Source organism: Taudactylus pleione, unplaced genomic scaffold, assembly GCF_031769625.1.
Source record: "Taudactylus pleione unplaced genomic scaffold, aTauple2 ptg000093l, whole genome shotgun sequence".
In the NCBI taxonomy this organism is placed as follows: Eukaryota; Metazoa; Chordata; class Amphibia; order Anura; family Myobatrachidae; genus Taudactylus; species Taudactylus pleione.
The window spans coordinates 17,584,436-17,656,524 of NW_028284495.1; positions in this window are offsets into that span (position 1 = coordinate 17,584,436).

Sequence of the window (72,089 nt, forward strand, 5' to 3'; positions counted from 1 at the left end):
TCTTTTGCTACATATCCGGACCTCTGCGCATGCGTCAAGACTCTTCATGGGGACAATGCGATTCCTTAAGAGTCTTGCCTGTTAGTTCCACTTTTCATTCCTTTTAATCCTGCATAGTGTGTAGTCTTTGACTCTTGTATGCCGGCGGCCATTTTGTTGTGGTCATTCAATCAGTATGTTAATGGTGATTGCTATTTGCTTACACAGCTTGGCTTATTTTCAGATATTACGAAACATATCATGATATTACCATATAAATCTAGTATATTACATAATTCATCATCTCCTGTATTCATTATTATTCAGAATAATATATCATCATGTCCATGGTTATACACTATATTACATATCCTGTATAACCCATAAATTATAGATGTTCATATATCATCATGTCTTATGGATCTATATTCATCCCCCTTGGTTGTAAGGTTTTCAAATTAAAGATCCATTTACTCTCATTTTTATCTACCCATGCATCGAAATCACCTCATCTCCAATTCAGTACCAGCTGTTCTATTGCCAGGAATTTCAAACATCTAGGGTCATTGTTGTGTACCTCTCTGTAGTGGTTAGACACACTGTGTTGCTCAAACCCTCTTTTTATATTCCTAATGTGTTCTCCTACTCTTATTTTCAGTGGTCATACTGTTCTTCCCACATATTGTAAGTGGCAGCCACATTCTAAAAGATAGACCACCCACAGCTATAGCGAGCAGACAAAATGATGGTCTCAATGGTCAAGTCCATCATGACCATCGGGCTTGCGACGAGACCCTTGTGGTAGGGTCTCGCTGCCATAAGCCCTGGAGTGCTTTTGGCTTTATCAGAGCCAAAAGCACTCCCACTGACATCACTAGTTATGTCAGTGGGGCCGGCCCCAGACGGTAGGCGTTCCCATGGGAACGCCTCCGTCTGGGCAGCCACGCCCCCGGCATGCCCACCAAAGGAGGCGTGCTGTCAATCACCATTGACAGTACACCCCCTTTGGTGTGAGACCCATAATAACAACTTGGCGTCATTATTCGGGACTCGCGCAAGCTCTCAATGGAGCTGCCTCCGTCGTGCGCATTCACACTTGGGCAACATTGACCGGCTTGCAAGCGCTCAGTGCTCGCGAGTGGGTCTGAATTAGGTACACAGTGCACAGGTTCAGTAGAAGGGGACAGAAAAGGCTCACTGACACTGATGGTAGCAGCCCTGAACTGATTCTTAAGGCCCCTACACACGGAATGATGTGCTCACAATGAGATAATATGAAAAAATTTTTGCAATGACAAGGAAATAATTCTTTGTAGCTTTGTCTTCAAGCCCCAATTGGTTCTACAATATGTGTCTAGGTACTGTAGGTACTATGATGACATTGCTAGTTGTTTGCCCTTCTGAAAATGATCATGGGTTTTTTTGGACATATTTCATTTGGGATAGGATCCTTTAGGACAGGGGTTCCCAACCACGGTCCTCAAGGCACACTAACATTCCAGGTTTTAAGGATAGCCATACTTGAGCACAAGTGATTTAATTAGTACCTCAGTTACTTTGATTTAACCATCTGTGCACAATCATGGATATCACTAAAACCAGGACTGTTAGTGTGCCTTGAGGACCGAGGTTGGGAATCACTGCTTTAGGAGGATGTTCAAATGTTTATGTAGAATTTTGCATATCTGGGTAGATTGATCAAACTATTGGGTGATAAAGGGAAGAATGAGGAGTCCATCTTCCTTCATTTTGTCTGTCTTTCCTTTCAGTAGTGATTCTTAATCTAGTGATTTGATTTTGCTGGTTTCTAGGAGTTGCTAATTTTTTCCCCTCACCTTGAATTTATTCTTGAAAATTCTGGACTGTGCCTTATATTTGGTAGGTTCAGAGCCGTTCTTTTTGATCCATCTGAATTTAATCTAAATGATTCCTTAAGAAGGTTGTAGATCCAATCTTAATTATGGCAGCTGTTTGGAAACACTGTAGGTAATTGTTTGCATCCACACTACTGAAGTGTGTCACAGTGTGGATGTTGGTGCCTGAAATGTATATCTTTAGGTTAAGGAAAATTATTCTTTCACAACTGATAGTAGATTTGAATTTAAAGTTGTTATCATTGTTGATAATATATTTCAAGATGATTAAAATTGTAGTGGTATTACCCTTCCATATGATAAAGATGTCATTGATGTAGCATTTTCATAGAACCAAATGGCTGTTGTTCCATATATGGATGGTTTCCATTTATCCCTAACCTCACTGCTAGGGATACATACTGCCTGAAGTATCTGCAGGATACACCAGAAGTAATAATGATATCACTGCTGACCAGGTAAGTCACATCTAGACCATTAAGAACCTTTTTCCAGCATTCTAAACATGTTGACATTTCATCAGAGTTAACAAGATGAATTTTGACATGGTCAATGTCAACATTCCAAGCATTTTAACATTTTGCATGTCAACATTAGGTCCATGCTGACATTCTCATGTTGACAATATGAATGTCAACAAAATAATCCCCACAAATTAAAAACATATCCTTTAATAAAGTATTATATTACTATCCTGGTTTCTTCCTCTGTTTTCTAGTTTTGTGACAGAATGTCTTTTCCGCTCACTAGGAAAAGTTTTTCCTATTTTCTCAGATTCTTTTTTGCTGCAGTTGTTTCAGACTGAAATTATACTGCTATGCTTCAATTGGCTCAAGCCTTGATTCTGCTCCCTGAGTTTGTCCAATGTCTCTCCAAATCTCTCAGTATTGCGCTGTACATTTTCACACACTTCTTACTGCCTGGTACTAACCCCACCTCTTTGAGAAGTCAGGCCTGCAGAAAAGCACTGCACTGAATTCCCTAAGTGTACAAATTCCTATGGACATCCTGCACCCTGTTCTACATAACATATTGCTTTTATTTAAATAACAGTAAAATCTCTTTAAAATGGAGATGTTACATATGCATGTAGTCCCCACTCAGACAGGGATAGTGTCCTCTGAAAATGTCTAAATCACTTTTTCTACTATGCCGTTTCCAAATATTTTTTTTAGAGTAGTGCTAAAACATAAAATATATGAATGCTTTTGCGTATCTGCTCCCAGAAAGAAAAACATTTTGATTATTACTTCCACACCTGCCTCTCAAAATGTCTTATTCCTCCTTCCTGCTCTAGAGTTTGTCCAATCCCTCCAATTTGCTCCTTATGTGGTCCCAGCCAAATCTGTCCAAACAAGAATATAAAAATATAAAAATACAAGTAAACGCATTTCGGCCTATAATAGGCCTTTATCGAGACACTGCGCAGACAACACCATGACTGTGAACAGCCTATTTTTAATAGTCAAGTTTGCATCCAGTTTACTTGTATTTTTATATTTTTATATTCCTGTTTGGACGGATTTGTGAACTTTTCAATATGTTTTTTCATGTATGAATGACCATATTTTGGGAATTCTACATTTTAATGTACGACTGACTATTTGTTTTTTTGATTATCCTATCCCCATCATATGGGTTATTTGTTGTAATAAATTGGATGAGGATTTACATTTACTTGGACTATATACACAATTTTTGGGGACACATTCCACAGGGAGAGTTTAAGACATGGAGAAAAGTATCTATGGAGGCCTATAAAAAAATCCTTTAGAAGTTTGAAGTAATCAACACATACCATGAGTTGGGTATGCTTCTTACCCGTGGAGGTTATTTAACGAAACCTTGATGTGCTTAAACTTTTACATTCTAATAGTGAGTGGGGAACACCATCCTTTCTCTGTCTGTTGGAAATCTTTGGTATGGGTTACACATTCCTCTAACACAGAGGTGGAAAAATAAACCTTTTGATGTATGAAAATACACCACTGCGTGTGAGTTAGGGTACGCCTGCACCCACTTCTTTGAATTAATCACTTTTTTTCAAGGAACTTTGGATTTATAAAGCTGGATTGAAAAGCTGTATTGCACATATTTATTCCTTTTGTGTTTTATGATACCACATACATATAGGAAGATACAAAGAGAAGGATTCCCCCGACTTCAACCATGGTCCTCATTGCCTTCCAAGGAACGTAACATTTTCTATATATTTTTTTTGTAAAAGCACCTTCCTTTTGAGTCACACTATGTTTTTGTTTATTTATATTTGCAATGAAATTTGGTGAGATTTCTTGGGTTTGAATCAATATAGGGGCTCCTCTACCCATGCACCATTCACTAAGGATTTGTTCCATCCTGCATTGTCTACACATGTAGTTATCCATCTTCATTCCTTACTCATCCTACCATCCCAGTGTGGCTTCCAGCCACTGAGATCCATCCTCTGTATTTAGTATATAATAACTTCTGTACCTGTATCTATTTGCAATGCAGTATCTATTACAAATAAATTCTTCCTTTACCATCCCAGCTTTTATCCTCAATTTTCCAGCTTTGTGATAAAACAGTTTCTTAGCATTAGTTAGTGCTATTTCGTTTAGCTTATAAATTAATAAAAAAAGAAATAAGGCTTCCTTCAAAATTACAAGGGAGTTATAAGAAATAAGAAACAAGAAATGAGCTTAAATATTTTTTGGGGAAACAAACAATGAAGTCTTACTACTGTAACTCAGCATGGGGGTTTGATTTACTATTGAAACAAAAATTACTTTAAATTACATAAACTATCAAAGATTTTTAGAACTAACCCATTTCTAAAAAGATAATTGATTTTGAGGGGATATCTGGGATAACAATAGACTCAATCTATTTATTATTTGAATTATTAATTTCTGTGCAAATAGATTAAAATGGAATTTTGGACATCAAACACTCTACATTGACAAATTTTGGATATTAAAGCCTGTGCGGCAATTATAGTAAATGTAGCCCTACTATTTTGGGGAACACTTTCTGTCAGATATGGACTGAGAGATTCACCATCCATTCTGTTTTGGGGATCCCTGATTTAAACCTACCTTTATCTCCTGACTTACTATATGACCTGAATCAGATTTGGGGATGGGGAGGGAATCGGTATGAAATACCGCTGGCCGCATGGCCGGTGGTTCGATTCCTCGCAGCACCTGGCCGACAAAAACAGAGTTCCCGGCAGCAGAAGCCTGACAATGCTGGAAATCCTAATCATTGCTAAGTTAAGTATAAACTAACCTAACCCCCATTGTTACCCTCATTTTGTAGGAGTGCTGAGGCCAGGGTCTGTGGGTTACTCAGATTGCTGATGTTCATGCAAGTAATCCAATGGCTGCGTCCTCGGACACAGGCAGAAGGCATCTTTCTACTACAGATGCCTGCTGCTGTATTTGTATATGTTAGCATCGCTGATGCATCCAAAGATGCAGCAGCAATGCTAAATCTGCCCACATCAAAAATAGTCCCTTATTTAAATTCTAGAGGCAAACAGACCTTCCCACAGTTCCCACATTCACATAACAATCAATTTATCAGCCATTGAACTTATCCAAGTGTAATTTACCTTAGTTGTCAGTGAGCATTCCTATTTACTCCAAATCTGCAATTTCATATTCTCCCTGGAGCTTCCTCAAGAGATCTCATTCATAACAATATTTCTGTGTTAAGTGGCACCTAAAAACTATTATCTCAATAATATACAGGATATTTCCTTCTTCAGGAGAACATAAGGAAACATATTTGATAAAATTATAACATATAGTACCCAGGAGAAGAGATCACATTTGAGGAGTGGTCCAATATCTGGAGGACATCTTGGACTTGCTGTATTTGTTTAGTCCGTAAAAAAAATGTTTATAAATGATTGTACAGGTCACATAAAATCTATAAGCATTTCTCCCATTTATGCTGTAATAAATGTGGCATGACATACTTCTTCAGGCAGATTTGATGGAATTGCTTCATTATTTAAATCTGGCCCAAGGCACAATTTTTGGTGGTGAATATATTCTCAATATGATTTTTTTTCTAAATATAGGTTACTGGCTTTTAACTATGCCCATTCAAACACTAGCAAAACCTTAACAGAAATTATCTTTACAGATTTTGTCTGCAGTTAGATGTCTTAATTCATGTTGTTCAAATAAAAAAAATGACTATCATGCTAGAGATGGGACCAATTCCATAAGTTTTGTAACTGTTTATTAAAACAAAATAAAAAATAACTTGAGTCTCATGAGTACATTATCATTAGAAATTGTACTTGGTTCCTTGCGCACTGGATAATAAATTGTTGCGGGGTTTGCTACAGGTAAAATAGAGGTGCCTATTCCTCCTGGTTTATAGTAAAGAACAAAAGATAAATACTGCGCTAGGACCCCTATATGTGGTGTATGTTCATGCATCTAATAAAGGCTAAGATAGATAATTGTGGAAGTCTGTTTAATGGTTAATCACAATGTTAACCTCAGATATATATAACACAATGGTTCAATGTCGGTGACTTAATACACATACATAGCAAAACAATGTATAACAGATAGATAAAAAATGATAACAGGTATCCAATAGATGGTGTGCTCAACAGTTAATGTACAAACAGTCATGAAACATAAATGGCTGTAAATCATCTGGCTTTTGCCTTGTAGATCCTTGTACTGGTAATACGCTCATGTGGGGTGTGTTACCAAGTGGGAAGTCAAACAAGAGGTGGTGTCCCACTTTACTTGGTGGCTTCCTTATCATTATCATGCTGGGTATTTGGGTGGTATTCCTGTGAGGTGAAAAAATAGTCCCAACCAGGGGTGGGGGGTGGGAGAGAGACGACAACACTTGTAACCTTCAGACTTCAGTTCTTTGAGCTGAAGTGGTGGGGTCCTGCTGTAATCAGGAAAAGCTAGTCTCCCTTGCTTGAGGTGCAACCAAAAGCTTTGTCTGGTGTGGCTAGACTGTAGGGCAAATTCAACTCTTGCCAGGGTGCCTGCTGTTTGGATCGGAGTTCCGTGGTGTCGCCTTGTGTGGACTGCATTGTGGTGCCTTTTCTCCTTCCTTCCTGATGATGGAACTTTGTTTACAGTGTCGGACCACTGCCTGCAGTGTAGCGGTCATCCACTCACTTCCAGGTTAGCGCCCGGTGGCTGCGGTCATGTGACTCAGGTGGATATGGTCACGTGTCACGGATGGTGCTGGTAATCGGAGGTTGGTGTTGCCGTCTGGATTCTGTGTCCAAATGTGTTTCAGCCTTGCGGCCTTCCTCTGGGGTAGTGTATAATGGGTAAGGTTTATTTGCTCGGTATAAATGCCATTGATGGGCGCCTCCTTCATTTCTGATTGGAAGTATGCATTTTGGGAAGTCTCTGGATTGTCCGGTTAATTTGTCAATCAATTCAGTTTTGGGGTAGTTATGAGCGTTCTGTAAGACTGTCTCTGGTTACGTAGTCTGGTTGCCATTTTGTTGGAGCTATACTCTATAGAATGTGGATGATGTCCAGTATTCATCCTGCAGGGGTTAATCGGCCATTTTTGGAGGGTTTAACTACAGGCATAAAATCCATTATTTGTGAAAGTTATTCACATCAACAACTTCCTAATTCAGCGGTCACCATGTGATGACTATTGATGAGACATTTTTGAAAACATAGTTGTCACCTTTCTCCCTCCCCCCACCCCTATTTGGAATTACTTTTTTACATCACAGGAATACCTCCCCAATACCCAGCATCATATGGATACAGAATCCAGCAAGTAAAGCAGGACGCCGCCTCTTGTTTTACTTACCACTTGGTAACACACCCCACATTAGTGTATTACCAATACAAGGATCTACAAGGCAAAAGCCATATGATTTACAGCCATTTATGTTTCATGACTGTTTGTACATTAACTGTTGAGCACACCATCTATTAGATATCTCTTATCATTTTTTATCTATCTGTTATACATTGTTTTGTTATGTATGTGTATTAAGAAACCGACATTGAACCATTGTGTTATATATCTGAGGTTAACATTGTGATTAACCATTAAACAGACTTCCACTATTATCTATCTTAGCCTATTCTAGATGCACAGACATACACCACATATAGGGGTCCTAGCACAGTATTTATCTTTTGTTCTTTACATTATCATTAGGATTCTACCTATTACAAGGTTCATCATGTATAAAGTTTGCATACCACTACTGAATATGGCTCTGATTATTATGTACAGTACACGCTTTGACCTTTTTATAGTTTACACCTGCACACCAGCTATTTACTGCAAATATCTGATCAGTCGATCATGTTGCAGTAACTCAATGCATAGAGGCATGCAGGCATGGTCAAGAGGATTAATTTGTTATTAAGACCAAACAGAATGGGAAAGAAATGTGACCTAAATGCAGGGGCGGATTGTCAGGTATTTTTGGCGGGAAGAATCCCGGTGGGCCGAATGGTTGCAGGGCTGCTTTTCTGTGAGGCCCTGCCCCCTTATTTACGTCACCTGCTGCCACCAGCCGCCGGGCTTTCACAGGCACCTGGCTACCTGTTAGCTTTGTCTGGCCCCTGCCTAGCTTAGCCTCTCTCTCTCGCGAGGAGAGAGGCCAGCGGCACCCTATTTAAACCCACCCAACATACTGTCGGCATCACACACCGCAGAAGATCCAAGAGAGGAGGAAGGTGGCGTGGACCTGCGACCAGCGGCGGGACATCAAGGGAGGGAGCCGGTAAGCTGCAGCGGAGGTGGGGGGCCGCGCAGGCAATCTATTAGCCTGATCATCTCCTCTCCACTCTTCCCTCCCCAGGCTGTGAAGTGTCAAGTTTAATATCACAGCCTGGGGAGAGAGTGCAGAGCAGAGAGGAGACAATCTTTGTAGCTGCAGCAGGGGCGGGCAATGGGGCTGCGGGTGACAGTGGCATCAGCACCGGTGGATCCAAAGGGGGGGCGATAAAGGTGATCACCCCCTGGCCCCCGTACACACAGGCCCAATTTCCAAAAGTCCAGCCCACTTATTGTGTGCTGCTGCCTGTGAGCTGCTACCTGGGGGCACTGTGTAAAGGGGGCTGCTACTTGGGGACACTGTATAAGGGGCTGCTACTTGGGGACACTGTATAAGGGGCCTGCTACTTGGGGACACTGTGTAAGGGGGCTGCTACTTGGGGACACTGTTTAAAGGGGGCTGCTACTTGGGGACACTGTATAAGGGGCTGCTACTTGGGGACACTGTATAAGGGGCTGCTACTTGGGGACACTGTGTAAGGGGGCTGCTACTTGGGGACACTGTGTAAGGGGGCTGCTATTTGGGGACACTGTGTAAGGGGGCTGCTACCTGGGAGGGCAGGGGCTAGGATCATGTTATTCCCCTACTCTGCACGTGTGACGTCAGCGCTGAGCGCGCTTAAGAAGAGACGCTGTCAGTGAGGTGCCTTCAACCACCATTAGGAGGAAGAGAAGATTCAGGTAAGTGAGGAAAACACACAGGGAGGGATGGGCTGAGATTATGGAGATCCACAGATGGTGAGCTGACACTATAAACTAGCAACACACAGAGGGGAGGGCTGACGCTATAGACTAGAGACACACAGAGGGGGGGGGCTGACACTATAGACTAGAGACACACAGGGGGGATGGGCTGGAGACACCAAGGCGATTGTGCAGGAGACACACAGAGGACGATAGGACTGCTGGTATTATTAGAAGAAAAGACTGGGGGACGGACAGTAATCTTCAGTAAGACAACAATTCAAATGAAACCATATCACTGATGCAAATGGTACCAAATTAACAAATATATTTTATTAATATTAATTTGTTTGATAAGGGAAACTCACATTTGTCCTGCCCAAAAACTTCTGTTACTATGGGGCCTATTCATTATGTTAATTATCAGGGTCCGAACGGACCCGGATAATTAACATTCCATCTTGCTGCGATTGCCAGAGCAATTCATCATTGCTCTGGCACGGAGACAGCTGATCCAAAAATCAGCTGTCTCCCCGAAGTGTTTCACTGCTCCTTTCGGAGCAGTGAGACAAGTGCACATGAGTGACCTACATGTCACACATGCGCACAAGAGCCCTGACGTCTGGCAGAAGGAGCCGGATGGGGAGAGGGATCCAAAAGGACCCCTCTTCACAACCCGGACCTGTTTCCCTGCAGTCAAGCTCCGAAATTATTGCATTTTCGGAGCTTTATAAATTCTGTCGCCATACTATTGTATTGGGTCAGCGGGCCATTCCACAAGAGGATGGCCTGATATCTCCTGCTGTACCTTCTTGATGAATGGCCTGATAACTTAATTTCTACAATTGCAGGTGAACATGTTAATTTTCACTTGCTTTTGTAGAAATTAAGTGATGATGAATAGGCCCTTAAGTATTATCTAGTTGAACTACTGTTGCATGATGGTGACATTGGCTTTATTGCTACACAAACAGGTGGTTTCCAGACCATGTGATCTCCTGCATGAATAGTGACTACCGACTTAAGCCACGGCCTGTCCAGGATCAATTTCTTCAGAGGTTCCCCATTGCAGAGAAATCATATAGGTAAGAAAATGCTCATTCACATGCTGTGTTTATTCACTTGAAATAGGGGCTGTGGGCATGCACATCAGCTCCTCGAGCGGTGAGTATGCCCCCAGCATGATGAAAATGGCTGGGAGTGGCTTGCGGGCATGGCATATCATGTGAGGCCACACCCCTTTCTGTGAGGCCACGCCCAATTTTTGGTGTGTGCCGATGGCGCGTGCACATGGGGCCTCTTTTTCAGATTTTTCCAGGGCCACTTTCAATTCCCAATCCGCCCCTGCCTAAATGACTTTGACTGTGGAATGAATCTTAGTACTAGACATGGTGATTTAAATATCTCAAAACCTGCACAAAATATTTGCACAATGTCCACAACATTTTCTAGCATTTACATAGAATAGTGCACTAAACAAAAAATATCTAGTAAGTATCAGTATTATGGGCTCAATTATGTGATAATGAGAGAGGCCAGAGGAGAAAGGCCAGACTCTTTTAAGATGATAGAAAGATGACAGTAACTTAACATGTCTTACAACAGTGGTATGGAGAAAGGCATCTCACAGCACATTGAACATTGAAGTAGATGGGCTTCAGCTGCAGTCCATGCCAGGTGCAACTACTAGTCAGCTATGAACAGAAGTTACAGTGGACACATGATCACCAAAATGGGATTGTTTAACCTTGCATCAGGCACAGCTGGCCTGACAAGCGCCACAAAGCTGTTCTCACTCACCTCTCCACCACAAGGTTGAGCAGGGGCCTGCCCCTCCTAGTACCTTCCTATATCTAGGTGCTGTTTGAAACCACCCTTGTCAGTTTTTCCACTGCCTGCGTGGAGTGCAGTAGTGACCTTCCTGGCCTCTCAGGCGCCTGAACTCGTCCGACTTTTGAAGGTACGTATTTCTTTTTATTTTCTCACAATTTTGTGTATTTTGCTCATTTTCTGAATGAAAATTACAAAGGTTGTGGGTATTTTGCAGAAATATTTAGGTTTGTCCAGTGTGTACTCATGTTCGTTTGTTCATTTGTTTTACTTGCTTTAAGGTTAATAAATGTGGTTTTGTGAATCAGATTTCCATATATTCTCTCTTTGTACATCCTAATGAAGGTCACTGATCACTTTAAGACCATTAGAATTGAGTTAATTAGGTGCTAATGACAATTTTATAACAGGTGTCTGTCAGGCACACTGTGCCTGAACCTGGGAGTCCCAGAGGTGCTTCCAATGCAGGGTTAAAGGGACAATTAAATTCTTGTGATATGAATGAATATGCACATTGCATGGATTATGGTACATGATAATCACAGATGCACCTACACTATGGTGATGTTTGTATTGTATCCACAATTTAGCACAAATGCCAGCAACTTGTGGCCACTGCATTCACTAAGCTGCCCCCAAAGATAGCATATACATCATATCTTGAAAAATCTTGACTTCTTCTTTGGCATGCAGGTTTTAGAGTTAAGGTGCATATCCACTACACAATTACACCATCATAATCATTCAATCATTCCTTATATTGTGCAGTGGATAATGTGCCCAAACTAAACAATATGTCGTTCAGTGCAGGCACCCTAGCCTCATCCCCGAACATGAACAACCTGTCGATTTCAGCAGGTTGATCTGCATGTTCAGGTGATAACAGATGTCAACAACAGTGGGAGCGTGCATCGCTGGTCATTGCCAGCATATTCACTGCAAGATTAATGAACAATTGAATGATAACAATGTTTTAATCATTCAATCGTTCATTTTTATCGTCTAGTGGATATGCACCTAAAGAATTTGGCATAAACCACATGTACCGTATTCATGGATAAATCCTGCCTTTTGTCAATGGGACAGGATGATCATAGTGGAATAATGGTGTGAGGAATGTTTTTCTTTGCACACATTAAGCCCCTACATATAAAATTTGACCACTGTTTATACTGTATGTTCCAGCCTACCTAAGTATTGTTGCTGACAATGAGCATCCTTTTATGGCTATAGACTGACCATCCTAAAATGGCTGTTTCCACAGTTCAATGTGCCATACTGTGTGACAAAGCACTCATCATTTCAAGCTGGTTTCATGAACATGACAATGAGTTCAGTGTACTCCAATGGCCTCTACAGTCATCAGATCTCAATACAGTATGGCATCATTAGGCTGTGGTAGAATGGCAGAATTGCAGCATGAATAGGCAGATAACAACATGATCTAAAATCCCTAAGTAGTATTTCCATAATCTTGATTAATCAAGTCCTGAAATATATCAGGCTTCTCTTGGGGACAAAGCAGTATCCTATGCAGTATTAAACAGATGCTATTGACTGTTTATTGATATGTGATATATTTTATCTTGTATTCTACAAATATATTTTGTAACAATTATATTTTCAACTTATGTGTTTCCCACCTTCTGTGTTAAAATAAATGTTGTTGTTTATATAAAAAATCTTAAACTAAAGTAATGTGTTTAATTGTTCTGCATATCACACAATATATTTTTTTCAATCCATTTAAATTATCACATAAATTGCAAAGCAGACACTATTATGACTTAGGAAAGAAAGAGTTTTGCTGGATTCAAGTTTACTGCAGGTGCTCTGTTATAAATAACAAGCACCTGCACACTGCCAAGAACGTGTACAATGCAGAGATTTTCCATTATGAAATGCATGCTATTTTCCAAAATAACTGTAAAAATATTTACATAGTGTTCTTCAAGCCCTTATACATAATTAAACCTTCAAACAATATTATATTATTTGCTGTGATTTGTGTACTCCACAGGACATTGTATTACAATGTCAATATTTAACATTTAGAGTAACCAGATATTATTACCTTGCTACAATCTGTGCATCTATTAATATTGTTATTTAAAAATTGATCATTCTAGCTATATTTTTCTTACAATTAATTAGGCAACCATGTTTCTATTATGAAAAAAAAACATATATGGTGGCAAGTACATACAAAGTTAAATAAAGAAGTGCAGAAGTGACACAAAGGGTAGAGAATTCTTGCTAGTGAAAGTTTACATTCTACTGACAATCTACGTAAAATTAGAGAAATGTGCTGACCCGCTTGTTTTGGTTTTGGTTCTAACTCATCGTTATGTTTTGGTTTTGCTAAAACAATCCTCAAGGTTTTGGTTGCATATGGATTTAAAAAATAGATTAAACACAGCTAAAATATGTTATTTGTACCTATTTTTGTTCATACAGTATTATTAACCTCAAGAACATTCATTTACAGTCATTTCCAGTCTATTTTGACCACATCACAGCTTATAATATTGTTTTCCAAAGACTTCAGCGAGCTGACTGGCTAAAAAAAGCAACAGAGCTGCGACACAAACACATGGCAGTTTAAAAAAGAATATAGTACATCTAGGAAATAGAGTGGCACTGCAGTGGCAGACAGGATGGCAGTTTAATATAAACTATACAATGCTACAGAATGTTTTCATTAATAAAGTACTAGAATAGAGGCCTGAGGCTAGCACAGGTAAATAGAGGTTGAGTATTAAAGCAGTTAAATAGTTAACAATTTAAAAAAATGGTTTTGGGTCAGCCCTCATTCCATAACCAGACCTGGACCTTTCAGTCTGGTCTAGTCATGGAAAATCAGGTAAAAACCAGCATAGCATTCCCCCTATTTTCCATTTAACAGTACCAGGCTGAACCAGCTTGGGTGTTCATGCCACAGCAGGAGGACACACAGAGTGGGGTCCCCCTGCCAAAACATTAAACCTGGCCCAACTGGTCAGCCCAGGGTTGGAAATCCTTGGAAAGTGGTGACCCTCACTGAAAAAAAATAGGGTACTCCCTCCCAAGCATTAACCAGGGCTCTTCCCTACATCCCTGTTGAGTGGATGCAGGGGTAATGGATTAATTGAAGTGATAATATTGTTTTTCACTGGGGAACTACAGGTAACAGTCAGCCTGCCCTTTGGCACTTATAGATCTACAAGTTTCAGCAGGCTGGTGGCACCAATATCCCCACTGCAAAAAATATATTAAACAAAACACATTACTCACACAACAAATATTAGAAATCCTTATTACAAATCCACTTATTCACACTCACACTACATACAGAACTTATCTACTCCCTGAAGATTGTCGGGCCTTTTCTCCATTAGAAGTCCTAGGTCTTGGTAAAATAGCAAACTATTTGTGACTGCATGGTCGCAAATGTCAAAGGGACTTAAGGGCATTCACGGTCAGCTCCATTGACTATAATGTAGTAGCTGTTACCATGGCAGTGGCCGCTCTCAGTCAATCAAGCCAGAGCTGTTAATGCTCATGAGGGGAACCTATTTTTTGTGGATCCCCGCTTTCTGAGAATTGCATTCCCTAGGTTTACCAGTTTGGGGCTGGTTTAATTCTTTGGCAGGAGGACCCTACGATGTGTGTCCTCCTGCTATGGCATTACCCTGGCTGGTTCAGCCTGATGCTGGTAAATAAAAAATATAAAGAACCCCATGCCAGTGTTTTCCCTGATTTTCCATGATCAGATCAGGCTAAAAGATCCAGGGCTGGTAATGGAATAAGACACCAGGCCATTTTTTTATTTTAAATATTTAGCTGCTTTAAAAAAAACTCTAAGAAGCATGCATAGATCACAGTGATCTGTGCATGATTCTTTGAAACTCTTCTGCTCATCCCAAACCATGGCACCTGTAGATGGACTTAAATACAGTCCAAAACACTTGAGTTAATTTTTCAAATCCAAGTTCCGAGCTGACAGCAGACCAAAACCGGGATTCAGTTCCACTTGGAACTCCAAAGTAATTCCGAACTAGGACTCAATTCGACTCAGAACCGTTAAGTTTGGGTGTGTTCATATTTAAGAAAACCAAACCACACATCTCTACTTAAAATCTGCTTGGAATATTTGGCCCAGGATGTGCACCAGAAGACAAAGCACTATCTGTCTCACAATTGCTGCCAAGGCCAGTCAGCCAATAAACTTCAGAGTGTATTGTACACATCTCCCCTTCTCAGTGCTTCTGTATCTCTTCAAAGGTCTGACAGATTGTGATAAAGCTTCTTTGATTCTTGGTCCATCAAGATTTTGTACATAGTTCAAGTACCCACATCCCTATATGAAGTGCAGCTTTATTTCCAGGCATTGTATTGTACAGTGAGCGCAGATGCAAGGTCTAGTCTGTTTGGACTTTTCCTTTTAACTCAACTTCTGTATTATAATGTGTTTTCCTTTAAGGGTTATTCCTATTAAATTAAATATGTATATAATGTATTCTAAAATGTTGTCAGGCAGATACCCACACACTGCTGCATGTTCCAATGTACTGTAGGAGACATATCTGTTTTATCCTGCTCTTGTCTTGCTGGGTCTCTGCCATTCTGGATAGACATGTTGGAGGAAGGTGGCATGTAATGACAACAACAGAGTCTAATAGAAGGCCCAGGGGAAGTGACTTACCATGAGACAAACAAAGTTTAAATGTTTTTAGTCACAATGTAAAACCATGTGTTACTTTGTGGATGTAACTTGGTCAGTGTTGACAGAGTGTCACTACTTACTTGGATGTGAGGTTGCAAGAATCAACAAAAAAAGGGACAGAGTTTAAAGAAGTGGCCAAGATGCACAGCTCATATGGTTTCAACTTATAGTACTCCTTCATACCATACCAACATGAAATTATCCGTCTAGGGAGAGGATAGGGGAATTCAGCAAATCCCGACTGAGAAAGAGAGCACAACAATTATGTGACACTCAACCTCAGCCCACAAAAGAAACATCAGTGCACAAACCAAAACACTGGGAAGGTATTAGGCTTGAATTAAATAGGCTTTTGTCAGGGTATATATAATTTTTATCAACTTCTGAAACCACTGTCACATATTGGACAGCATGCAGTGAGTCATAGCTCATACCAAATAAGACTTACCAGTTCATACTATGAATTCTGTCATCCCTCTTTGCCTAGGTGATTTATTTAATCAATTTTGATGTTTCAGGATGGCCATGGGCAAAATATAAAGTCAGACCTACCATAGGAGGATCAACCAACTGGCAAAAGTGTTAACATTTCTTACATCTATCCTCACATATCTTCAAATAAAAAGAGAGTGAACCTGCTTATGAATCTATCTTTCAAAAAGAGCTAATTTTCTTCAAATGATAGCAGGACTACTGTATACTGATTCCAATACTTATGAGCTCATTTGTTGTTGTTTTTAAGGATTACAACATATTTAAATGTTACTGTTACTGTGATATGATCTGTAGGTAAACTTCTGCTTCAAATTATTTTTTTTATTAAAGCACAAAGTGATCTTCCCTTGGCAAGGATATCAGTAAGTATGAGTGACTGGTCCTATTTTTAAACTCCTTTAAAATGCCAGTGAGAGCATGTATGTTTTTCTTTTTTGTTTACACAGTGAGTTAAATAAGGTAGCACACAACTAGCAGCAGCAATGCCTCCTACCTAGCCGGGGGGTGTCTAAATATTTGAGCATGTGTGTGATTGCTGTCCTATGCCTACATGCAATTCAAGCAGCCAGCTTCAAAGGAATGAATCATCTGCAGCCCTTAGAAGCCGGATAGGGCTCATATAATATTAGGAGAGAGGGGAGTTGCTCACCATTGGAAGTACTTTCTTTTATCATTGTCCGGGCTTGTAGTCTCGGGAGGTGGAATCATCTCCCTCTACTGCTGGTCTAGTGTGTACTATGCAGAAAGCACTTCCAAAGAAAAACCACTGCCAGGTAGTCACTGAGTGTGGGGGGATTTTATAGTGGGATGCAAACCCACCACTGCCTAGCAGCAACAGTATTCATCTTGAGTCACATGTTCATGAGAATATGTCCCAAGAACTAATAATATTTATCAATTACATTTATTAAAGGATGTATTTATTACAGAGAGAAAACAAATTTCTCCAACAAATACAGACAATTTCTGTGTACCAAAGTCACCTGACTGAATGCTCTGCATGGAAACACCTATATGGGGAAGTACTGTCACAGTTCTCCTAATGCTATCGCCATATTAGGATGGTGATATAGAGGACCATTACAGGAAAAAAAAAAAATTACATAAAGTATTTTCTCATATTTATCTATCTAAAAATAAAATCTATTTGTTTTACCTTTAATTGACAGTGAAACTAGAAGCTGACATCTGGGTTTCCAGTTCCACTGCACATACATGAACTCCATGGCCTGGCAAAGCAGAAAAAATCATCTTTACCTAGGCCAGCCAGTGTTTCCAGTCTGCTAACAATCACTCAGCTATCTATGTGCCATTTTATTGCGGCAAAATAAAATTTTCTATCAGTGTAATATGCTGTAATAGTAAACGCAAATTGGTAAAAAGGCCATAAATGACTAATGTTGCAATTTTACACTTTATTATATTAAAAAAGTCCAAATAACACAATATACATTTATTTTTTTCTTTAAAATATAGTAATTGTTTCTATAATAATTTATAATTTGATAAATTACATATGCTATATTTTTTACGCTATTTTGTTTTGATTTGTTTGAGAAATACATGTGCATCCATTTTGTGATTGCTAATAGTTAAAACTAGTTAATTTCAGGCTAATCATTCACAGTGTTTCCTTTAATGGAGATTCATTTTAAGTCTTCCAGTGAATTTGAAACATTAGTCCTCTTTTAGAATTAGAAAACAAAATAAATGCTTTAGGCACTTGTTTTCAAGAAGTAACAGAGATAGAACATATGGTGAAATATATTTTTAATTACTTTTCAAATATGTTAAATGTTTATCTCTTCTTTTCATTCTTAATACGCTTGATCAAATGTACTAAACAGCCTGCTTATGGCTATAATGACTTGCCCAATAACATATGACAAATGTTATGGATATTATATATCACTAGATGTCAACACTAATTTTATTATGCAAACTTTTAGACTTTGTTTATCATATTATATATAATCTAATAAGCTATCCGCCCCTCTTTGATTAAAGCAAAACGTTGTGACTGCAGGGAAACCACAGTAAAAATTATGCTTTCTTTAGAAGGGATGTTTTGTACAAAATAATGTGTTTTGCACTCTTCAATAAGGATTTATATTTGTATTTGGTTTTCATCAGAGAACATAAACAATAACACTGATCATTTCAAATGATCAATGAGCAGTCTTTATCTTTTACTTCACCAAGATGGTTTACTAAATCTCTTTACTAGCACTGTTGCTACTTTTCATATTTCTTATATTAGCACTCTGTCATTCGTGCCAGCATTCATTGATCTTCTGTTACTTTATTTGTATCCATAACATTTATTTAAACATATAGATATCCTCTTCCAATATATGTATTCCATTTTCAGTACAAAGAACATCTTGACTTCAGTTAAAGAGGGCTTTGGAGATCATGCTATATTAAGGGGTACAGGCCAGAAATGGAGAAGAAACATAATTTACTCTGTTAGGTAAAGACACATTGTAAATTGATGTGACTAAAAATGTCAGAGCTTTAAACCGTTAAATATTATGAGTTCTAATTTTACAATGTATGCTGGTATTTTTAGTGGTTTTCCAAGTTGTGCTGATATACAAGGGAAAAAATGATGGAAGGACATATCACCCAATCATTACATTAATGGGTATATTTACTAAAGGTCAATTTTAACCAATTTTGAATCGATCAACATCAATGTTGTGTTTATGGGGCTAAATTACACATATACTAACACTTAAAAGACCAAATAAAAAATTGTCTGTTGGTAAATGTTTGATTTAGCCCCAGAACACAACATTTATTTTAGATAGTTTTGAAATCCATTAAAACCGACCTTTAGTGAATATACTCACAGTCTTTATTTATTACTGTTTTATTGTAAAGCACAACAGAATATGCTGATGCTTTAAATAACTGCTAGTTAACAATAAATAAAAATAAATAATACTCGCATATCCTCATTAATGTCAGTTGTTCCAATAGATAAATGAGGGAAGATACATTTTCTGCAGCTTTTTGCTAGACAGATGGTACCTGCAAAAGACATATTTAGTGACAAACAGATTGACTAAAAAACTCTTCCCATCTTTAATCATGCCTAGTGTTAACTATGAAGGGATACTCAGTCCCCAAGTACTAGAAATGTCATTGCCACAGAGCAGTATAGATATTTGCTGCATTATCTCCAATTGTAATTGTTGCCAACAGCAGAACCTACTGAGATTCCATTATGTACTGTATCTAAAACCTTATCTGTGAAGCATTATTTGGATATATCTGAATGTAGGAGGCACATTAGCTGCCCTGCATGTACTTTTTTTCATATACATTTTTATTAGTTTTCCAATATAGTGATAACAAAATGTATAATTCTGAAGGTTCAAAGATAAACAATTCAAATAACTATTGGTATTATAAACATGTAGCTAGATAATACATAAAATATATATATTCAAGCTATAAATGTATTGAGATAAAAAATTTATTTATTAACAATGTATAGAACATTTTGACCTTTACCTTGGTCCTAAGTACTAATTAACCTAGACAATATCATAGCTCAATTAGGCAACGATGTTATTATCTAAAGTGCAATATCGCTAAATATCGATTTATAATATCATAAATATAATAAATCAACATGAAACATAAGACACGACACAAGAGGGAGAAGAAGGAGAGGTAAGGGAAGAGATAGTGTTACCAAATATCATAATCAGTGATGGAATAGACTCTTTAGGTAATGTACTTTTATTAAATTTACTTTAACAAAATATGTGAGCACGCTGAGCTTTTACTGTTGCACAACAGTGAATATTTAACATAGGCATATACTGTATTTAGTGCCCATTTTCAAATTTAGGGACTGTTCCCAGAAAACAAAACTATGCCTCCTTGTGCAGGATTGTGGATACAGCTAGTAATGACATGATGAAAAGAGAGAAGATTAATCTCCAAAGTCCATCATACTACCAATTTAGGACCATCCCTTCAATAATTTCCACTTTTCACTCTCTGTCTTAAAATTCCAATCTGTTTCACCTCCCAGAGGCTGAAGCAGCAGGCTTTAGAGCAATTAGTGAGAGCACTTAGGTTTTAAATGTATGTGATTCATAAGACTATTGTATGGGCTTGGAGCTCCAAACATTGCTGACCATGGACTCATTACACTTAATGCTGTTTTGCCTAGCAATTAAAGGATCTCCCTACAATCAGGGACAGATCAATGACAGACACACTCTTCATAGAAGAGTTTTTTTAATTCAGTCCTGTTCCTGTATCCTGAATTACTAGCAGTTTGCTACAAAGTGTGCTATAATATGTTCCTATAATCCTGCTACTCATGTATAATTATGAGACCTTGACACCCTGATATCAGTTTGCAGTCATGATTGTTTTTGTGCTCTTCTACCCATGTGCTGTATTGATATCCTGATGCTTTACTAACCATGTTTATTTTGTGTAATAATAATAATAAAAATAATAATAATAATAATAATAATATTATGTATATAGCGCTTTTCTCCTAAAAGGACACAAAATGCTTTACATTTGCATACATTTGCACAAAATACAAATCAAGCTTAACAATGGACATTAGTGAATGATTGGGTGAATAGGTGAGTCTTAAGTCTATTTTTGAAGGACTCTAGAGTGGAGACCTATTGAACAGTGTGGGGAAGCAAGTTCCATAGAGTAGAGCCACAAGGCTGAAAACTCAACCCCCAGATCAATTTCAGGAGATTCTAGGTACTGTTAATAGTCCTTCATCATTGAATCACAGTAATTGAGTGGGACAGTAAGGAATCAGAAGCTGCTTAAAGTACCTTGGGCCCTGGTCATATAGGGCATTGAAAGTTAGTAAGCCAATCTTGAAATCAATTTGCCATATGACAGGCAGCCAGTGAAGGGAGTAGAGAATGGGTGTTATGTGGCTGGAACAGGGCTGCTTGGTTAATAGCCTGGAAGCTGAATTCTGTACCATCTGCAAGCGGTGCAATTATTTTGCTGGGAGACCAAGATAGAGGGTGTTGCAGTAATCTTGGCGTGATGATATAAATGCATGTATGACTTTAGGCAGATCTTCTGATGAAATTAAGTGCTTGATTCTGGCTATGTTTCTCAGATGAAAGAATGAGGATTTGATTGTGGATGATACCTGATGTTTAAGTGTCAAGTCACTTTCCAGGACAACACCAAGATTCTGCACATGTTCAGAGTTTTGTGACTCTGAGCCCCCAAGCATAAGTTTTGTTGGTTGGCTATACTATAGCCTTGTCCTGTAACCTGTCATAAGGACCTCTGTTTTGTCAGGGTTCAGTCACAGCCAACTGGCCCTCATCCACTCCTGGAGCTCAGCTAGGCAGCCATTTAGGGTTGTTATGGGGTTCTTAGTACCTGGAGCAAAGGACAGGTACAGTTGTGTATCATCTGTATAGCAGTGGTAGACCAGGTCATGATGTCTGATTATCTCACCCAATGGTAGCATGTATACTGTAGAAAGCATGGGAAATAGTATAGAACCCTGTGAAACACCACATGGAAGTGGCACTGGTGATGAAGTGTTTACTCCAGAAGAAACTCTCTGTGACCTGTCAGTCAGAAATGATTTGAACCAGCTAAAGACTATGCCATCCAGTCCACAGAAATTTTTCAGGTGCTCAATTAAAATCCCATGGTCCATTGTATCAAATGCTGCAGAGAGATCCAGAAGGATTAAGATTGAACTATCACCTCTGTCTCCTGCCATCAAAAGATTGTTTAGCACACATAGCATGGCTGTTTCAATGCTATGTCTTCTCCTGAATGCTGACTGGAAAGGATCATAAATATCAAGGGTTGCCAGGTGGGTTTCCAGTTGCATTACCACCACTTTCTCAATAACCTTTCCTAGAAAAGGAAGGTTTAATACCAGTCTGTAGTTGGTCATGCAGTAAGAGTCTAAATTAGGTTTTTTAAGAAGTGGTCTAACAATTGCTTCCTTCAGTGGTTCTGGAAAAATTCCTGTCTGCAAAAAGCATTAAACTATATTTGCAATTACAGGGCCAATCATGTCCTATTACTATTACAGGTGAAGGTGGTCAGAAGCTCACTTGATTACAGCCTCCAATATTAGGATGCCAAGCAGCAGCCCTTTAAAGAAATACGGATCATTCAGGCAAGTATCACCACAGACCTGGTGGTCTGAGATTTGAGAAAAAAAGATTACAATCATCTCTGTGAAAAGGTCCGGTGAGATCAGTTTTTTCTTGACAGACTGTCTCATACTAATATGCTGATGTTTCCTAATGGGGACTTTTTAAAATAAATAGAGTTTATTCATGCATATATTTATACACAACAGTTAAGGATGGAGTGAATTTAGCATTATGGATTTTAATGTGTTACTGTTTTATTTGATACTTATTATATAAAAGATAAATACATTGATTTGGCATCTTGATCTTTTTTTCTGGCATGTCAAGTGATTATAAGTTTGATATATATTTTTTATTAGCACAACACCATTATTATATTGGCTCTTGTAGTGACTATTTATTGTAGTACTATTTGGGCATTTACAGGACCATAGGTGTTTGCTGCTCTAAATAATAATCACTATTTCATTGTGACCAGCTAAATAGTTTTGTTTTATCCTGAAATGTTGACACTCTAGTACACATGCACAATTCTAAATTCTTGGCAATATAATATCCATGTGCAATCCCAGGTTCCTGACACTCTGCTACTCATGTGCAATCCAGAGCTCTTATCACTGTTACCTATGTTCAAACTTTAGTTTCCTGCACTCCGCTACCTGTGTGCAATCCATAATTTCTGATATACATAAAGAGCAATACTGAGTTTCTGAAACTCTGCTATCAATGATTGAAGAGATATGGGCATAACAGGAAAAATATCACTGGATATGTATTTTGAATGATCTTAATTGTACTCATATGAAAATATAGGCATATAAATCACATTCTATGACCCACATTGGAAACAAGAAAGTGGTGGAAGCTTTAAAAAATGTGTAATTTCTGAATGTAAATGAATTAGGGCATTCTATGGGGATTAGTAGAAACAGAAAAAATAATTACACCTGCAGGCTATTTTCAACATGTAAGGTAAAATACAACTTGGGAGCCCATCATAGCAATAGTTCAGTAGATTTAGGTGATGTAAACACAAACTCATCTCAGTGTAGTCATGTTTGATGTAAGTTTACAGAATTAATTATAGCAAATAATGTGAGGGATATATGATGCACTTGTGTGGTTTTCTGGATCCAATATAGAAATTACAAAGGTCATCCTAGCATGAAATCTTGCTAGCAAGACACATATGAGTTAGGCATTACATCGCTATAAAAGTGTGGTGTAGGTTTAAAATATTTTGGAGCTATGTGCTCTGGGTGATTCTTTTGGGGAAAATTTTAATTTGAGAGTTGTTCCATTTTCCTTGCTGTGCCCCCAGCTATTTGGATATATAACCTTTATGTTAAACAGTGCATCCAAAAAGTATTCACAGCGCTTCACTTTTTCTACATTTTGTTATGTTACATCCTTATTCCAAAATGAAATAAATAATTTTTGTCCTCAAATTTCTACACACAAAACCCCATAATGACAACATGTAAAAAGTTTGAGATTTTTGCAAATTTAATTAAAAAAAAAACTAAGAAATCACATGTACATACTGTAAGTATTCACGGCCTTTGCGCTTAGGTGCATCCTGTTTCCATTGATCATCCTTGAGATGTTCCTACAGCTTAATTGGAGTCTACTTGTGGTAAATTAAGTTGTTTGGACATGATTTTGAAAGGCATACACCTGTCTATATAAGGTCCCACACTTGACAGTGCATGTCAGAGCACAAACTAAGCATGAAGTCCAAGGAATTGTCTGTAGACCGCCAAGACAGGATTGTCTCGAGGCACAAATCTGGGGAAGGGTATAGAAAAATATCTGCTGCTTTGAAGGTCCCAATGAGCACAGTGGCATCCATCATCCACAAATGGAAGAAGTACAGAACCACCAGGACACTTCCTAGAGTTGGCCAGCCATCTAAACTGAGCGATCATGGGAGAAGGGTGCTAGTCAGGGAGGTGACCAAGAACCTGATGGTCACTCTGTCAGAGCTACAGCATTCCTCTGTGGAGAGAGGAGAACCTTCCAGAAGGACAACCATCTCTGCAGCAATCCACCAATCAGGCCTGTATGGAAGAGTGGCCAGATGGAAGCCAATACTTAGTAAAAAGCACATGGCAGCCCATCTGGAGTCTGCCAAAATGCCCTGAAGGACTCTCAGACCACGAGAAACAAAGTTCTCTGGTCTGATGAGACAAAGGTTGAACTCTTTGGCATCAATGCCAGGCATTATGTTTGGAGGAAACCAGGCACCGCTCATCACCATGCCAAAACCAACCCTACAGTGAAGCATGATGGTGGCAGCATCATGCTGTGGGGATGTTTTTCAGTGGCAGGAACTGGGAGACTAGTCATGATAGAGGGAAAGATGAAAGCAGCAATTTGCAGAGACATTCTGGATGAAAACCTGCTCCAGAGCGCTCTTGACTTCAGACTGGGGCAATGGTTCATCTTTTTGCAGGACAATGACCCTAAGCACACAGCCAAGGTATCAAAGGAGTGGCTTTAGGACAACACTGTGAATTTCCTTGAGTGGCCCAGCCAGATCCCAGACTTGAATCCAATTGAACATCTCTGTGGAGTGTAGTCAGTATTGTGTAAACTGTGGAGTGATAAAATATTAATTGTAGGTATAATATTAAGCTCTGCCCTTACTACATTAGGACTTTTCAAACGGTGTGACCACAACCCTGACCTGCTTAATAACCATAGGTGTATCTAGTGATTGGATTTTGGCCTATTTGGTGGGAAGTGGTGGGATGTTCTGGACATTCTGCTACCGGTGTGCAAGCATACTGTATGTTGCTGACTCCCTGCTATCCTTGATCAACCTTAAGTATGATATCCATATGCTATCCTGAGATCCTTACATTATGAAACCTTTACTGAGATCCTGAAATTCTGCTACTGATGTAAAATCATGAGCCTCTCATAGTCTGCTATCCATGTTCAAGCCTGAATTCCTGATGCTTTGCTACCCAAAAGCTGTACTAAGTTACTGACTCTTTTCTATTAATGTATATTTATGAGTTCCTGACAATGTGCTATCCTAACATTCTGCTACCTGTGTACAATTGTAAGTTCCTCACACTTCTATCTATGTGCGTTCATATGTTTTAGACACCCTGCAATCTATACCCTTAGTTACAGACACATTGACACCCATGTGCAGTTCTGAGTTCCTGACAATCTACTGCTTTAGGGCTATCCTAAAATCGTGAAAGTCTACTATCCATATACATTTTTATTTTCTTGACACCATATGCAATCCTGAATTCATGGAACTGCTGTCTGAGTGTACAAGTCTGAGTTTCTTTTATGTTGTTTGCATCTGTAATCCTAAATACTTGAGAGTCTACTTCCTGTGAGCAATCTTTAGTTACTAATACTCTTATACCCATGTGCAATACTCCATTCTTGACAAAACTGTTAGAGCTATCCTGAGTAAGACAGGAAATATTTGAAGAACCGGACAAATACAGTAATTCTAAAATCAAAGTAGAACCCTTAAATACACATCTAATATGCTTCAATTAGAAAAATTGCATAATAGGCAAATTATTGAACTGAAATAACAAGTTAATGACTGTTTTACTGTTTTGTTTAGAATTTTTGGTTAAAATCATACCTTAATGTTAATGTTCCTAGCCAATGTTATTTAATGATGATGTAAAATCATTTTATATTATTATTATTATTATTATTAATAATAATAATAATAATAATAATAATAATAATAATTATAATAATAGAGATGAGCGGGTTCAAAACTCAGAGAACCAAACCCACCTGAATTTTGCAGATCCGAGTCAGATCCAAGCCAACTCGGGTTTTCCCACCTGTCAAAGCCAGATAATTGGTTGAAACAGGATTGGTTTAAAATTAAATCTGTGCGACCCCATTTTGTGAATGGCAATGAGACGCCATTTTGCGACTGGCCGCCCAGTGCCATTTTAGTTAATCTCGTCCATTATAAGTACATATGGCGATGCTATTATTTAGCGTTGTGTGATTCCCATGCAATATAAAGAAGTTAAAAGCCCTCACCATATAAATACAGACAGTCAACAAAACATATAAAATGATTATCCCTGCAAAACACATTCCATGGTGTACTCCACAAACACGTAGTCGCACAGCGCTAACTAGCATCTTTTCTTTATTCACCAATACTTACACACTGCACACTTATATAAAAGGTTACCTAGCATTAATGTGTAATAGTCAAGGTTTATTCAGTAATTATTAATGTTGTTAAATAAAGGTTATTTGATATCTTAGGTGTAGTACATGGTAAGCAGACCATGTTTGGTGTTGTACTGATCCACTGTTATGCAACAGATTTCCGGTATCATTGGTGAGAAGATCGCAACATGCATCTGCAAACTATGGACTATAGAGAGTTAAAACATTAAAATGTACTCTGTAATGTTATCAGCTTAGATTAGCATGCAGCGGGAAAAATGACACAAAGGGTGGTTGGAGGCTAGTTTGTGTCCATTCAAAATTGACCTATGAACTATACTGTAACAGAAGAACCAGGAAGAAGAACCAATGGAATAATGCCAAACTGTTATATTGTATTGCCTATCTCTGTAAGGGTATATATGTGGGCTCTCTAAACTTGGATGCGAGTCTTCTTTCTGTGCTGTTGATGGAGGTTTCTATACTGATGCCGGTATCTGGATCCAGAGCGCGTGTGTGTGTAACAACTGTACCTTGGGTCTGTATGATTTATTTGCACTATTTGTCTTTAGATCACAGTGTGTAACCATCTGCTTTTATATTGAATAATAACATTTTGTGCTTTGGAACCACACAAAGTCTGAAAGCATTTATTTATTTCTTGTGCAACTCTTAACGATAACTAGCGACAATTATTAGAAGGTATAGGCAGGATATTAGAAGGTACATACAGGCAGGAATCGATATGCCTGACTCAGATCTCAAAGTGAGGCAAAACATAATCATCCTGCTGTCAGATTCTTGCAGGTTTTGGATTGTATAAAATATTCCACAATCACCGCCATTTTCATTCTGGCTGTGGAGAGTGAAGAGGATACAAGGGAGAGGCTGTGCTCTTGTTGTCCAAAGCAGCTGTGCTGTTGCTGACTTGCTGTGCTTAGGAGCTGGCTGATGTTATCACATGTCATAGGGTCTGGCTGTATTCCATAGGGGGTGGCTGGCTGTTGTCCAGGGCTGTGCTGTTGTCCATAAGGGCTGTGTTGTTGTCCACTCTATACTCTATATGAGCTGTGCTGCAGACAGAAGAGGGGGTCTTCAGTGGCTCCAGTGCACTGCAGTCCATAAAGGGGTGCTACTGTGTTGTCCAGGGAGTGCTCTGTCAATCAGGGGTGCTCTTCCCCTGTGTAAAGAAAACAAAAAAAAAAATAATCACTTTCTTTTTTCTGTGTGTGTGTGCACATTAGCCACACTTATCAACAACGTAGCTATGCAGGGGTGCTGCCTGTGTTGTTTATCAAGGGGCTGCTGCCTTGCTCAGGTGTACTCTCCCCCCAGTGTAAAAAATAAAAATAATAATCAACATAGTTGTGCATGGGTACTGCCTGTGACTGCACCAATTATCAAGTATCAACTATTCTTAATTCAGCCAGTGGCTGCGCCAACTATCAACTTTCAATTCTTACTTCAGCCAGTGGCTGCACCAATTATCAACTATCAATTCTTCAATCCTCAAGGGGTACCCAACCATCATTTTTGCACAGTCCTAAGCTCTATTTTTCACTCAGTTTTGATTCCACCTAGGAATCGTGACAGCCAGCTAGCTGAATGCAACCTATTGGCCCTTTAATTAGATGAAAAAATCAATATTGTGAGCTATGAGGTTGAACAAGTGGAAATAAATGTTATTGAGGTTAATAATACTGTAGGAACAAAAACAGGCCCATTTTATGTGATTTTAGCTGTTCTTATGATTTTTTTTTAGAAAAAAATCCAGATCCAAAACCAAATAACAAAACACAGAAGGGCGGTTTTGGTAAAACCAATACAGATCCAAAACCAGAGGAGATACAGATCCAAAACCAAAACATAGAGGTGGGCGCACATCTCTAAATAATAATAATAATAATAATAATAATAATAATTTATTTTATATATAGAGCATTTCTCCAAAAGGGCTAAAGATTTTTTACAGAAATCCTGAATATAATACAGAGGTTTATATTTGCAGTAAATACAGAAACCATGCACATAAAAACTGAAGGATTAAATTTGAAGAAAATAAAAAAAACAATGAATTAATACATTTATTAGATTTTTAATAAATATTACAATAAATTGGGTGCAGTAAATGAGTTTGATGTTCATAATGTCAACATTCACCACACTCAAGAAAAAAAGTATCCTTGGCACTAATTAATCAAAATTGTAAATATATACATGTGAGAAAGTTTTTGGTGTATTTAAAAGTATATTAATAGCAGTAGCTAGTTTCATGGTAATTAGTGAGAAAACCTAATAAACAGAACCAACACACACAAGTGAAACTGTGCTAATTAATATACAATATCCATACGTTGTAAATAATCATTAAATACGAGTAAGGCAGAGAAAGTTATGGTCAAGACACAGCGATGCAAAATAAATTATAGATTTAATAAAAGATACAAAATATACAATATTTAATCAAATTAAATAGAAAAAACATTATATTGCACTTGATAATAAATAATCCAGAATACATATATGTCCTAGGAATGATAGTTCACACTGGTAGAGAATAATATAATATGAGCCATTTGTATAATTAGTACCAATGATTTCAGTGCATTTAATGGTAATGGAAAGACACTCCTATGGCTAGAAGAGTGTTTATGGAATTTCAGAGTATGTAAACAGTCATGGACCCAATAAATTAGTAATGCGCTCCCAGGTCCAACATACAGTGGGGTTAATATTTTAGGTTGGCACTCACCATCTCCACATTTCTAACCCAGATGGACAAGTGGTGAAGCATGTTGACAAGAGAATTTTAAAATGGTCTCAATGTCAACATGTGAATCTTGACAGGGTCTCCAAGTCGACATCTGACATGATGACAATATGATGACAATTTAAACATATAGACATTATTCATATCAACAGTGAGAATTTAATCAATACTATATATACCTAACCACAGTCTAACCCAAAAGTTGATATATTCATAATGTAGACATGCATAATGCCAGCATTTAAAAACATGGCAACATTTTGAACATGTCAACAATTTTTATTGTTAACATGTTACGTGACATGAACATGTCGATTATGAACAAAGTAGTGACATTCTGAATATCAACAATATGACTGTATACACAATAATGTACCCTTGCTGTAGAGGATGTACAGTAGAAAATGTTATTGGTATATACATCAACTTTAGTTTTGTTTTGACTATAGATGCACTCCAGGGTGTTTGAACTTACCAGTATTTTTTTTCTTCTCCTTCTTTTTCTTCCATTACAGGGCAGTTTACATTGGTTGTATGGCAATGTCTGGCTTACAGCATTAAGCCCACCAGCATACATTATACACTGGCTGACACTGTCTCTTTAAGATCCCAAATTTGAGTTGCGTACAAGTCAGCTTTGCAGACAGATCTCAAGATTTTTTAGAAACTGTAGATAAACTGAAGCCTGCATAAGCAGCAATGAGAAACTACAGGTGATTCAAGATCATATGGTACAACTAGGTGAGCACTGGGCATTTGCACAGAGGATTAGTGTGCCATGGCAATGTTGTCTGTATGTAAATTAAATTGTATGCAATGCTAAATCAGACCCACAGTATTTGTGTTTGAGATGCACACTTCCAACTTAAATCTAGCGTATAGATGCATTTCACAGAAAATATGTGACATTCATCAACTGCAAAACTTGCAGTAGGTGTGCTTAACATTAATCTGCATCTCCTTACAGAGTTGCTCATTAATAACCCAAATCAGCATTTCCAAGTGAAAAAGGATTTAAGTATAAGTTATTTGCAATTCTAAATCCAAACACAAGCTGTACACATGGACAGTACACCAATTTTGCACAATGAAACAACTTCATATCAAGAAGACAAGCTGAATGAAGCTACCAAAAATATATCAATTCAAACCTCAAAGCTATAAGGAAACTGCAAGTCTAGAAGGCAGAGAAACACGTTAAGGCAAATGGCCTGTGACTGCCACTAACAGAGGTACCTTGTTTGAAATCACCTTTCTACCCTGCTGATTCTATGAACACCTGCACCATGGCTGCAGCAGGCTACTAGAATGCCTTTCCCATATGATTATCTCCACAGTACATCAAACAGCCAGCTTAACATATCTTCACAAACCGATGACTGTGCTGGATAATAAGGCATACGAAGTTCAGCTCCATGCCGAAGCCCTGTGAACAGAGCTGAGGGAATTGTGACTGATACGGAAGGGACATGTTTATTTTCAAGAAAGTCCCCACAAATTAAAAGAAACCAAGCCACACTCTAAGACCCAAAATGAGTGGTCCAACCAGTGGAGAGATTGTGAAATTCTCTGTATCCTTTATATCCCTATATAACACTTTAAAGTCCAGTTCATAAGTGAGAGCAAAACTGTATATACCTGACATTGGACCTGCTTCAGACATGGGAATAGAGAGATATATATCTCTCAACTGATCATCTTGGTGAAACCATGCTGCACTGCAGTTGGGGCAGATTTAAAATGTGCAGAGAGATTTAGATTTGGGAGGAATGTTTCCAAACTGACATCTAAATTGTAGAGTAATAATAAAGCTGTGCAGTATTTGTGGGTTACATGCAAAAGCAGCCAGTATTTACCCTACATGTAAAAAAAATTGCACCCCTTGCATTTTAATATGGTTTGTCAGCTTCACAGTTGAGAGAGTTCCATTTTTTTGGAGGGAAAAATCCGAACTCAACATGCAAACTCGAACCTATCCAGGCCTGCACATCCCTACTGGATTTGGAAGCATAACTTTGAATCTACACAGTACTGTATCAAAACTTTGGTGAAGACCATCACACACATTGATATACAGTACACAGGTACCCCTAGCAGGAAGCCAAGAGGATCTTGAGCTGGAACACAGATTTGTGGTGGTGATGATGATGATGATGATGCCTCCACCGAGCAGTGCCTTCCTACCTATATATCTGTCTGTTATTACCCAGTTTTGTTCTATTAATGTTCCAATTGTAAAGCGCAACGGAATATGCTGCACTATATAAGAAACTGTTAATAAATAAATAAACATCAGGATGAACCTTTACTGTATGAAAAAAAAATATTTAAATACACGCATTGTAAAGAGTGTGCCCACCTCCAAGGTGATCCAAACCCAAGCACTCACAGCATGGAGTGGTTAGTGCTAATGAAGGGGGTGTTAACAAGTGTGGGGACCCTCTGCACAAGCCATATCTACCTCCAGGGTATGACAGTTTGGTCTTGTCAAATTGCAAAACTTGCAGCATGCGTCTCATCTGTCATACAGTAGTGTACCTTTGTATGGGTCTAAATTCCAAGAATGCTGAAATGTATGCCCAATTTTCCTAATTAATTCCACCCTATGGTGAACAGGCTGGGGTGGTGCCTCACTATTATTATCACCAATGTTTGTTTCTAAGACACCATTAAACTCTGTATTGCCAAAGAGCCAGCATTCCAAATCATTCATAATTTCACAAATAAAAAACAATAAGCATATATGAAGTTGCTGAAGGAGATAATGCAACACATGGCATAAAGGACCTTGCTCATGAGAGTTTAGAGGTTAAATATGATAGAAGGATTTAACTTTGTGGGTTTCTCTGTTATATTGTAGCCAGTCATAGCCTGTTGCTGGTTGCAGGCTACAGTACGTGGGGATACCCCTGACTGTTTGTCCTTGCACATTAGCAGAAAACAAGCCAGGTTATGAGTGCTGGTTATGGGAGGAGGATAGGATGCAGTTTTTAGTAATTTCTGCTTTCTATATTAAATAAATTGATGATGATGATGACTGTTTGTCATGGTACACATAAATCAGATCTTGATACTTTGTACTGCAACTTAACGTGAAAACATTTAAAAAACTATTCTAAGCTACATGCGCCTTAAGATAAGTGCATTTGGAAATAAACATATAAATGTGCCATTTTTGTAGCATACATTTTACATGTATGTTTTGGACGCAAATCCACCAACTTTAAATGATTGCCAAAGTATTAAAGAAAGACAATAAAAACATTACTTTCTACCAGGGGCATTTCTAGAGAGGAGGGGGCCCATGTGCAGTCTCAGACACTGACCCCCTTCTCTCTGTCTGGTGGCCGGCAGCGCACTGAGCTGTGTGCAGCCAGCGCTGGAGTTATAGACTCTGGGCACTAGAGTGCGCCCAGAGTCTATAAAGTATGCACAGATTACCAGGAAACTGCTGCAGCGTCCATTTCCCCTGTACTGCGCATGCGCAAATGATGGGAAAATGGTGGCCATTTTCCAGCCGCTTTTAGAGCACCGGACCCCCGCTCTGAAGTGGGACTCCGGAGAGGTAAGTATGCTATAAGTGCAGGGGTCCGTGTGCCCCGCACACCCTGCATCCATTATAGATACACCCTGCTTTCTACTTTGTCAGTTTGTTACAGAGAACAAAAATTTCAAACTCACTAATAGTTTTTCGATGTAGATGAGTTACTGGCAACTTCTGGAAGTTTAAAATTGTGTATTCCACATGCTTTATTTTAAAGTGTCATATCAAATAACAATATCATTAAAATGGGGAATGCAAAGTGAACAGATGGCATCATTGCCCCCATTTATTTTAGAATTCTGCATTTATTTTAAAGATCTAAGGACTATGAATACAGGCAGTTATTTTCAGCAGTGACTTCATTAAAGTTGCATATCTGTGTCTTTTCTTTTATTCTTCTTTTGACAGTTTATTGAATAGGACTGCAGAACGTTTTGGCATATTTTTAGTCTTGGTAAGATAGTTATCCTAAGTAGATTATATACATGCAATCACTCACTGCTGCTAAAGAACAACAAAGGAAACTTTCTTTAAAGATATACTGTATGGTAATTCTTCCTCAAGATATGCCAGAATGGTGTTATGATGGAAAATCAGATAGTGATGGAATTTTATTATTTTGTTAAAGTTCAAGACTAATACAGTAGTCACTAATCATATAAAAATGTACTGTAGTTACATAATTAGTGTGGTTGAAAAAATATAAAGACTATCAATTACAACCATTGCTAAAATATTGCTGTGCTGATACATAAGGGGGCAAAATAATACTTCCAAGATGGCAACAAGTTTGACTAAACAGACATCTCTTTGCATATATTTTTTAATTATTTTAGTGAATTTGCTTTCATCCTGTTATTGTTTAGGTCATTACAGTCCTGGAACTATGGGTCTGATTCATGTTTGTATGAAAATGCCAATGTTTACACAGACTGAGCAATTATTAGCCACTGTGCATGCAGATAAGTTGCACTGCACATGTGCAGCAATTGTATTGCGATTACATTTGCACAGAGGATTCATTCACAAAGGGATTGACAGGTAATCAGTTGTTGGGAGAGGTAATGGGGGGTGGCTAGAGAAAAGCAGGCATGTCAAGACCATTTAATCACTGTTTCCTGGGCATGCATAAATTAACCACAGTATTCTTTCTCACAGTAGGAGCGCCCTCTGCGTGTCTATAGATCCACTGTGTCTATGACAGGTTAGACTTATACCCCTTTTCCACCAAAATTCCGGGTCTGACCTGGAGTTGGAACAGGGTTCCTATCTGGATCAGACACGGAATTTAGCTGGTGCGAACTCGGGATATTCCCGAGTTGGCACCGCTCACACCACAGTCGGGTCTGCATAGAACCGACTTTTCCGACGTGAAAGTGGACGCTTGGAGATTATGTCATCTCCAAGTGCCACTGAAGCCAGACCAATCGGCTGGCTTGCGGCACACTGCAGGTCATCAAGACCCGGAGTGCGCAGTACACACAGCAGGGTTTCACGGGTTACTCCCGTGTTTAACCCTGCTATTTACCTGGGTTGGATTGCCAGGTCACTTAACCCTGCAATAACCCGGGTTTTAGCTCTGATGTAAAAGGGGTATTACTCAGCAGACTGGTGGCCGTCTGATCTGTGTTCAGTGTTTCCAAAATTCCAGTTATGTGCATGTGCAGCAGATGTAAGATGCTTTCAATGGGCGTCTCCATACACTGGATGGCAGGGGGACTCATTAGTATATTTGCACACTTGCAATCCATGAGAGATCGCTACTGCGATTGCATTTGCTTACAAACTTAAATCAAGCCCTTACTGTATATACGCAAGTATATTGTTCTTAATTAAAAACTTGTTTGTTTTAAAAAATTCTAGAATATTGTGGATTTTTCTTGTGCTTTTATATACTAAAGGTTTAATGTGACCTCTAGACTGCACAATGTAACTTTATTACAACATAAGGAAGCAGCAAAGCACTAATACCACTTTTACACCGATCTAAAAATCCCGGGTTGATGCACACCAACCCAGGATTTTTGTTGGTGTAAATGGATCCACTCGGGTCCAGGTACCTCGGGATCCAACACGGGTACTTTACAGGGTTGGCCATGGGTCTTTTCCGTTGCTACCCTGCAGTGTAAATGGCATGATCTGGGTCACGATGACCCGGATCGTACTGTATGCCACCCGATTAGCCACCTTCAGTGGTGCCTGGAGATTACTTCATCTCTATGCATTCAATGCAACACCAAAAATCTGGCTCTGGTGTGAATGGCACCAACTCAAGAATATCCTGGGTCGGCACTGCAGTCTGGAAGGGGAAAGTTCCGGGTCTAATCCAGATTGGAACTCTGTTCCAACCCCCGGGACAGAATATGAACTTTGGTATAAAAGAGGTATAACAGATGATGTGGATAATGTACAGGGGGCAGTAATGTCAGAGAAACAATCATAAACAATAATTGTATATAGTATAATGAAAAAACTCCAATAAATAAAAAAGTGTGGGTAATTTGTTTTCATATTTTATATCACTTTGGACATCTCTATTTTGTTTCCAGGTTCATCGACATTTTGCTGCTATACAGTCTCTATATCACATTACCATGATTGTTCTGTAAATATAAATATATACCAGAATTTTGGAAGGAACACATGATGTCATTATATTTTAAGGTACAGTCACCAGTCTCTCCTCATCTGTGGCTACAATCATAGTATTGCTAGGTAGCTTTTTTCTGTACTCCAGGTATCTCACTGTCAAGCACACCAATGCCTTCCAAAAACATCATTAGCAGAATGCACTACAGCTCTTTCTCATACAACAGATATTCCACAATCAGGGGAGTGCCACCTCCTGTCACTGCAGCAGATTTTTATTTGTCATTTTATTTTTCATAATCCTATTTATAGCTGCATATCATTGCTTAATGTTTACCACACTGAACTTTATTTAGTCATTGATATTTACAATATAGTATATACCATGCCACAATTGGTGTAATATGCCCAGAGAGGTCTTTGCTGCCTTACACCCTAAAATTGGGTCTTAAAAGACTACTATACTATTAAAGAGAATCAAATTATTTTTATAAGAGAAACATATATTGTAGTCATACATTGTTTTCAACACCTAACCATTGTCATCACCCACTGCCTCTTCTCCACCATCCTGTATCTCACTTAGAGGCATAATTACTATTTATAACAGTTATTTAATTAGTGTGTGCATATTCAGCAGTGGTTTACTGAGTATATTTGGCCATTCACATTAGCCTCTGCCCCAGTGGAGCCTCCAGTCTATATTAGAGATGAGCAGGTTCGGTTCTCAGAGAACAGAACACACCCGAACTTCCAGTTGAGTGGAGATCCGAGTCAGCTTGGGTTTTCCCTCCTGAAACAGATCTCAAAACGAGGCAAAACATCATCATCCCGCTGTCAGTTTATCAAGGGTTTTGGATTGTATAAAAGGTTCCCCACGACCGCCACCATTTTCATTCTGGCTGTGGACAGTGAAGAGGAAGGAGGGGGCTATGATTGCTGTGCTGATAGGGGCTGACTACTGTTGTCACTTGTGTCAGGGGATGGCTGTGTAATGTCCATAGGGGCTGGCTGTTGTCCATAGGGGCTGGCTGGCTGTGCTGCTGTCTAGTCTAGGGGGTGCTCACTGCTCTTTCCATCAGGGGTGCTCTTCATCTTCACTCCAGTGTGAAAAAAATAAAAAATAAAAATTTCTGTGTGTGTGCGCTTTAGCCACACTTATCAGCAATGTAGCTGTTAAAGGGGTGCTGCCTGTGTCATTTATCAAGGGGTTGCTTCCTTGTTCAGGGGTGCTCTCCCCCCAAGAGCCAAAAAATGTTTTAATTAAAATAAAATAAATAAAAGTGTTTTTTTTCTGTGTGTGTGTGTGTTAGCCACACTTATCACCAGCAGCGTAGCTGCTCAGGGGTTCTGCCTGTGTTGTTTATTGAGGGGCTGTTGCCTCATTTAGGGGTGCTCTCCCCCACAAGTGGCAAAAAAAAATTCAATCAATGAATCAATCAATAAAAGTGTTGTTTTTTTTGTGTGTGCACGTTAGCCACACTTTTCAGCAATGAACCTGCACAGGGGTGCTGCCTGTATCATTTATCAAGGGGCTGCTGTCTCATTCAGGGGTGTTCTTCCCCCCTTGGTGTAAACCCCTCCACAATTTGTTTTTTGTCTGTGTGTGTTCGCATGTTAGCCACACTTTTCAGCAACATAGCTGCACAGGGATGCTGCTTGTGTTGTTTATCAAGGGGCTGCTGCCTTGTTCAGAGGTGCTCTTCCCCAGTTTTAAATATATATATATATATATATATATATATATATATATTTTTTTTTTTTATTTATTTATTTTTATTTTTTTATTTTTATTTTTTTTGTGGTTGTGAACGTTAGCCGCAATTTAGCTGCACTATAATTGCTTGGTAATACTGCTGCAAGACCACAGTAAGGATGGAGTACAGTAACATGACAGGAGAGCAGGATCCACATACCAGTCTTGTAGATGCCAGCAGCAGTCATGATTATGATGCAAGGCCGTCAACGTCATCTATGAAGGCCGATGCACCAAAGCCTAAATCAGGCCATGTAAAATCAACTTTTACCCTGTTAAAGAAATAAAATCTAAAGCTAAGTTAAATTTAGAGACACAAAAAATTGGCAATATGCCATTCACTACACCAAGTGTCATGGAAAGGATAAGTCCTTTTTTATGACTGGTGGTTCTAATTGTGATGATTTAAGCCCATCTGCTTGTAGGAGAGGTACAAAAAAAATGTAAATTGTTAAGACGAGTAATACACCGGAACCAACTGTGTGCTCCGAAATATCACAGATCCCCGAGAAGAGTCCAAGTGTATCCGCAGTTGCCATGAGTGAGCCTGACCTTTCTAATACTATACTTGAAGAGGATCCTCCTTCCACATATTGTGTGCCCTCTGCAAATGTGAGGATGAGCAGCACAAGTCAAGTGTGGAATTGCACCAGAAGGATGAGGAGGACATTTATGTAGTTGGCGGTAACACCAAGGTTTATGAGGATATTGATGGTGATGAGGATGTTGATGCTGAGGATGTTTGTGTAAAAACTGTAAATCAGGCAACAGTTGTTACCCATGGGGGGAAAAATCCCATTGTTGCCATGCCTGGGCAAAGGACCAAAAAATCCACCTCTCATGTGTGGAATTATTTTCACCCAAATCTAGATAACCTTTGCCAAGCAATTTGTAACCATTGACAAGTAACAGTGAGTAGAGGTAGGGACTTAACCATCTAGGAACCTCCTTCCTGTTACATCACTTGCAGCGTATTCATGAAATTGGAAAGAGTATTTCAAATTCAGAATCTTTGGGGACTAAAAGCTAACAACAATCAGTCCAGTGTCACCTAGCTGCTCCCTTCTATCTGGATACAAGCACATGCAATCTCCACCATCAACATCTGCATCATCATCAACATCCTCAATTGGGATCAGAAGTAGTCCTGCATCCAATTTCATAAGCATGACTGACTCCTCTAAAAGATTTCTTAGAAGGATCCTTGAGTTCTATGCCTGTTGCTACTGCTGGGGGTGGATCTTCATCCCAGAAAGGGACCAAGAAGACTTCTACTAGTAGTAATTTAAAAAAAAATCACTATTAAACAGTCCTTTGATAGAGTAAGTAAGTATAACAGTTGTCACCCAGTTTCACAGTGGATCACTGACGCCATGATGGCTTTGCTAGTATTAGATGGTAAAATAATAGAAAATGAGGATGATAGTGTGGAGGAAGTGCAAATGAGGATGAGGGGGAAATTTGTGTCCTATCTGAAGCTAATGAGGATGTTGATGATGAGGATGTTTGCGTAAATCAGGCACTAGTGGCAACATTTCTTGTTCATGATAAAAAGAAAGCCAGAAAAGTCATGTTTTGGTATGTGGAATTACTTTAATCTAAATTATGACAACAGTTGTAAAGGCATCTGTTCCATTTGTAAAGCCAAAGTTAGCAGAGGAAGGAACATTTAACATCTAGGCACCTCCTACCTGTTATGTCATTTGCAGTGAGCTCATGCAATTTGTTTAACAAAATTATAATAATTTGTAAATTAATAACAAGCAGTCTAGTATCCGTTAACAGCAGTTTGGACCAGCACTTGCAATCTCCACCACCAACACCCTCATCATCAACCTTAATAATTGAAGGTAGTCCTTCCAAAAAATGTTTTGTGGGGGCCCATACAAACCAAGGAGTTCAGCCACGAAAGTGTCCGTCCTAGTGGCTAAAGTGCTTGGTTTGTTAAATTGTGCATGTCCTTTTTAATATCCCACTTAAGAGTGGGTGGGAGAGACCATTCCATCATGTACCTCTTTTCTTTACATTTTGCACAATTTGGGGCATAGCCGACTGACATTATTATAGTTTATTAAACTGATATCCTGTCTGCCACTGCTGTGTGGCAATGTTTCATAGATGTCCTATATTTTTTTAAACTGCCGTGCGTTTGTGCCTCTGCTCTGTTGCTTACTTTAGCCAGCCAGCTCACTGCAGCCTTTGGCCTATATTGGTGAAAAATAGTGAAATCAATATTGTGAGGTGCTTAAAAATGCATGGAAATGCCTTAAAATTATTGTTATTAAAGTTAATAGTACTGTAGGAACAAAAACAGGCCTAAATTATGTGGTTTTAGCTGTTTATATAATTTTTTGGAAAAAATCCAAATCCAAAACCTAAAAACAAAACACCAAGGATAAAGATCCAAAGCAAGATCCAAAACACAAGGAGATACAGATCTAAAACCAAAATCAAAACATGGGGGTCAGCACAAATCTCTAGTCTATATTCCCTATCACATGTACATGCACATACATACACCTTATGGTTCATTTTCTGTCAGGAGCCAATTAACCTACCTGTATATTTTTGGATTATTAGTGGAAATAAAAGTCCCCTGAAGAAACCCATGCAAGCATAGGAAGAACATGCAAGCTCCACACAGTTAGGGTCAAGAATGAGAATGAAACCTACAACCTCATTATGGCCAGCCCAATATACTAAAGATTATTTATTGCCACAACTCATGGCAATAAGAAATCTTTTTTCACTGGATTGTATCATTCCTGAGTTTTTGGGACAGGTGATTCAAAAAGAGCCTGCCCTGGCAATCAGTAATAAGTAAAATGACTGCATATGTGATCACTTTACATCCTGCTTCTGCCCAATGCTGCACTACTGTGCACTGATGCCCATCAGCGCATGTGCAAGTGGACATCACTGGAGAGGGGTCCTACAGATCCCTCTCTTGAAGAAATACATGGACTGTTGCCAGTGGGTTACTATGGCTAACTACTTGGGTCAAGCATTGGAATTCTTCATATTCTGGAGCTTGGTAAATTTGGCTTTAAACCAGTCCCCATACAAACCTATGGTGTTTGCTTATGTGAACATAAACAGAGGAATGCAGCAATATTTCCATTTGCAATTACTTATTAAGTACTTACTAACACCTAATTTATGCAAATCTCCCCTTCTGTACCCTCTCTCCTGTGGCCCTTATCGAATATAATGAGGAATTGTCAAGTGTTTTATAAACTATACTAGATCACAATCCCATGTGTTTTATCAGCTAATTCAAATCCTTAAGCTGCATACACACACAACGATTTTGTAAATGAACAATTTTATTAAACAATTTTCGGTAATTTTTTCAAGGGAAAAATGAATGAAAATCGTTTACTAAAATCATTCATTTAATAAATGTAATGAACGATTTTTTTGAACTACAAACGATCTTTGCATATTCCCTTAATGAAAATCGTTGAATTGGTTAGTCTGACTGAACTACAAACTACAAACGTGAACGCGCATGAACAATAATCGTTCATCATTTTAACTTAGAAAGTGAATGATTTTTTCAACGATTAACGATAATCGATATCGTTTATTGATAATTGTTTAAAAAATTGTTGTGTGTGTATGCAGCTTTAGTAACAAAAAGGTAAGTTTCAAACTAAAAAAGTTTTGGGTTGAAAACCAATGTTTGCAGTAAAACTCATGCTGTATGGGACTTTTCAAACAAAATTTCAAATAAGTTATATACTTATAATAAACTGATACAAAGTTATATTAAATAATTCTAAAATATAACAAAATATATAAATGTAATCTTATAGACTGCTCAGATCTTTAGATTTCTTTTACTCGGCTCTATAATTAGCCAATAGTCTCTCTAATGTTATTCAAAGGAAATCCGTAATTTAACACTGCAGCTACTATTAAAGCAAAATTGAACTAGAACTTTGGCCCTCATTCAGAGCCACTCGTTAACAGCAGTACGCTCGTTGCGTTCCGATGTTGAATAACCGCGCATGCGTCGGTGTAACACTGCGCATGTGCGTACTGCAGATTGCGAGTTTTTTTGGACTCGTTCCTAAAATAGCGTACAGGAAGTGACATGTCAAATGTGATTGACAGAACAGGGCGTTTTAGGGTGTTGACGAGGGTGGAGATGGAAAAACGCAGGCGTGGCGAGGCGTTTTTGGGGTGTACATACATTAGCAGATGCGAGCGTAAAATGTGTACGGACCGACTCCTACGTCACTGTATGATCCTCTTTCCCTTCCAAATGCTCGCACAGCTTAGGGTCTGGATTACTCGACCACATTGGCGATGGCCTTCTCCTCCGTCCCTGGACTCCACGATGTTGTTGCGATTAATCGCGGGCGGGCAGAAAAGCAATTAGTGTTGGATTGAGAACTGGCTTGGTATGTGTTTTGAAATCAGGTTTTTGGGATAGCACAAAACGTACGCAGGTGGAACTCAGAGCTGCTAATGTCAGGATGACACAGTCAATTTGCGTACATTTGGGGGGGTTTATTTGGGCAGCAATTTGGTGGTTAGGGCCTATTGTAACAATAATTTCATCATGTTTTCAGTTTCGCACCATTTTATTTGTGCCTCTTGAATTTGCCGAATTATATGAATTTTTAAACGTTCCTTAAAGAGCCCTTTTTTTTTTTTTTTGGCCGAGTTTTTGCCTTTTAGCCCAGGATTAAATGTAACCCATTTGTACAATAATTTCACAATCCAATGTCATTGTTTAATTTCCAATTTATTGCTCAAACAAAAAAACTTATTTTAAAAATTTTGGGGACATCTTTTTTGCCCAAAGATATGTTCCCAAATCAAACAAATTGGCCCAACATAACTGTTGACATAAACATACATCAAAAAAATAAAAACATTTCACAAGAAAGGAGATGGAAGTTTTGACCCGAAAGGAATATGAGCCAAGCACAGAAGGATTGTGGGAAAAGTCACCATTGCTGTCACCATTTTTTCACCCGTTTGGATGGGGGAGGGAGGGCGCCAGACCGGGTCCGGGATGTCATCGGGCTGGCCTGTCCAGAGGCAGATGTTGTGGCCTCTGGACTAGGCACAGGGCTAGGCACATTTGGAGGACTGGCTGATGTTGTGCCAGAGGTGGAGGATCCTGATGTTCCGGCAGGAAGGGAGGTCGGCTCCACCATGTGCTGGCGAACGAGCTGCTCCAGGGCATTGGTGATGCGGATGTTGGCCCTGGTATTTTCCGCCAGGGCCTGACCAATGGTCTCGTTGGCCGCAGCATTTTGCTCCAGGGCCTCAGCCACCCGTAGCAGACTGGCGTCCATCCTCTGCAGAATCTCCGTATGGGAATCCGATTTGAAATTGAGTTCTGTGAGGAGGGCCACTGCCTGCGAGGGGGATTGTCCTGGACTGGCTTCTGCAGGGTCCTCAGCCGGATGTACTGGTTCCTCCCCTGCAGAGCCAGCAGAAATTCGGCGGCCAAGGCTCCCCTCTGGAGCAGACTCATCCGCCTGTGTCTCTGTTAGGAAAAAAGAGAAAAGCCTCACATTACAATCTACATATTGGCACAATAATATTTCAGAGTTGATGACATCCAAAGATTTACCTGGGACAACATGAGGAGCCGCAAAGTCTGGCATGTCCGTATCCATGTTGGACACGCCAAACACCTCCACAGGCTGCACACACCCCTGTGCCAGCTCTTCTAAATCCGTCAACTCCAATGACACAGGCGTGGGACCCCCACCTGTCCCCCTTGCATGCCTAGCCCTGTCCGCGAGTTTTTGTTTTAAGCGATATTTGAAGTCGCCCCATCTGTGGGAAAAAATGGAAGCCATTATCCTTTGGTTTAAAATGGGGTTTGTTTTTAGGGGGGGCAAGGGTTTACTTACCGCCGTTTGACATCCCGGGCTAGACGGACATAATCACCCACCCTATTGACAGCAACGGCTACCTCTTCCCACATTCTCCACTTCTGGCTTAGACTCATATTCCTGTCTTCCTGTGGCAGGATGTCCACACACTTCTGGATCAAAACCTCCATCTCCTTTCTTGTGAAATGTGGCTGCCTTTTTTTTTGGGCCGCTTTGGCCGGAATACTGGGACCAGCAGCCTCTTCCATGTCATTCTCCTCACCTATTTGTGTAAAGTTACAGAATTCACAAAATCACAACTTGCCTAATCTTATGTTTCAAATTAATCATTGATACAAAATGCATGAAAGACTTACCGCCTGACTCTTGGGCATTTTTTCCCTGGTCTGTCGCCATGTCTGAGGTCCAAACAAGAAATACACCAGAATTTGAATGTGTTTTCGTGACGTATTTATACATGCGTCCTTATTTTGCGGCCGCATCATTGATTGTGCGGCCCTATGATCCCTCCTTAATTTGTGCGGGAAACGAAACACTATTTATGGCTTGGTGTGTCTCAAGTCGAGGTGGCGTTTTTGGATTGTTGGAGGTTATCTTGGCTGGAGTTTATTGATTGCGTAGAAAGGAGTTGGCGGTTGGAGATTCGTTTGTTGGTTAGATTTGCGGGGTTTTTTTCCATTATCTTTGTTGGTTTATATTTTTGGGACCTCGTTTCTTGATTTGGTAAGTTTTGTGAAGTCTAACTTTTGTTCAATTGTTGTTTCATTGTGTTTCTTATTTTTTGTAAATTTTGGATCCATAATTTCTTCTATTTTAGATTTTGTTTATTTTCGACCCAAAAGACCTTTTAATTTTGACTCTTATATATTTGCTCTTGGTAAGTCCATTTTTTATCTTGTATTTGCAATCTAATTAGCGCATTTTTAGTAGTTACTCTTGTGACTTGTATTAGCAAACTAATTAGCGCATTTTTAGTAGTTACTCTTGTGACTTGTATTAGCGAACTAATTAGCGCATTTTTAGTAGTTACTCTTGTGACTTGTATTAGCGAACTAATTAGCGCATTTTTAACAGCTTAATAATCATTCTAACTTTTTGGTGGTTTCTCTTTCGCTTTTTGTGCCAACATTTCGACCCATTTTGATGTACTGTGTTAAATGTCGCTTTGCTGTTTTGCTAAATGGGTGTTTGGCATATTTTAACTTTGGTCTAGCACAAAATTTGTAAACAAAAATGCACAGAGTGAAATGTGTCAAGTAATTTTGGTGTTTATTTTCAGTTTGGACGTATCATGACAATACCCCGGCATGTAAGCAGCAATGGATGGTATCATCAAGCTAAGTTGTTTTAATATAGTTTTGGGGTGGGTCAAAAGCCTTACTTTAAAATCTTTGAATTTCAGGTTGATCTGGGGCGGATTGTTCTGGCCATGCTCCAGGAAGCCGACCAACCTCAATCTCGTCCCAGGCATAGGCATCGTAGGCATGCAAGGCCCCAGATATTTCGAACACGTGTCACCCTTTTTGGAATGCCCGATGATGAGGTTTAAAGACGCTACCGTCTACCTCCCAAAATCATCATAGACACTCTCTCATTAATAGAAAGTGATCTTGAGCGGCAAATTGACAGTCCAACAGCAATACCACCACTTACGCAATTTATGGCGGTGTTACATTTCTGTGCCTCAGGATCGTTTCAAACAACGGTGGGAATAGTGGCGGGCATCTCCCAATCCTCCTTTTCCCGGATCCTGAGGGCAGTGATGGAGGCACTTTTCAAGCACCTCCATCATTTTATTCAAATGCCTTTGGATATGGGTGCCCTTAGTGTGGCCAAGGCCAATTTTTACCAAATAGCTGCCTTCCCACACATCATAGGGGTTGTGGATGGTACTCACATACCACTTCAGCCTCCAGCCCGGCTGGAGGCCATATTTAGAAACAGGAAACACTATCACTCCCTGAATGTAATGGTGGTATGTGATGCCTCCCTCCAGATCCTGTCCCTGAATGCTAAATTACCCGGAAGTGCACATGACTCCTTCGTCATCCGGCAATCAGGGATATGGCACAAATGAACCAACCTACAAGCTGGTGATGCGTGGCTTCTGGGTAAGTGGAGAGCTTTAGTACATAACAATGTTAAGCTTGATACACAGTGTTCCTGATGTTGTCAATTCTTTTCCATAGGAGACAGTGGATATCCTTGCATGTCCTGGCTGCTCACTCCTTATTTGGCTCCCACACCAGGCCCACAAAGTGCATTTAATTCCACACTTACAGCCACCAGGCAAGTGGTGGAGTGCTGTATCGGCCTTTTAAAAGGCCGATTCAGATGCCTCCACCGCTCTGGTGGCGAGCTCATGTATTTGCCGGATATGGTGTCAAAAATTGTGGTCCTGTGTGGGATATTTCACAACATCGCCATAAGGAGTGGTGTCCCAATGCAGCCAGAGGATGCCTTACCTGAGGATGGCCCCCCCAAGGTTGGTCGGAGGTCAGTATGTGGGGGGGCCATACGCGATGATGTGGTGGCCAGATTTTTTAGGTAAGTTTTAACAAAACAGTGTTTATACCTAATGTGTTTGTGTTTGTTTGCGAACATCTAATTTTGTTTTCTTTTTTTCACCATCTTCGGTTTGTTCACATAATCTTTGGCACTACAACGCTCACTACTTCATGCTACCCTTACCAAACCTGGATCTGGTCATTTTGGGAATATATTCTGTAACCCATATCGCAACGCCATGTTTGTGGAATCATTTTGGCATGGTCCTTTCTCAACCAGTTCTTGATTTGTTTTTTCTGGTTTGTTTTTTTATTGGTATGTGTTGTATTTGAGATTATCACTGTGTGTTTTTTTTGTGAGTGACCACTTTGATTTCTCAGTTATGTTGTGAATAAATGTTTGGAGAGTTAAATGTTCTTCCTTTTTTTGGACGTTACCAGCAAGTTTAACCAGGTTAACACACCTTACATTTGACTAAGGGGTAATCCAGTACTGACGCCAGTTGAGCAAAAATGAAATATGTTTTCAGGTTCCCAACCCACACCAAAAGGAAGCCTGGCCAATCATTTGGCTATGTAAGATTCGCCTAAGCAGCTTGCCCACCAACTAGGAACCTGTAAAATGTAGAAATATCTAATTGACACTACACACAAAAAGGGAAATGACATTGTTACTGTTATGTGTTTCTTGAGGGTGTTTTACATACAAATACAAAACCCAATCTAATTTAAAAAAAATGCAAAACCTTGCAGGAACAGTCTACTTATGTCAGGGTTTACTATCTTTGGTTTTGTAAAAACGAATGAGGCAGAACGTATATTAGAAATAAACAATTTATTTTGAAAAAGATTAAAAAAAAAAAAAAACAACTGCCGAAGGTTGCCAGACAGCCGGTCAAGGGCCACAAGCACCCCAATTACATTTTGGCGCATGTGTGCCACACAATCTTCCACCTCTTGCCGACGCCTCTGTTCCTCTGTGGGTGAGAAAAGTGTGTGGATTAATCAAACAATAGGGAATCCACATTAAAAAAACAAAAACACAACGAAATCACTCCAAAACCAAAATTAAAAAAAAGGGGTGCTGCAAAAATTACAAGGCCTATGTAGAAATACCCACAGGTGTGATATGTGTATGTTGAAATCAGCAGGAAGAGGTAAAGGCAAACTGCTAAATCACCAAAAAACAACCCAAAAATCACGAATAAAGGAATGACACATGATAACATACAAACAGTTTGTGGTTAAAAAAAACGCAAAAGAAAAACATACCGGTAGCCAAAACGCCAGATCCCAAAGTCCCTCCATCTTCATCCTCGGAGGAGCCTTCATTCCCCAAAGAACGGGGCGGGGTTATCACGGACTCCGGGGAGGGGGTAATTGGAAGAGGGGTGGTTGGAGGAGAGGGGAAAGGGGGACGGAGGGGAAGGAGGCCCGACAGTTCTGGGAGAGGGTCTTGGAAGGCTTGGGAGGAGGGGGGAATAGGGGAATTATTTGGGGTGGAGTGTTGGCTGGGGGTGGGTGAGAGTGGGCGGGACCGCCGTATTGCCGGACGCTGACGGCGTAGTCTTGCCTGTCCCCCTAAAAGATGTCAAACAAATTGTGGTTAGTTTCTGGCCAAATCCTGGCCAAATAACATTTTAAAATCACCCACCACCAACAAACAACATGCAAATATGAGTAGAATGAATATATCAGAAATAGAGGGAAAACATGGTCATGCAGATATGAGGAGAATGAATAAATAGGACAGACATAAAAACATGCACACGCAGATATGATGAGAATGAAAAAATAGGACAGACATGAAAACATGCACACGCAGTTTGCCCCACAAAGACAAACATGAAAACCACAATACATAACACTTACTTTCCACTATCTGCATGCGAAAGCATGCCAGCAAGCGGGGCGTTCGCCGTTGCAGGTCAGACCACCTGCGCTCCAGCTGGCCGATGTTGTGGCGTGAGCCGAAGGAGCACAGGCGGGCCCGTGCCTCCGCATACGCGGAACGCTTCTGCCGGTTGGTGATGGGTGGAGGCTGGCTGGTGATACGCCGATCCACCACCTCCGTTAGCACCAGCAGCTCGCGCCTGGTGAATGCGGAGGCTCTCATGATGGCAATGGTGTTTTTCTTAAAATTCATTTTTGATAAAGTGTGCCAAAAATTTCTGATTGGCTAATGTAGCTTGGAAATTAACAGGAGCAATTTGATTGGTTAGTGTATGAGTCATGTGTTCGACAGGGCCAGAAATCTCTGGAGAGTTATGATAGGCTTGATGCAGTGACATGCGTAAGCAAATTTAAATAAAGAAATGAACCCCGGAAAATATGCGGGGATCCACAGCAATAGAACAATTGTCTCATTGTGGCTAACATGTTTTTTGAGCAATAAAAGCGAATGTTTAAGCCGTACGTATTCTGCGGGTAAACACAAACACGGACAAGAGTAAAGTTTCTTGTATTGTGTTGAAAAAAAAAAAACATTAAGCTAATTGATACATTGATTGGCATGATACGATTGATGGAGGTAGGCAGAATAAAGGAGCAGGTAATCGACATCTGACATGGCCACTTCCGGTTTATACTTGTGCGTGCGTTCCCTTCAAGCCATTTCGGGGATGTACGCTCGCTATTTCGCACGCTCGTTAGTTAGAGGAGGGGTCGTCTAAGTTTGGGGAGGATTTTTAGATGCGATCGAAAATACGAGCGAGCCCTTGAATTTAAATATTTTTGTACGTACGCCTAACGTACGTGCGCCCGCTTGCGAGTGGCTCTGAATGAGGGCCTTTGTGGAGTATTTTGGAAAGTCCATTATTCTAACTTACACTTCTTCCCTTGTCTTCTAAGTATTGATTATTCTTCAATTTGATGAAAGAGTTTAGTTATAAATATATTTTAGTTACATTCCATTTTGTATGGGCTATGTTTGAAACAAATTATGCAGATAAGAAAATAGGGCCTGATTCATCATGGATTGCCATTGCAGCAGCGTATGCAGATAATTCTATGGTACATACTGTGCATGTGTATGCACCACAGTGTGCATGTCTGAGTTAGCATTGCAATCGCACTGCAGTTACTTACGCAGACACAAAGCTGTTGCAGACTGAGGGAAGGGATGTCAGGGTGGTGACGGGGGAGTGGTTGGAGAAAAGTAGGCTTGTCTGTCCGTTTGAACGTCATTACATGGGCATGCATAAATTAGCCACTGCGACAGCATACGCAGTTTGAATACTCACTGCGTGCAACGAGGTTAGAAATTTCTGAGTAAGGTCAGGGCTGTTGTAATTGTGTGTGAGGGGGCGATGTTACTCCATGTTCCCAATGTATATGCAGGACTGCAAGGTATTAGGGATGTGAGATAATGGTAGTGGGCATCTCTATGCTGGCTGTGTAACTGCTTTGCATTTGCATTCATTAGCATATTTTCACAGCAGACCTTTGTGCGTGATCACAGTTGCAAATGCAATAACAATCTGTAATAATTCAGGCCCATAGCACAGTATTTTCTTTTGCGATTATGTCAATGTACAGTATAAATATTGACCTAGGCCTTGTACCAAAAATTTCTGCCGAGTTAGAACAATTGCAATTATAAGCATGGGTAAATATTTTTTTAAAGAAATGTATAAAAAATATTATACATTTGTGTTTGCCTTGTAAATTAGAAATAATTAGTTGGTGACAAATGTTAAAGAGCAGAATATTTTCATTATAATATCGCGAGGTGTTTTGGATATTGTTTTTAAACATTACTTATTATAAGAAGAAATGGAATAATTCATACCAATACCAACTTTAAAATAAATGACAATGTTTTACTTAAAAAGCAAATCAATTATACATGTATTATGGTATTATTGTCAAAGCAGATTTACAACCTAAAAAAAACATTAGCTCAGCAAAAGTGACAAAATGATTATGTGCAATGCCTAGCATAGACTAACAAGGTGACAGCCAGCCCTGTTTATACTTACAGCCCAGCGCCCCGCGACTCTCATGACCCACGATCTCTCCTGCTCAGCCCGACCCCTCCCCTTTTTGATCAATCTTTTATACTTTTTCCTCTCTGCTACTGACATATTCTAAAATGGCGAATATTAATTAATTAATTCAATATTCATGCGCACTAAACATTTCACTAATTATATATTTTAATCATAACAAAACCCACAATCTCCTTTCTATGTTCTCAAAATACTGGTGACCGCATATAGGCCAAGGCTATCCTGATTAGCTCCCTCCTTGTTTAGCCAGATCTGAGACCTACTGTCTCCTAGTCTGTTCATAATCAACTAACCCATTATTTTGTCTTGCTAGAGAAGAAATGGTTTTGATCAGTTCTAATTTATACCTATTTCTGTAATAACATTTATACCTTTAGATTATACAATATTAAACAATAACTGTTGCTTCAGACACACACCTGCCTACTTTAGGGAGAGGGTAGACCTCATCTCTAGGCCTGAGGCCATTCGACACATGTCGGTCCTCCGCAACTTACAACTAATATATATTCTGAATCATTTCTATGTACTCTTAATTGCAATGAAAATAATGAAAGACATAAGCATGCATATATTCGTGAATTGCTGAAGGAATATGTACGGTCACATATTCCAGCGTTATCAATTATGTAAGAGTAAAAAAACTCAGCATAGAACCTCCATCTGCCTGCTGCTAAAACCTATTCCACACCCTCTCCATCCTGTCCTCTCCCTCAGGAGGATGTATACTTACTCCATTCCCAGCGGGTCCTTCATTTTCTTTGGCTAAGGTCTTTCCTGGCTCACTGCAGTGGAGTTTTTGGAGGTGGAAGGCATGCTTTGCAGATCATGCCCTAGCTCACACTCTGAATGCATGTCGGAGTTAGGACAGACCTTATTGCAGGGGTGGGGAACCTTTTCTCTGCAGAGTGCCATTTTGATATATATAACATTATTCGTGGGCCCGGTGCAGGCCCTGCGCCCTCCATGTGATGTCACAAAGTGGCGTGGCTACAATCTCCGGTGATTACAGCAATGCCCAGAACATCCTCAGGAGCTGTAAGGGCAGCAGTGTGACCATATGAAGCATCCTAAGGATGCTCCAGGTGGCACTGCTGCATAGATTCTAGTTGGAATGTGTCATTCTCGGCACCCTGCTAGCCAAATGAGGCTAGCAGAAAAAAGCTCAGAGGGCCAGACCAAATGATTCCGAGGGCCTGATATGACCCCCAGGCCTGAGGTTTCCCATCCCTGCCTTAACAGATTAATATATAGATTACATTATCATATAATACTATTAGTTACGTCATGGGGCAGTTATCTGTATAAAGATTTTATTTTCGTCCCTTGTTTGCATGGGTTTAAAGCAGGTACTTTACTTTCTGCTTACAGTCCAAAACATATTAAAACTGTTAGTAAATTGGTTTCTGAGAAAATGGACCCTGGTCTATGTGTGAGGTAGTGATTTTTTGTTGGTGAGCCTCAGTGCAACAGGTACTAATTAATTAGATATCCTCTATAAATATCCTCTCTAAAGCACTGCAGTTTTATTTAAATAACCCTATTTATATATCTAGTAATAACATGTTCAGCAGACATATTGTAATCTATATAGTAATAGCAGAAGAATGAATTTTATGAGTGACATATTTCTATGATGCTGATGTACGAGCAGGGCACATCATATACCAAATTAAAGGTCTTGGTCCATAGATTTGCACAAAAATATTGGCAATGTAATTGGTTATTGCATTTCAGAGTTATGTGGAAAAATGTCCACCCATCCTTCATTTACAATGCATCGTCATTGTGCTATGGAAATTGTGACAGTTGGTGAATTCACCCTGTGCATGTGCTGGTTAACCTGTAACATGTGAACTTCTGGGTGGTCTGGAAATGGTGTCAGTTACTGAACTCTCCCTGAGCACCTGCTGGGTGATCTGGAACATGTGACCTGCTGGTAAGTCTGGAAACTATGACAGTTATTTGCAGCCACATATATCAGCGCGTCTTGCAGCGCATCTTGCAGCATAGCAATCACCAATTGCTATGTTATTTGATTAATCACCTCACCTCACATTATTTACACCAAAAATGCCTAGATGTCAACATGGTGGAACTCTTACAGATTACCCAGAGCACACAGTTCAAGGATAACAACTTATAACAAGATCAACTGATACACCACTTGCAATGGACATGACATATTTGCCACAATACTACTCTTTAGGTCCTATGGATGTGCAGTGTTAACTGTGGTGTTCTACACTTCTTGGTAGAGGAGACTAATATCTGTTTTTCAGACTGCTGTCAGAATGGAAAGGTTTTGTTGCCATATGTGGTTGTTCTACCATATTTAGCAGAACTCTTTTTGACAAATACCCTCAAATTAATTATCTCCATAATATCCTCAATAACTGATATCCATTATATTCTCCATAACTAAGGCTGTTATCACTGGGATTCCCTAGTTATATGTTATTATCTGTGCATTGGATAACATCAGAAAATTATACAGTATATTCATGTCCATGAACACAGTGTAGTAATTGTCACCACACGCATACACCATGCAATGCACATAAATGACAACATAGTCAACAAAGAAGCATTATGATAAAAACTAATATCCTTGTTGACTCCTGCCTATACTAACAAACTATTTCTCGAGGAGTTTAAATATTATATAGAAATGTACCATAAGCACATTATTTGTAAAAAAGGAACTGCAATAAATATATGCTTAGGTATTCCTCAATATAACTAAAACTCCTCAAATAAAAATAAATGTCAGCAGGTGTGACTACTATGTGGGTGAAGCCATGAGCAACAGCTAGATAATAATAAAGTGAAACATTCTAAAAAAATATAATATACAATAAGAAAAAGGTGTTTTTGCCAAATTGAACTGTAAACTCTCAGAAAGAGGCAAAATGTTATCTTTTATAGAGGAACATAATCTTTCATGGACAAATGTTCATCAAAGATGATGTTTGTGCATGAAAGAGGACATTTTGCCTATTTCTGAGACTTGATATTTGGCGGGAAAAATCTGAACTTGGTGAGAAAATCCAAACTGATCTGAGCCTGATCATCTCTAAAATTAATTAATAAGCAACTATTATTCAATAATAAATACCTAAATAAGATAATGGGGTAAATGTGAAAGGGTCTAAATTTGGAAATCATGCGAGTATAGAGCTATACTCGCACATTTTCAGAACTTACCCTATGTAATTGGGTGCAAAAACATACAAACTCGCATATTTCTTACACCCCCGCAACTTGCAATGGCAAAACACGTGCGGGCGTAGGCCGGCCATGCATGGTTAATTATGCATGCAGTAATGAAGGGGTTAACCCTCTATGCTGTGGTGACATTTTTAAAGAGACACAAGATGCTAGCCACCATATTTAAATGTATTAGTAGTGCCAGGTGCAAATTTTTAAATGTGGTACCAGTGCTAAGCGGTGAGTGGTTAACATGCAAAATGTAAAGTCTTTTGATGTGCCACGGCAGCGGACCCTCTTAGACAGCCACAGCAATGCTATGTGTTAACAATTGGTGCAGTGCAACCGGGTGTATCTTTTTGAGCATCAAGGATTGACCTTCAGTAACACCTTTTTATGCTGACCCCCTTAAAGCTGAGGTGAAGAGTCTTTTTTAAGACTATTGAGCAATAAACATCTTTGCCTTTACAATGACTGCATCTGAGTCCTGCGACAACAGAATTGTACCAAACCCTATGCCGTTCTCCAGCTGTTCTGAATTGAGCCCAGCATCTCCAAGCTAAACCCCTCTTCCAGCTACCATGCAGAGCCTGGTCCATTGCGATGGATCATTGGGTATCAGCTGACAACAATCAGGAGGTGTGGCTGCAGCTCATCTGTGCATACACAGCAGTAAGCAGTTCCAGTGTGGGTGAAGGGGCTGGTGGTGGCAGCAATGTTACACACCCACTGTACAGTGGACAGAGGGCCTGATTCAGACCCGCTCGCGAGCGCTGAGCGCTCGCAAGTGGGTTGATGGTGCCCTAGTGTGCATGTGCACGACGGAGGGAGCTCCGTCGTGCGCATGCACGAGACCTGCATAGTGACGGCCAGCCGTCGCTATGGGTCTTGCACGAAAGGGGGCATGCTGTTGAGTGACAGCATAGCCCCTCTGGTGGGCGTGCAGGGGGCATTACTGCCCAGACGGAGGCATTCCCATGGGAACGCCTACCGTCTGGGTCTGGCCCCACTGACATCACTAGTGATGTCAGTGGGAGTGCTTTTGGCTTTGATAGAGCCAAAAGCACTCTTGGGCTTGCAGCAGCGAGACCCTACCGCAGGTTATTGTCGCAAGCCCGATGGTCGCGATGGTCTTGACCATCGCGACCATCTTTTTGGCCGCTTGCATAAGCTGCGGGTGGTCACCAACAGCTATGTGAGCGGCCAGGAGGCTGCTCCAATTTTAGGTAGGAGGCCCCTGGTCAGAGCGTCTAGCTCTGAATCAGGCCCAGAGCCAGTAACAGGTGGTTACTGATGGTAAGAGGGAATCCCTGATAACCTAAGATCAAGTGGGGATCAAACCCAATCTGTTATTGGGTGGAAATTGAGGTTATCCGGTCACAAACGCATCCAGATGTTTTGCCATTGTAAGGGTACAAGTTGGGAAATGTAGCAGACTGCGAGTGTTTAACTCGCACACTATTACTACCTGAAAACTTGATAGAAAACAGACCTGCTTGAGGCAAATGAGTCTAGCCTGAGCAGGCCTGTTACACCGAAACATGCACAGATCCGTGAGATCTGTGCATGTTTCTGTGTGTTGAAAAAAGTAAACAGTAAAATATTTTTTTTTAAATGACATACTCCCCCACAGGTATAACCAGGCATAGAAGTCTATGGGGGAAAGTTTGACAAACAGGCTGACCGCACAGAGCCAGTCAGCAAGCAGCTCCGATGGAAGCACCCACTGATTGGTACCTGCATGGTTCCTATAATTACAGGAGCTTCCAGTTAGTCCTTTGCATGGAGGAAGAGTATACTTTAACACATACCCTTCCTCCTGTCCGACCTAGTTTCACGCATCCATTTTTTTTTTTTTTTAAACCCGGATACCTACTTGGAACAAAGATGATGTAATCCACAATAGGAATAGGTGAGTATGGAATTTCTTTTAACAGGGGTTGTGGATGCTACTGGACAAGTGGGTGTGAATGGCTACAGGGATTATAGGTAAGTATGCATGAGTGTGATAGTGAATGTGAGTGTGCATGTATGTTTAAATAAATTTTACTTTCACAGTGTGTGAGTCTTGTATTTATATTAATATTTCTTTTGCAGGTGGACTAGAGGTACCAGTGGGCCATTAATGCCATGCTTGCTGGTATTTGTGGTTCTCCAAGTATCACCATGCGGGGGAGACTTGCTGGGACCTCTAGTTTCAAGTAAAAGACAATATTGTTAATTGTACTTTTTACACAAACATTTATACAATCAACCCGGCACCCACCACCCAGGTATGCCGGGAATAGTCCAAAGCTATCAGCCCAGGCATGGGGTGCACGGGAGAGGGGTAACCCCTTTATTGGGGGGTCCCCACTTCCCAAGTGATCCCCAGTCTGGGCTGACTAGCGGTCAGGTATAATGTTTGGCTGGGGGACCTGCTCAGGCTAGACTTGCTAGTCTGAAGCAGGTCTGTTTTCTCGCAAGTTTTCAGGCAGTAATAGTGTGCAAGTACAACACTCACACTCTATTCTATTGCCCGAGTTGTATCCTCACAATGGCAATACATTTGGATGCATGTTTTGCCATTGCGAGTTGCGGGGCTATGAGAAACATGCAAGTTTGCATGTTCCCGCACCTTATTACACAGGGTGAGTTCTAAAAATGTGTGAGTATAGCTCTGTACTTGCATGTTTTCCAATCTCTGACCGTATTGCATTTATCCACATTAATCTGTCTTCTTATTTATTATTTATTAACAGTTTCTTATGTAGCGCAGCATATTCCGTTGCGCTTTACAATTGTAAGCATTAATAGAACAAAACTGGGTAATAACAGACAGATATATAGGTAGGAAGGCCCTGCTCGCAAGCTTACAGTCTATAGGGAAATAGGCATTGATACACAAGGATAGGTGCTATATATTGCATTTTGGTCCAGCCACAATGCAGTTTCTTGGTTGGCTGCATGATCCAGTCACACAGGAATGACAAGCAAATGTCATGAGGATGTGAGAGAAAGACAATGTGTGAGATTGTGTGTGGACTGTAAAAGGGGATGTAATTAGATATGGACGCTATGAAGGTTATGTAGGAAGTTCTGGAATCTGATAAGCTTGCCTGAAGAAGTGAGTTTTCAGGGTTAGGCTATGCCACCCATATTCAATTTGAAAAAATAGTAAAACTTGTCAGACTCTTGAACAATATTTACCATGTTTTACCAGTTATCTTCAAGGTAACTGATTGGACCTTTTACCTATTGCTGAATTCATTTATAATAACTCTATATTCAGCTAATTTATTTTTGCATATAATGTATAGAAAAAAAGAGAAGACATACTCACCTTCCTAGATGAACTGATTCTTGTTTGAAATTATGTATCTCAACCAGATGGCTGAAAAGATATGTGCAAAAACTGAATCCCTCTCTAGAAATGCACATGTATGCAAATTGACAAATTAACTCAACGGGCAAAATTTACTAAGCGGCGGTTTGATGGCGGTATCTATTCTAATCTAAACCCCGGCGGTTTGGTGGTGGGTTCTATTCTGTTCTAAACCCCGGGGATTTTGTGGTGGTTTTGCAGCGGTTTCGAAATGACAGCCCTGTTTTATTCCATTCTAAAATGTGAATTGTGTGCGCAGTAGCCGCACGTGCATCAACAAAGTAGTGCCAAGAGTGCGCCTGTGTCATAAGTAAAGGGCCGGCTGGCTTGACCGTTAAAGGGTGCTGTAACCCACAAAGTACACTCCAGTCCGAACCAAAAAAAAATTTATTTTCTGTGTTTAGCCGCACGTATATATCAAATCGATATAACATAAATGGAGGACCAAACTTTCTCCGATAAAAATAAAATAGAGAAAGATCAAGAACCACTTCCTCCTAGTGCTGAAGCTGCTGCCACTAGTCATGACATAGACGATAACATGCCATCAACGTCGTCTGCCAAGGCCGATGCCCAATGTCATAGTAGAGGGCACATACAATCCCAAATGGCAAAGTTCAGGAAAATGACCTTGAAAAAGACATTTAAATCAGCTGAAGAGAAACGTAAACTTGCCAATATGCCATTTACGACACGGAGTGGCAAGGAACGGCTAAGGTCGATCCCTAGTATGTTCATGACTAGTGGTTCAGCTTCACATGACGATGGAAGCACTCCTCCCACTAAAAAAATCAAAAGAGTTAAGCTGGCAAAAGCACAGCGAAGAACTGTGCTTTCTAAGAAGATATCACAAATCCCCAAAGAGAGTCCAAGTGTGGTGGTGGTTGCGATGCCTGACCTTCCCAGCACTGGACGGGAAGAGGTGGCTCTTTCCACCATTTGCACGCCCCCTGCAAGTGCTGAAAGGAGCACCCACAGTCCACTTGCTGATATGCAAATTGAAGATGTCACTGTTGAAGTACAACAGGATGAGGATACTGGTGTAGCTGGCGCTGAGGAGGAAGTTGGCGAGGAGGATTCTGATGGTGATGTGGTTTGTTTAAATCAGGCTCCGGGGGAGACAGTTGTTGTCCGTGGGATGAAAAAGCCCATCACGGTCATGCCTGGGCAGAAGACCAAACATTCCACCTCTTTGGTCTGGCAATATTTCTATCCAAATCCGGACAACAACTGTCTTGCCATATGTACCATATGTAAAGGTGAAATAAGTAGGGGTAGGGACGTCAACCACCTAGGAACATCCTCCCTTATACGGCACCTGCAGCGCGTTCATAAAAAGTTACTGTCAAGTTCAGAAACTTTGGCTCAGACCGTAAGCAGTCCAGGGACACCTAAATCCCGTTGTCCTGTTGTATCCAAGCGCCTGCAAACCACACCGTCAACTCCCTCCTCGTCAATTTCCTCCTTAGTCAGGATCGGAAGTAGTCCTGCAGGCCATATCACTGGCATGACTGACTCTCCTATCCGGGATTCCTCCGGAGGATCCTGCATTGCTACGCCTACTGCTGCCGCTGCTGCTGTTGCTGCTGGGAGTCGTTCATCATCCCAGAGAGGAAGTAGGAACACCACTACTTTTACTAAACAATTGACCCTCCAACAGTCCTTAGCGAGGAGGATGAAGTACGACAGCAGTCATCCTGAAGCAAAACGTATAACTGAGGCCTTGACTGCTATGTTGGTGTTAGACGTGCGTCCGGTATCCGCCATTAGTGCAGTGGGATTTAGACAATTGATGGAGGTAGTGTGTCCCCGGTTCCAAATCCCGTCTAGATTCCACTTCACTAGGCAGGCGATACCGAGACTGTACAGAAACGTCAGAAAAAGTGTCCTCAGTGTCCTGAAAAATGCCGTTGTACACAATGTCCACTTAACCACGGACATGTGGACAAGTGGAACAGGGCAGACTAAGGACTATATGACTGTGACAGCCCACTGGGTAGATGTATCACCTTACGCAGCAACAGCAGCAGCGTCACCAGTAGCAGCATCTCAGAAATGCCAGCTCGTTACAAGGCAGGCTACGCTGTGTATCACCGGTTTCAGTAAGAGGCACACCGCCGACAACCTCTTAGAGAAACTGAGGGAAATCATCGCCCAGTGGCTTACCCCACTTAGACTCTCCTGGGGATTTGTGATATCTGACAACGCCACCAATATTGTGCGGGCATTACATCTGGGCAAATTCCAGCACGTCCCATGTTTTGCTCACACAATAAACTTGGTGGTGCAGAATTTTCTGAAAAGCGACAGGGGCGTGCAGGAGACGCTTTGGGTGGCCCGAAAAATTTCTGGCCACTTTCGCCATTCAGCGACTGCGTGCCGAAGACTGGAGCGCCAGCAAACACTCTTGAACCTGCCCCGCCATCACCTGAAGCAAGAGGTTGTGACGCGGTGGAACTCAACCCTCTATATGCTTCAGAGGATGGAGGAGCAGCAAAAGGCCATACAAGCCTATACATCCACCTATGACATAGGCAAAGGAGGGGGTATGCACCTGACTCAAGCGCAGTGGAGAATGATTTCCGTGTTGTGCAAGGTTCTTCAGCCCTTCGAACTTGCCACACGTGAAGTCAGTTCAGACACTGCCAGCTTGAGTCAGGTCATTCCCCTCATCAGGCTTTTGCAGAAGCAGCTGGAGAAAGTGAAGGAGGAGCTAAGACGGAGTGATTCCGCTCGGCATGTGGGACTTGTGGATGAAGCCCTTCATTCGCTTTGCCAGGATTCCAGGGTGGTCAATCTGTTGAAATCAGACCACTACATTTTGGCCACCGTGCTCGATCCTAGGTTTAAAGCCTATGTGGTGTCTCTCTTTCCGGCCGACACAAGCCTGCAGAGGTGCAAAGACCTGCTGGTGAACACACTGTCAGCTGAAGCGGAACGTGACACGTCAACGGCTCCTTCTTCATTTTCTCCCGCAACTGGGGCTGCCAGGAAAAAACTTAGGTATCCTAAGCAACCCGCTGGCGGTGATGCAGGGCAGGCAGGACCAAGTTTGGACATCTAGTCCGGACTGAAGGACCTGGCAACAATTTCTGACATGTCTACTGTCACTGCATATGATACTGTCACCATTGACAGAATGGTGGAGGATTACATCGGTGACAGCATCCAAGTAGGCATGTCAGACAGTCCATACCTGTACTGGCAGGAAAAAGAGGCAATTTGGAGGCCCCTGTACAAACTGGCTCTATTTTACCTGAGTTGCCCCCCCTCCAGTGTGTACTCCGAAAGAGTGTTTAGTGCAGCCGGGAACCTTGTCAGCGAAAGGCGTAGGAGGTTGCTTCCACAGAATGTGGAGAAGATGATGTTCATCAAAATGAATTATCAGCTCTTCCAGGGAGACCAGCCTCCAGAAGGTACAGAGGGACCTGTGGTGGTGGATTCAAGTGGGGACGAGTTAATACTTTGTGAGGATGAGGATGTACACACTGAAGAGGGTGAGGAATCGGTGGATGAGGAGGATGAGGATGACATCTTGCCTCCGTAGAGCCAGTTTGTGCAGGGACACATTAATTGCCAGCTTGTTTTGTGGGGGCCCAAACGAACCAATCATTTCAGCCACAGTTGTGTGGCAGACCCTGGCGCTGAAATGATTGATTTGTTAAAGTGTGCATGTCCTGTTTATACAACATAAGGGTGGGTGGGAGGGCCCAAGGACAATTCCATCTTGCACCTCTTTTTTTCTTTGCATTATGTACAGTTTGGGGCCTAGTTTTTCTAACTGCCATCCTGCCTGCCACTGCAGTGTCACTCCTAGATGGGTCACGTGTTTGTGCCGCCCACTCGTGTCGCTTAGCATAGTCATCCAGCTACCTCGGTGCAACCTTTTGGACATAAAAACACTATTGTGAGGTGTGAGGTGTTCAGAATAGACTGGAAATGAGTGGAAATTAAGGTTATTGAGGTTAATAATAGCATAGGAGCAGAAAAACCTACAAATTCTGTGATTTTAGCTGTTTTTATGCTTTTTTTCAAAAAAATACAGATCCAAAACACAAAACCCAGAACCCAAAACACGGAAGGGTGGTTTTGGCAAAACCAATCCAGATCCAAAACACGAAGAAAGATCCAGATCCAAAACCAAAACACAAAACACGAAAAGTGGCCGGTGCACACCCCTAATTTTAATGCACCCCCAATTTAACTACAATTATTTTCTCCCAAAAATATTGCTTTTTATAATTTTTCTACACTTAAGCAAATATGCATATAACAGCCATTTGACACAAATTCAAAACCCAAAATATTTTTTTTAGGTCCACTAATACACTTCTATATTTATTTTCTTTGTCAGTTAGGCTTTTTATGGGGTTCAGATTGATTTCCCCAAAATGTGCTGTACTTTTCGCTGTTTTCATCATGTGCAGTTTTCGTACATATGCATTTTCGTATCTTTTGTAATAGAATAGGATGAAAAACGGGAGCGCACATTGCCAAAAGACATAAAAATATTGCACCAAAACACGTGAATATTTCAAAAACATATCCAGCGTTAAATTTTCATTTTATTGCGGCTAATTAAATCTGGACCTTGGTTCCCTAATCTTGTGGATGTACTGTATTGGATTTCTTTACCCCTTTTAATGTAAAAAACTGTTTTTTTATATTGTGCCTACTACTTAAGACTCATGGGAATCAAATTAACCCCTTCACTGCAGAAGTTCAAATGGGAGTGGGGACTTAACTAAAAGTCCACAACTTATAGTTGCTGTAGCACTAATCTGGGAGGGAGTGGGGCTTAATGACATCATCACACAGGGTACAATATGATGTCAGTAAACCTTTACTTTTCCAGACAAAACACGGAAAGTACAGGAGACCAGGATGGCTCTTTATGAGCCTGCCTGTGCTGATCCTATTTTGGCGTTTCCGAGCTGGACATATTCTATTATCTATATCATATTTTTTTAGTATAATATAAAAACACAAATTATATATTTTTCTGAGAACACATTGCATTCTCAAAACACACTGTAAGTTTGCGTATACCTTTTAAAATGGCAAAGAAAATCCAATCAAACTGGCCAACAAAGTAGTTTTTATTGAAATTGCAAGTCAACTGAATGGAGTTTGTGCATTTTTTCCAACCCACCACTAATGAATGCTTTGTGTTTCTTGCTTTGACATCAATCCACCATCCCAAAATAGCAAAAATCAGGATGCTGTACATTGGTTTCATAATAAAATCTGCACTTGAGAATTATAATGTTTTGGGTTTTTTTCTGCCTAGTTTACCTTTGTTGAATAAAAAAATAAAGGGGTTGATTCCTTGTTCCATGCAACTCCATTTTCCTGATGGATCTTGAATTTGAGTTTTAATACATTGCATACTCTGTGGCTCAGTGTACACAACTATGAGCAACTAAGAGTGATTCATATTCTTTCAAATCTCAGTTTTCTGCTTGTGGCTCAATGGATGTACAGTACCTAGGCAGAAACAGGGCATTCCCACAGGGTAAGCTTTCTGGGGCCAGCAGCCTTAATTGTGAGCTATACTGAGTTGAGCATTCAAAATGCACTGACAGTGATAATGGCTACTGTGATAAGTGGAAGGAGATACCATTCCTGAACTGTTTAATGTTTCTGTAGAGTAGGGGTTTATTTTCTGATGATCACAATAATTAGCATATAACTGCTCAGTGGGCACATCATTAGAAGAGAGGACTACCCACATTCAAATGACTGCACCCTGAGTCTCTTATTACCAGGTTGGAAAGATCAGGAACTTTTAATTCTATAATCCCATCTCCTGACAACTCAGGATGTTTTGTGTGAGTAGTGACTGGGTTCCAGCATGCCCAGAGACTTTTTGTGCATTGTGCACTGACATGATGATATCCTAAGCTCCACATTGTCTGTAAGTACTGATGGAAGACAGGTAAGTGTGATTATTTCTCATTAGAACTGAGGATGAGTGGGGGTTGTGCTTAGCATCCTAAATGTATAACTGAAGTGAGATTCTTCTCAAAATGATTGTTTGAGAAGCATTATTCCATTGGACACAGATAATTTTGCAGTAAAACTAATACATCTTTTCAAGGAACACAATCTCATAAACATCTTTAAAGACCACAAAATATATTTAACCTCAAAGTAGATTCTTTCAACAAGCTCACAATGCGTTCCATTTATAATTTCATCCTATACTATTGTCCCAGTTCCAAAAACATAAGAACTGATATGCTTTATCCATCTTTTGATCTTCTAAACCACTAAAATCCTCTGGAACCCTCCAAAGTTACTGAGCACTCCTCAATTATAGCTTCTATATTAATGCATTCCTCAAAAATAACTTCAGTAAAAACATTTGTTAATGTATACATTAGATAAGATCATCATGCTCATTAATCTAATATATTCAGCTAACCTTGGATCTTATTACCATAAGCTATTGGTGGTCTGACTTTAAAATGGATAGAAATTTTGTAATGAGCTTTTATCAGTCTTATGTTTCTGTACTCTTCCCACATCATAATCTCGAAACACTTTAGACCCATATCACCATGGAGTTGAAGACCAACTTTGTTCTTCCTAAATGCCTACCTTCTGCATCGCTTTTTGTAGAATTATTTTATTTGTATCCAAGAAAACTTCTGCTCATAGCTATACCTTCCACAATCATGTGTGCATTTGTATTCTAACTTTTGGAAACCATTGTGTAATAAATTAAACATTACATTAAAATCTTCAGCATATAGTACCATCTACAGAAAATATTAATCTTTTCTTTCTACATTATCCCAGGACAAGTGAAAGCAGAACATAATAATTTTCTTACTTTATTCTCAAATAGAATTATGTTCATGATTGAACAGCTAAAACCATATTTTTAACAGTCTATTGGACTCGTCTTATATTTTTATTGCTACTGCTTCATCCAGGGTGGCTGCATTCAATGCCATTATATTCAAGTTCCAAGACATTTGGGGGTAGATTTAGTAAAGCTTCTAAAACAGACAAGTAGTGATATTGCCCATTGCAACCAATCAGATTGTAGTTATCATTTCTTTATTGCATACTTGAAAATAATAGACATAATCTGATTGGCTGCTATGGGCAACACAACCACTTTTCTGTTTTAGAAGCTTTAGTAAATCTACCTCCTCAAAGATGCTGCTTATCAAGCGATATATGTAGATATCCGCCAAACATCTTCCATGTTCTTCTCAATCTGTTAATGATTAAATACTTTTTCTACAAGAGTTTTCCTCACAAAACACTTCTAGTTGACAGCAAACAAGAAATTAAAGTGAACAGGATTTTATTCTACAATTTCTGGTGAAAAAAACTTCTATTTGCAGTATTAGACTGCAATGTCCAGACAAGAGATTTTGATGCAAAACTTTGGATGTGCAAACCATTTTTTTTATTGTAAATTCCATTTATAAAATCTACATTATAGGCTTATGTGCTTCTTATTGTATGATTTACACTGGTTCAAATCTATTTCTTTTTAGACAAAATGTATATGGGTGTAAAATTGTCAACACTTTTGATCTTCTGTGTATTTTGTCTGTAACTCTTGACCTCTATTGTACCAGATCCCTAATGCTGGGTACACACTATACAGATATATCTGCAGACCAAGTGATTTGCAGATATATCTGCAGATTATGGTTGTTCATACACATTGAATGGTCATCATTTGCTTCTGGCTGCGGGTCACTGCAGCCGGTCTGTGGCATGTCCGTCCCCCTCCCCGCAGCTTCTGCTGCATGTGTATGGGTGGCCGGGAGTCCACCCGTACATACTGGCCAATGGACAGATATATTTGGAGATATACACCGCTCTAAACTAGAAAGTAGAGTTCATGCATTAGTGCTGTCTTATATCATACATGTACTGTAATGTGCTAAATTATAGTCACATTCCTGGTATGTTTAATGTCCACTCTCCTGTCGTGTTCAAGTTGAGATTCTCCACAGAAACAAATGTCTTATGCTTGTCCCATTGGAGCAATCATTACATTACAACATTTAGCAACATATAAATAAAAATAGAAAGAGAACATATAGAGTAATATGTATTTTTCAAATTTAATAATCAACTTGTACAAAAAAAGAAATATTACACAATAAAAAAACAAAATCAGCAACACCCACACTGGGTTATACCGGGGTTACATAAAAATTAAATCCATAGTATATTAGTACTTGTGTTTGTATCCATAGGTGGTATAATCAAAAAATTACTGGCTGAAATATAGAACTGCAATGGTCAGTCTTTAAAAGTATGTAGTGTATACTACACCATTGGCTCGCCTGGTTCTGCTAGTTGTCACAGCAGACGCGATATGTCTGTGAATGACATAATTCACAGACATATCGCTGGTACACATTGGCTGATGGGCAGCAGATATATTGGCCGATCAATTGATCGGCCAATATACTGTATCTGTCAGTGTGTACCCATCTTAACACTGATGGCATACTATATACCAAACTTGATACAAATACCTGACCCTGCCATTGCCTGACCATTACCATCTGCTCATACAGTGTACAAGACCCCATGACAGAACATTTCTAAACCCTTCTTTACTCCTTTTGATAATAAGCATTTGTTCACCAGACCCTGTACATGGACTTGACTGTACATTTGCCTTATCTATAGCCTGCCATTACATTGCCCATATGTGTACCAAATCCATTGCTGTTCATAATTCAAGTTACAAATTTGTTTTCATATAATAAGTATTTATAATTATATGTCATACAGTGCAAGACAACCGGTGCCACTTAGCTCCTCTGAGAGGTATACAGTACCACACTTTTGCATCTTAGTCATATCGCAGATGCTGCGTAAAACCACTCAAGGTGTACTAGATATGCTGGACTGCAACATTAACAACATATCATTTAGTTTTAAACATGTACAAAGTTGCAGATGTAGCTCAATAGAACTTGGAGTGAGAAAAAGCCATGGCCACTGCATTGTAACCCTTTGCATACATATTCAGATGCAGTCACACACAGCTGTAGAAATGTCCCACATCAAATGGTTTAGTGTAATCTAATAAAGTATTTTTGTCACTTCCAGTTGTTTTATTTAAGCCAATAAGATGCATATTTTGAGTGAGAAAGATGCTCGGCGCGACTGAGTCGCCCGGGACCTGATGCGCCAAGAGGGACTGTTTGGCGCAATTGAAGCTATGGTGTATGAGGACAGATCTGTAGCTCCATCCTGCTTGTACCTGCTACTGTATACAGGTATTTGTTCTGTTAAACATGTTTCAGTGCTATGCACTACATAAATATACAGTCAGGTGCATAAATATTGGGACATTGACTGAATTTTCATATTTTGGCCTCTATTCACCACCACAATGGATTTGAAATGAAACAAACAAGATGTGCTTTAACTGCAGACTTTCAGATTTAATTTGAGGGTAATTACATCCAAATCAGGTGAACGGTATAGGAAATACAACGGTTTCTATATGTGCCTCCCACTTTTTAAGGGGCCAAAAGTAATGGGACAAACTAAACAATCCTAAATCTAACTTTCACTTTTTAATACTTTGTTGCAAATCCTTTGCAGGCAATTACAGCCTGAAATCTGGAATACATAGACATCACCAGATGCTGGGTTTCATCCCTGGTGATGCTCTGCCAGGACTACTGCAAATGTCTTCAGTTCCTGCTTGATCTTGGGGCATTTTCCCTTCAGTTTTGTCTTCATCAAGTGAAATGCATACTCAGTCGAATTCAGGTCATTGGATTGGCTTGGCCATTGCATAAAATTCCACTTTTTAGCCTTAAAAAACTCTATGGTTGCTTTTGCAGTATGCTTTGGGTCATTGTCCATCTGCACTGTGAAGTGCCTCCAATGAGTTCTGAAGCATTTGACTGAATATGAGCATATAATATTGGCCGAAGCACTTTAGAATTCATCCTTCTGCTTTTGTCAGCAGTCACATCATCAATAAATACAAGGGAACCAGTTCTATTGGCAGCCATACATGCCCACGCCATGACACTACCACCACCATGCTTCACTGATGAGGTGGTATGTTTTGGATCATGAGCAGTTCCTTTCCTTCTCCATACTCTTCTCTTCCCATCAGTCTGGTACAAATTGATCTTTGTCTCATCTGTCCATAGGATGTTGTTCCAGAACTGTAATGGCTTTTTAGATGTTGTTTGGCAAACTCTAATCTGGTCTTCCAGTTTTTGTGGCTCACCAATGGTTTACATCTTGTGGTGAACCCTCATTATTCACTCTTGTGAAGTTTTCTTTTGATTGTTGACTTTGACACATATACACCTACCTCCTGGAGAGTGTTCTTGATTTAGCCAACTGTTGTGAAGGGGTTTTTCTTCACCAGGCAAATAATTCTTCTGTCATCCACCACAGTTGTTTTCCGTGGTCTTCCGTGTCTTTTGGTATTGCTGAGCTCTCTGGTGCATTCTTTCTTGTTAAGAACATTCCAAACAGTTGATTTGGCCACACCTAATGTTTTTGCTATCTCTCTGATGGGTTTGTTTTGATTTTTCAGCCTAGTGATGGCTTGCTTCACTGATAGTGACAGCCCTTTGGATCTCATATTGAGAGTCGACAGCAACTGTTTACAAATGCAAATGTCACACCTAGAATCAACTTCAGACCTTTTACCTGCTTAATTGATAATGAAATAATGAGGGAATAGCCCACACCTGTCCATGAAATAGCTTTTGAGTTGATAGTCCCATTACTTTTGGCCCCTTAAAAAGTGGGAGGCACATATAGAAACCATTGTAATTCCTACACCGTTCACATGATTTGGATGTACTTACCCTCAAATTAAATCTGAAAGTCTGCAGTTAAAGCACGTCTTGTTTGTTTCATTTCAAAGCCATTGTGGTGGTGAATAGAGGCCAAAATATGAAAATTCTGTCACTGTCCCAATATTTATGCACCTGACTGTACATTCCAGTCTAAATACACTTGCAGCTTTGGTTGCTCACTCTCCACCACCAGATCTATCTAACATGAACTCTTTGTGTAGAAATACAACCCTGAAAATGTAACACAAGGGTGTCTCATGGATTTTAAGCTCATTTGAGTCATCAATAACTTCTGTTTGATATCCTTGAATGCATTTTTTTGTTTTGATGTAATATGTCAACACTCTAAAAATAAAAAGTCAATAATAGTTAAGAATTGCTAAAAACTCCCTTTTTAATTTAATATGTTGAAAAGTGCATAGTAGTGTAGTGGGGGCAAATTTAAGACTATATCAATATTTTATCACTTTGCTTTACAATTGTGTATCTCACATTAAAAGCTTTTGCAGAACCTGCCATACAGTTTTCACATAAAATATTAGCCTTTTATCACATAGAATTCTATTTACACTGACCTGTCATTCAACCCTACTAGATGTTTTCATTTCTAGCTCATCGAGGTCATACGAAGGACAGTGTTAAAAAGCTAATGGGTGAAAAACAGACAAGTCAGCATGAACTGTGACAGTAAAGTAAGCTTTACTATGTAGCAATACAATTTTCAAAACAAATAGATTATATATATTCAACATGATAATATATGTTCTTTATATTTTCAGATATAATATATACAGTATATATACTGTATATATATACAGTATATAATACTGTGCATAATTATTAGGCAGACGTGGAAAAACTGCTGCAAAGTAAGAATACTTTCAAGTGTTAATAGCTTATATTTAGCAATTAACAAAATGCAAAATAAAGGAACAGAAGAAAAATCTAAATCAAATCAATATTTGGTGTGACCACAGTTTGCCTTCAAAACAGCATAAATTCTTCTAGGTATGCATGCCCAAAGTTTTTGAAGGAACTTGGCAAGGAGATTGCTCCAAACATCTTGGAGAAATAACCACATATCTTCTGTGGCTGTAGGCTTTCTAAAATCCTTCTGTCTCTTCATATAATTCCAGACAGACTCAATGATGTTGAGATCAGGGCTCTGTGGGAGCCATATAATCACTTCCAGGACTCCTTTTTTATTTACACTGAATATAATTCTTAATGGCATTGGCTGTGTGTTTGGGGTCATTGTCCTGCTGCAGAATAAATTTGGAGCCAATCAGATTCCTCCCTTATGGTATTATATGATAGATAAGTACATGCCTTTATTTCTCAGCATTGAGGACATTGTTAATCCTGACCAAATCCACAATTCCATTTGCTGAACTGCAGTCCTAAACTTGCAAGGAACCTCCAGCTTGTTTCACTGTTGCCTGCAGACCCTCATTATTGTACTGCTCTCTATCCTTTCAGCGAACAAACTGCCTTCTGTTACAGCCAAATATTTCACACTTTGACTAATCAGTCCAGAGAACCTGGTGTCATTTAGTTGACTCGATTGGCCTTGTTTCCAAGTTGAAGGTATGGTTTTTTGATCACAATTCTTCCATGAAGACCACTTCAGGCCAGACTTCTCCAATCAGTAGATGTTTGGAAAAAGCCTGTCAGAATCTTGGCACCAACATCCTGACTGAGAGCATCCTGATGGTAAATAATGGGATTAAGGGAATAGTTAGGGTAAAGGATTAGGCACTAGGTGGAAAGTTAGTGTTAGGCTGTAGTGGGGGTGGGTTAGGTTAAGGCTGTGGAGGGAGGGTTAGCTTTAGGTGCAGGGATAGGGATAGGATACATACCTATAGGTGTTGGTATCCTAACACTGTTAGGATGCTGACATCAGGATTCTGACAGCTGGGATTCTCAGTGCTTTCATCCAGTATCCAACTGATTACATTGTATTTAGTTAGTATGTGCTGGGATTTACATGGCTGATCTGGCTACTCTACTCTAGCCCATAAAAGTTCCTATATCATCATCTGACATCAGGAAAAAAACATGCATGACTGCATAACTCACTGTTTGCATAGGCCATCAAAAAATATTTGTGTCACTTAAGGGATACTTATGCTTCTGGTGATGCAAGAAGACTGTAAAAATAATTCTCTATCTGACCCAGATAGCACAATGCATATAAAGTAAATGTTCAACAATAAATTACCTTATGACATTTGTACAGTCAACTGGTGGTCACTTTGAGAACTGAAGGTTTTTTCCTTCAATACCACCTTGAGGTAGTCAGATAACTAACAAACTGCAAGGCAGCCAGCAAATTTAGAAGTTATTTCAATTAATCATCACCTCCACCACCAGCATGGAATGAATAAGGTCTTAATTTTATCCCTTGGTTGCAACTTCACTAGTAACCCCCAGGGTCAGTCAGGGTGCCCTAGGTTGCAGCCTAAATGTTAGTCAGTCTAGGGAAATGCAGGATGTGCCTCTGTAGTCAAATTTCCTGTGTTGTGAGACCTGAACTCTCTAATTGCAAAATACTGAACTCTGTGGATACCAGTTGAAACAAAGTACTGATTGCAGTACTCACAAACATTGTAGCAGGAATAAGGTTTGGTAAGAGAACCAGCATACTGGGCAAGGCTGAAAGTTTGTAGGTATCTTATACCACTTTTATACCTAAATTTCAGGTCTGACCCAGAGGTTGGAACAGGGTTCCAAACCAGATCAGATCCGGAATTTAGCCGGTGATGACCCAGGATATTCCCCAGTCAGCGACATTCACACCAAATCCGAGTCTGCAGTGACCCGGCTCTTCCGGCATGGAAGTGGATGCTTGGAGATTACATCATCTCCAAGCACCACTGAAGCCGGCCAATCGGCCAGCATGCGGTGTGCTCCAGGTCATCATGACTCGGATCACACCATTTACACTGCAGGGTTTCATGGGTCATTCCTGTGTTAACTCCTGCAAGTTACCTGAGTTAGATTGCCAGGTCACTTGACCCAGGCATCCAACCCTGTCCCTTTTACACCAAAGAGCTACCTGGGTTAACCTTGCAATAACTCGGGTTTTAGCTCTGGTGTAAAAGGGGTATGAGCTGGAAAAGCCAGCATTTATAAATGATGATCTTGCAAGGTATGTAAACCGCAGAAATATAAATAACTCTAATAAGAAGAAATAGATGTAACCAGAGCTGGATTAATACCTTGTGGGGCCCTCAGCAAGTTGATGGTTCAGGGGGTACCTACATTGACCTAAATACAAATTTGTAAACTATTCAATAATGCTTCCAATAAACAATATTTTGTAGGCTGCCAGACCCCAAAAAGGGCCCCTTGCCATTGTGGACCATAAATTTGTTTTTGGGAAGCACCTTACTAATGTAATATGAGTATTATATGAGTGTTACCAATTTCATCTTAGCAATTTGTTAATGAATTAATAAATTATATTGCTTATTGGAAATATGTGAATGTGATTATTCCTTAACATTTTTTCTGAGTACACCCAAACTAGTACATTTTAAATATAAATATAATTTCTAAAAACAATTTTATATGATTAAACACAATTAAGAGACTCTTTCTTATGCAATGCAAGTAAAAGTCATCATTAAATAACAAGTTGTATGTATATTGGTGCCATAATATGTGCAGGCTTGATGTTAGCCAGCACAATTAGTTTTATATGACAGTAATGTTTCACCTAGAGCGTATTATTGGTAAATACTTTTTCAGGGGTGTTGAGCTTTTTAATGGCAGCTTTTCTCCTATTTAATTTAATATCTGTTAAAGCACAAGATATTCTAATACCAAAAAGTGGTCTCCTAGTCTTTTATAGGTTCCTTAAGTCAGGCAACACTAAAAAAACGTCTACAAGGCTTTTTCAAACAACTATATTAACAGGAATCTTTAAAGGTCCCCAAAAATAATTAAAATTTCTCAAATTGGACTCTAAGAAAGATTTTTGGACAGCTGTTGGCAGACAAAATTCCCTCTATTATATATATGTGTATATATATATATATATATATATATATATATATACATATTAGGGGTGTGCACCGGACACTTTTCGTGTTTTGTGTTTTGGTTTTGGATCTGGATCTTTCTTCGTGTTTTGGATCTGGATTGGTTTTGCCAAAACCACCCTTCCGTGTTTTGGGTTCTGGGTTTTGTGTTTTGGATCTGGATTTTTTCTTAAAAAATAAAAAAAAACCGCTAAAATCACATAAATGGGCCTTTTTTTGTTCCTACGCTATTAATAACCCCAATAACATTAATTTCCACTCATTTCCACTCTATTCTGAACACCTCACACCTCACAATATTGTTTTTAGGCCAAAAGGTTGTACCGAGGAAGCTGGATGACTATGCTAAGCGACACAAGGGGGCGGCACAAACACGTGGCCCATCTAGGAGTGGCACTGCAGTGGCAGACAGGAAGCCAATCAGCGTTATGGTGCCCATTTGCATGTAGCACGAACCAGGGAGATCCGTGCTACATGCATCTGTGTGATTGGCACAGAGCAATGACAGGTCCGTGAGACCCGTCTGTGCTGCTGTGGTAAAAAAAAAAAAAAAAACCTGTGTAAAAAAAAGAAAAAAATGGCGTGCACCCCCCCAAAAAAGAGCAACCAGCCCCGGGCATTAGTAACCCAGTGCTGGGTGTGCTTAAATACAGGGGACAAACGACGTAGGGGTCCCCTGTACTTAAGCACAACCAGCACCGGGCTAGTCAGAACCAGCGCTGGTTGCCAAAATACGGGGGACAAACGACGTAGGGGTCCCCTGTATTCTGCGCAACCAGCTCTGGGCTCTGATCCGGTCCTGGTTCTGGAAATATAGGGGACAAAAAATGAGTAGGGTTCCCCTGTATGTTCCAGAACCAGCACTGGACTTTTTCTAGCGGGGGGCTGATGCCACAGCCAGGGGAGCCCTTTCACCGGGCCC